Below are 72,089 nucleotides of genomic sequence, written 5' to 3'. Positions count from 1 at the left end.
GCCATTGCTCTTTAACTCACAGTGGCTCCATCGGTTCCGCCTTAAGGATGGATTTATAAAGCCTCATCATCTTCCCTCTTTCACCTCTCAAGGACAGCAGCTCTTTCTTGAATGGTGTCAAGTCCCTTGTTAAGTTTCCCCCCATTTCCTGTTCATTACAACCTCTTGGAGCAGAAAATATAGAAAATCAAGAGCTGCAGCTCTGGCAGGCCCACAAATTTCCCGTCTATCCGCATTTGTCCAGCATTTTCCAATTCAGTTTCATACCACAGTTGGAAATAGTTAGGGCCCATGAGACCATCTCTAATGGGAGGGGCCCATATACAACTCAGCGGGGGGGGGCATGTGGAGAACCATCTATAATCCCCTCTTTCACTTCAAAGGTTCTACATGATCTGCAGAACCGTGTGTTTAGGATCCTATCCGGGATTCTATTTTGTGGCATCCAGAGTCAGTCGTACACCGAGGCCGGATGTAGAACTGCATTTTCAAATGGGACCCATTGCTTTACCATATGCGGATCTAGGTGGTCCACCAGCACCCTCAATAGTGTTGCCTTATAAAAAGTGTATAATAAGTTGCCAGGTCCGGGAAATCAACTCCCCCTTGTTCTTTGCATGATATCAATTCTAGGTCTCACTCCATTCCAGAATAACTGCAATAATAATTTTTGAACTTCCTCTAGAAAGTTTGTTGGCAGTTTCGTGGGCAGCATCTGGAACACATAGAAAAACTTTGGGAAGACTGTCATCTTTATTACATTTATTTGCGCTGTCCATGAAAACCCACATATGGACCATTTTTCAAGGTATTTTTTAAACTGATCCAAGAGCTTTGGATACCTTTCCACATGTAAATCACTAAGTTACCCAGCCAAGGTAATCCCCAAGTATCAAAACCTGCGCAGAGTCATCTGAAAGCCCTGCTGCACTCTGTAGCCCCTCGCCTGCAGTGAGATGTGCCCTAGAGTCAGGATCTGAGACTTGGTATAGTTCACTTTGAAGCTCGCTACCATACCTCTGTACTTCATCCAAAAATATATAGGGACATAGACATCAGGTCTGTAACATGCAGCAGAAAATCGTCTGCAAACAGGGCGAGGTTCTCTATCTCGAACCTTGAAACTTTAATATGATTGTTCTCTTGTAGCTTGATAGCCAGAGACTTCATTACCAGCACATACAGTCGGAGAACACGGGACATCCCTGTCTTGTTCCCCTGTGTAGTGGCACATCCCCAGATTGATGCCCATTCACCATTAGTCAGGCCACTGATTAAGCCAGTCGGGTCCAAACTCCAGTTTATTCAAGACCTTTCTTACGAAGTCCCAGCCAACCCTGTTGAAGGACCTCTATGCGTCCAGAGCGACCACGACAGGGTCCTCCTGATTACCCCCAATGACCAACATCAAATGTAGGGTCTTCCTCAAGTTATCGGTTCCATGTCTGTTCCAGACAATTCCTGCTTGATCCCTGTGGACTATTCCTGGGAGATAATGTTCCAGGTGTTGCACCAGTATCTTTGTCAATATCTTAACATCCTCATTGATCAGGGAAATTGGTCTATATGAACTGCACTTGGATCTTTTTTTCTCCTCCTGTATGAGTGTGATCCACGCCTTGAGAAAGGAGGGAGGCGGTGCCCTTTTTTCTAGGATTTCATTATAAACTTCTGCAAAAAACGCAGCGATCACCATGCAAAGTCACTTATAAAGGGTGTGCATGTATCCATCCTCTCCTGGTGTTTTCCCTGTTGCAGGTTCTTTAATAGCCTGTTGCACTTTCTCCACAGTGTTCTTCGTGTTTAGCGCTGCATCCCCCCTCCTCTTTGGTGTATAATTCCCCATAATATGTGTCAAAGGCCCTTGCCATGTCTTCAGGACTGACTCACCTCTTACCCTCCCCAAGTTCAATTTCCTTCACCCTCCTATCCTCTCTATATGCCCTCAATCTGTGAGCAAGCAGGTGTCCAGCTCTGTCCCCTTTCTCATAGTATTGCTGTTTAGTTATATTCATTCCTTGGTTGAATGTATATAGGCTTTGTTCATGAAGCTGTGACCTCAGCCCACGTATGTCCTGTATTAAATCCACCCTTTGGTACCCACTAAACCCTAAACACTAAACTACATTTTTTTCCTCTGGGATCCTCTTCAGGGGTTAATGTACATTGGAGTATAAAGTGTACGCCGTTTTATCCGGGTTGCCGTTCTTCCATGATTCAAACAGGAAATGTCTACCAAAGCAGTCCTGCAGTCCCGTTCTGTCTTGGATATTCCTCCTCTTAGGTTTCTTCGAACAGAAAGCATATCCAGAGTAACTTGTGCCAACATGTTTAGATTCCCCCAAAAATCATATCTCCCTCTACCAATTAGTCCATTCCCTCCAGAACTTTCTCAATTAATGTCAACTGTTGTACATTAGGGGCATAGGTTGCAACCAGTGATTAGCTCTTCCTGAGAATAAGTCCCTTCACCATTAACCACCTGCCCTCTCAATCTCTTTTAGTTTTCACCTCTTCCAGGTGAGTGTTAGGACCAAGCAGGATCCCTACTCCCATTTTCTACACTAACGATGAGAACCAGAACGCCTGTGCTATCCCATTCCCCCTGGGTCTATACTCCTCCTTACACCTGAAGCGTGTCTCCTGAACAAAAAGCATAGCAATCTTATGCTTGGCCATTTCCCTAAGCAACAGGGATCTCTTCAGAGGTGTGTTTAGCCCCTTCATATTCAATGTACTTACCTATTTTGACCATCTGGCTACCATTGGCAATCATCCCTCAGGTACTGACATTCCCTCCATGTTTGTACCACCCCTCCAGGTGTTTACTCCATCCCCCCTCACATCTCGCTCTTCCCTTGTATAGCTCATAAATGTATGGTCTTCCCTCCCCCATCTCTCCACCAACATCAAGCAATACATCAACCATGCCCCCAACTGAAATTCACTACCCCAAATGGAGCGGTAAAGGTAATGTCAGAGACAGTTCTATGTCCCTACATCAAGATGAGTTTTTTCAAAACATTTTTTTCGATGAAATCTTTTTTTTTAAACTCATGAATTTTATTTGTTTAATATTTGGGGATCCCCCACCCCCAAACCACCCCTTTCTCTATATTATGAACCCTACCCTGACCCCTTCCCCGCCCCTTGTGACTTCTTACCCTACCCCCCATATATTTCAAAGAGTTTTTTTGAAAGAATTTAGTTGAAAATAATTATTTTGAAAATCTGTTGGGGATGAATCTCCATAATATAATCTGAGAAGCATGGATTCTACCAGGCCACTAGCTCTCAGTCTTCCCCAAAAGCCCCTTTCTCCACTCTTGGATCCATAATGTGAATCACCCCCTTCCTTTATTTTCACTCTCCAAGACCTTCCTCAATGAATTCTAAATTCTATTGGTTTATCTCTTACCCCAATTTCAAGGCCATGTCCATTCTCTTCTATTGCGTTTTTCATGTAAACCTAGGAGAGTTAGGCCCCACTCTATGGAATTTCCTGGTTCCTAACACTTTTCTCCTTGTGTCTCCTCTAATAAACGCCCTCAGGAATTTGTCGTGCTTTTCCTTTTTTCCGAAATCCCATCCCTGTCCTCTGAGCTTCCTTGGAGGTCTCATAGCATCTGCAGTGCCTCTTCTGCAATTGTCAATCTGAAAGCCACCACTCCATATTCAAAGGAACGAGAAAAGGGGTATCCCCATCTATATCTCTGTCCTTGCACGGAGAGCCAGGATGTGAGGGCCCTGCATTGGCCTCTCCTTTCTAGTATCGAGACTGACAAATCTTGGAAACTCTTAACCTCTGATCCCTTATAGTGTAGCACACCTTTTTTCCACTCTTTGGAAAGGATGTACATCTTGTTGCTGAAATAGTGACACTTCACGATCACCAATCTTGGTTTATCCACAGGGCCACCCTCTCAGTGAATTCGATCAAATAGTATGTTCTTGCTTCCCTCACTGTTTTCGTTTAAGGATTGCAGGATTAACCGCACTTCCCCTCCAACTTTCAGGGTGGGCCCTGTCCCATGAAGGACCTTGCTCCTCACTCTTTCAGCCCCAACATCTGGGGAATGGATGACCCCCTCCTTTACATCCAGCCCACTCTTGATCAGGGCCCACCCTGTCCTCAAGTTTTGTGCTCTTCCATTTGTTTGACAGCTACCCAGGTGCCAGTTTTGGTCCAGGAGCTGTTCACTTCTAACAGGGTTCTAGTAGCTTTTCTTCACCGGGTGTCCCTGGAATGGTTGTCAGGGCCCCTACCACAACAGAGCCCTGGGCTGTGCCGCACCTCTGACTTGTAGGGACGGCCAGAGAGGCCCTCAATCTTCACCCCATCTTCGGGGCTCTGTGTGCTAACGCTTACCTCTGGGCTTCACTCATTTTCCAAGGGGCCTAGGCTGACTCAAGTTCACCACTCCGCCTTCGCCACTCGAGGTTCACCGACTCATCTGGTACGCCTGTCAGGATGGTAAACTCTGATTCATTCTCGAGGCCTTTGCAATTGTGCCTCTCCCTTGCTCCTCTGCTCCTCCGCTCCTCTGAGGTTCTGCCATCCAGGCATAGCCTTCCTCAGTGCTCAGGGCCTGCTCACAACCTCCAATTCCTCCATCCCTCCTCCTGCACCAACATGTTGCCAGCCACAATGGGCTGAGCCGGTGGCATTGCTTCTCCTCAGATGATCAGCAGGGGAACCGGGGTGGGAGAGTTTAGAAGGCAACCACTCCGGTTTCACCTTGGCATTGGTCCTCCAGAGGGGGTGATTCCACCTTTTGTTGGAGCTTTGAAGGGGCGCTCCCTGGTCAAGCTGCCATCTTGTCTGTGCCCCCTAGCTGTGTGCCGCTGGTAGGGTTTTAAACTGATGACTCTTATGGGAGGTGTTATGATTTTATGTACCATGCCTTTCACTCTTTCTGGCTTGGGAAGAACACATCTTGGTATCTCGCTAGCAGCTCACCCAGTTCCTTGTGGTTAGGTGTGGGAACACCAGATGGAATGGCTATACCATGAATCTGAGTTGGTAGCAAAGTCTCCCTGTTGTTTCTTTCATATAGTATCCTGAGTTCTAGATTGATTTTCACCCACCAGGCTTTTAAGTCAGTAATATCTTATAGCTCAGTTGATTTCCTTCTTTCAGCTTACTAGCCCCTGGAGGTTAGGTTCCACACTACGCCAGTGATAATGCATCGCCCATGCCATCTGGCGAGTAGTTTGTTTTGCGCCGTGGGAAGTGGGACCATGACTTTATCTTCCACATGGAATGAACATTTTGAGGCATTTCTTTTATAGGTCTTCTCCTGGTGGGCCTGAGCCTCTTATAGATGTACCTTAACTAACTTCCAGACCGTCTCCATATATTCCTCTGTATTCTAGATTATCAGATGGTCATTGGTCTGCTGACTTTCTGGTCATTCCTCCCGAAAGATAACCAACACATCTCTTGGGTTTCAGCCATACACAAGTTTGAAAGGGGAAAACCCTGTGGAGGATTGGGGTGTCTTTCTCACTGCATATAACGCCCCAGAAATCAGGCCTTCACAATGTTTCCCATCTCCTGACACCAATCTCCTGAGGATGTGGTAAAGGGTTTGATTAAAGCACTCCACCAGCCTATCAGTTCGAGGATGATAAACTAATCTTCTCAAGCTCTTGATTTTCATGAAATCCTCCAGCTGCCCCATTAATTGTAACATGAGGCTACTTCCTTGGTCCATAAGGATCTCTTTTGGGAAGCAGCGTCTTGCAAAGAATGGCATTAGCACCTTGAGTATTGCATTTGTCATGTCAAGGGAAAGGCTTCTAGGTATTGGGTGGTGCAGTCAAGAACCACCAAGATGTACTTGTTCCTGGTCATTGAGGGACCAAGTGGCCCCGTAATGTCCAAGCCTTTTTGGAAATAATTAGACCTCTATGATGGGGAGTTGCAGGAGGGGAGCTCTCGGCACATCATCTGGCAAGGGCTTCCAACATGTAGGACAGGTTGCACAAAACTGTTTCAACCGGTCATATACCCCATTCAAATAGAAACCATTGAGGAGGGTCTTCAGTGTTTCTCTAGTCCCAGGTGACCAACCATTAGGTTAAAGTGAGTAAATTACATAACTGCTCGCTGGAAAGGCTTCTGGACCAACCTATATACGAGTCCCATCCATTCAATGAAATGGGGAATGTTCAGAGTTCAACTCTTGGCTTCAAATGCACATTCTTATGGGCTAGGGTGGAACAATTACTTTCTCATATCCACGTAGGTCACATCCAGTGGCCCTTAGAGTGTGTCTGATAGGGGTTTGGAATCAAAAATAGGAAAAACCTGCAGAAAACTCTGCAAGACAAAACATTGCACTTGTCAGGGGAATGCTCTGTTAAATGTACAGTCAATTAAGTTGATCATATAACAAATTCAAATACATGGTTTAGAACAAATCTTTTATCATTGAAATACTTTTAAAATAAACTGTAGGAAACTTCTTACTCCATAGTTCTATTGTTATTATAATCAAAGTAATTGGTAAAACTGTGACACACATCAAAATTCATAAAAACAAATCATAGTGTCAAGAACTGATTATTAAATGCATTGTGCCATAATAGCTTGTACAGACACTATACATCAATTATATTGAGACATACGACCAAAATATACGTGTTCAGAGAACTGGATCTCATACTAATCCAGATTTCATACAATTTATAAATTCATAATATGACAATGTCAGTGTTTTGAAGTCATTCTATGCGTTTTGGGACAAGCTCTTCATCAGGAATACAGGCGACTGTGTGCCTTGACATTTTTCTAGTAAAATAATATAAACAATATTTAATGAGGAATCCTCTTGTAAATCAGTAGTAATGAAATGTAAGTGAATGGAAATCTAAAGTTTAATCCAGGTGCTACCAGCATATACAAATCCCAAATTAGTCTAACAAAGATGTGGGTTATGTCAATCTTCTATTTCCCAAACCAATTGTATCACTCAATGAATCAGATAAGAATGGATTTGGGCCATCTTGGTCAGGAGAATTATTCTCAGCATTTATTTTGGCTGTGGCCGACGTCTGGTTTGGAGTCTAGAGAATCCCACAATGACACCACGTGTCACAGATGGCCTCAAGAACACAGTAACTCTTTTGGACAGTTCAGGGGTTTTTATTTCTTCAATGCCTGAGTGTTGTCTAGGGGCCATCCCACTCTATCTAATCTAGAGGTGGGCATTGTCCCCAACCCAGGTGTCCCTCAACAACAGGATTGTCACTAGAGATTGATAACACCTACTGTTTATCAGACTGGTGGTGATGTCCTAAAGGCAATTGCCTTATCTATCTAGTCTTCCCTCAGGAAACAATCTAGGTGAACCCTGTTCTAACTCGCCTGCAATGAGTTAGGTTGTATCAAGAATGCCTTCCAGGCAATGTGATCCCTAACTATCACATGTCAGGATGTTCTATGATGAATAAAGGGCCTGACAGCCTCTCTGGGTCTTGGCACCTCGGGATCAGGAAAAGGAAACTGAATTACATCAGGACACTCAGACTGGATTTCAAAAGGCATCTGTTTATTCGTACAGCATACTGAAAACAAATCTGAAACTCCCAACTTCCTTCTGCTCTCAGCCCCTTATAAACAATCTTAAAAAGTGAGGTAATGCAATGACCAATGTACAACCCCTTTTCCTGCCTGTGATAGTTGGCCTACCTGCTACTCAGAACCAGTTTGAACAGGTCTTATCTGACTCATTCTACACCAGTGGACACTGCATGAACTTCTAAGGAAAAATGTATACACTGACCTCATCATGATTAGCAGAAATCCACCATCTTAGAAATTGCCTGATCATACCTGGCTTATCATAAAATGGCGGCTCAACCTATTCTTGATCAGAACCTGGTACCTACTCCGATTTGAATCTACATTTTTTGTAATTTATGATAAGCATGTACTACTTAACAAGCTTTCTATCGTACAAGACCTTATGACCCCAAACAATAAACGTCTCCCTAAAAATATGTTTTCTTGCCCTTTTAAGCCCTACAAATCTGATTTTTGCACACTCAGGACTGTTGATCAACCTGAAAAGCTATCTATATTTGGTTTGAGGGTCAGGTGGGGTCTATCTCCTATATATTCAGTTTGAGGGGCATGGGGGCTATCCACTGTACAATGGTGTGCTGCTGAGGCTCTAAACCTATTGCCTGTCTGTTGTTGGCAAGTACATTCTACTCTGACCTTTTCATCCTGTAATGCTTTTTATGTTCACTGTGGTATACATAGTTTGTGTGGCACAACACCTGTAGCATTCTCACCTTTCTGTGGGGATTATATTGATCATGTGCAACAGCCAAAGTTGAAATGGATATTGATAAATGTGAGTGCACTGATGGCTCAGATGATAGCTCTGTGTGTTAAGTGTTCATTGCAGAGATCTGCGTTCCAATGCAAGATTACAATACCAAATTCCCGCAAGGCCGACTCAGCCTGTCCAATGTATGAAGTTGTTAAGCCTGCATGTATATGTCTTTTGTTTTTTTAGCACACCAGGTGTTATCATCACCAATGTACCTGCACCAGATAGTGGTTGCTATAGAAATCCATATGGTGAAGGGCTAGACATTGGTTTGTTCAGATGCAGAGTTGTAAAACCTAGGCAGGCACCTCCAATGACGACAATAATGTGTTAGTCCAGAGAGGTGTTTATGTATCGAAATTCCAGACTGTGGAACCAAAGCGGTCATGCTTGGATCCAGGCTTTGCCAGCAGACAATACAGTGATCCTGGACAAATCTTGTACCACTGACAGTACTGTGCTGTTTTCTATGAAAAGGTTTGCCTTCACACGGACTGGTGGCATTGTTTAGTGAATTACCTCTTCTTTCCTATTATGTAGGCCATTTGAGTGGAAGGCGTTCTAGACAGAAGAGAGCAGACCAGATATTGCATGCTTCTGGCAAGCATATTTTTAGGTCTGCTTATGTGACATCAAAACGTGTTTTCCTTTTACAACTCAAAGGTTTATCTGCACGTTTTTAAATATCACTGCACAAGCCTGTGCTTGGTGTGCATTTAAAGCTTTAAAATACCTTAGAGAAACCTATATGAAATATTTTAAGATTACATCAATTAGTATGCTGGTACTTGATGGAGACAATGAAGCTCGAATCATTACCATTTTGCATAATATGCTTGTATTACATTTCTTTTTTTAAATCTTTATGTTGGTTTATGTGATTTGCATATTTTCCAAGTCAGTTCTGTAAAATGGGATTATTTGAGTTCAGGGTAAGAACTAGAAAAGAAAGTGGTAAAGTGCAGAAATTGCATAGTAGGTGCGAATACCTCTTAACCAATGTGTGATCCTGTGTATGCCATTCAACCTTGAATTGCCTCACCTGTCAACCTACTTTTCCAGTCCCTAAACCTTTAAAAATTGTCAGCCATTCAGAGTGATTCGTTCTCAGGGTATGATTGAAAAAAAAGACCCACTCATAGTTTCACTAGCTAGATATAGGGTTGCTTCCTCTATAATAATAGTGAGCATTGGTATATTGCACACCATAGTCACTTGTTTATTTGCTCTCTAATGGAAACACTATTTGAAAACCATGTCCCTCTTCTAATCTCTGTCCAACTGGATACAGACACCTTCCTGGTATCTTCGAATCGTCATCCACTCTCTATGCTGTGGTATGTTTTGCTTTTTCCTTGCTTGCTTCCCATTGGTTGCCTCTATACACGCTTGAGCACTATTGCATTCTTTGTGGCAGCTAATCTGAGTCGTTTAGCTATTCTGGATTATGTGCACGAGTTTCATACAATCTGTGTCCTGCAGTTATACTATGTCCGGTATAACTTCCTCGTGGCTGCTATTGATGACCTATACCTATGCTAGAACACAAGCAGCCTTGTCATAGACTGCTAATGTTGCCCTTGAAATGTTACTTGTTTATCACTCTGATTACAGCAAGAAAGAAGAGGGTAAGGAGACTGAAAGGGAGTTTACCATGCGTGTTTTGGTCTTTGCGAGGCAGCAGATGAAGCTACAGGTTGTGATCGTGATGCAGCGGTGGGGTACAACTAGATATTCTTTATCCCTTAATTCCTTTGGTGTGGCTGGAGGGGGGCCCCAGAGGTGCCCGTGCCCAGCGCACCAAAAGTGCTTTAAATGTCCCTGCCCTTTTGGCGCACTTGCTCACCTGGTTCCATGGCCAACCGATTGATGTTTTTTCCCCTGTCGAAGTGTTACAGTCAGGAAAAGACTCCAGAAGGGTTGTAAGCCCCACCCCTTTTTTATCCGTGGGACCACTGTAAGTTCATGTGAGGAGTCCCCGGCCTCTCAGGCATGCTGGATTTGGGAGGAGGCTGCTGCGCAGTCTCCCTTGAGGGTAAACGCTAGATCCACATAAGTCTTAGGGCCTCATTACAAGTTTGGTGGTATATGGGTGGTAAATCCACCTAGATACCACCAGACTGAATTACTCTTGCCGCCACTTTGTCCGGCGGTATTACCACTGGATTACATGTGGCGATGGCGGTGTAAATCCTAATTTTCTGGGAGTGCATAGAACTCAGTGGGGCTTTTTGAACAGAAATCCCACCACAGTAATTCTGCCAATTCGGTGTAGAGTTGGAGGATTTATCACCAGCATGAAGCTGGAGGTAAACGCTCCACTCCAGGACCATACTTGTAGTATGGCGGAGCGGGAACATTGGTGGTAATTTCATTACCGACAATGTTTTCTTGCTCTGCCATAACTGTGATGACGCCCTAGTCTCTACCAGTGCTGCGGCCCATGCTTGTGCTGCCGTTCTGCCAATGTTCTTCTGTACCTCCCCAGGGACCGTGCAAGCCCCAGATGGCTGGAGGTTGCAACATCCACACAGGCAGATCAATGTGGGGCATGACTCCGTGTCAGACCTTGATCGAATCCCTTGCATGAGGGCAGCAAAAGGGCATGTTCATACCTCTTCACATTCCATTAGTGTAAATTAATCTGCATTTCACAAAGTAGATTTTAGGAATTCGATAGCACTGCATAGCTCAGGTTTTGCACAACCACTGGTAACCATGGGCACAGAGTAACTGAAACTCCTCTTTTCTCTTTAAATGTCATATTGCTTTAAATTTCATGTGCACGTCACACACAGCCTGGCGGCCCAGATGCCTCCTCTTCGCACCAGTCAATTTATATCTGGGCAGAGTGCCCTCGTGACTGTGAGGCATCGTGTGGGTTACACCAGGATGCAAAAGCCTGCTTCCGCCAACCTTTAAATAGACGCGTCACAGCAGCAACAGGCAGCCTGGGGATAGGACTGGGCTTAAAGTGAAAAATAAAACAACACCATAGGACTCATCACGAGTTGGGCGGTAGCCCCGGCGCTATTACTGCCGGGGCATTAGCGCTACTGCCAAACCCCCAGCGCTATTAGCGCTGGATCACAGGTTTGGGGGAACGGTTGGTTCCCATTCCCCATTGGGCCCATTCGGGCATTCCTTATTCCCCATTGGGCCCAATGGGGAATTTTTGCGCTATTACTGCCGGCGGATTTCCCGCTGGAGGTAATAGCGCCGAAAATCGGCAAACGTGCAGTGGATTTGCCCCCAGTTAAGAGCTGGGGGCAAATCCGCCAATCCCATGATCTGGCGGACCCTTAAATGCAGCGGTAATAGCGCTACCACTGCATTTAAGGATTATCGCCAGACTCGTGATGAGGCTCATCAATGGCAGCACTCGGCAGAGGGTGATGGTAGTGGATTGTTTGCTGTTAGCAGCACTCGTATAACAGGCAGCACGCTGCCAACTCGAAAGACAAAGCTGTGTTTCTTCGGAAGGGGGAGTCGATAACTGGCAGGCCTTTTCCCATAACCATGTGACGCAAACACACGCGCACACTTGAAGAGAAGACAGGCCAGCGATAGCTGAGTATCAGCTTTTAAAGTGAAGTTATGTATTCGGAAGGCGGTTCAAAATATTAATGAGAAAAACTTCAGTGCACTGTCTAAACTAAACTTCCTTTACTGAAAAATATTCTTGGGGTTAGACTAGGCCCCTTCGCTAACTTCTCCAGGGCCTATTTTAAGGTAAAGTCCTGATCCGCAAAATGGATCCTGGCTATTAGTGCTGCCCAGGTGGTACACCTAACTATTAACTGTCAATCATGCCACCTAGAGCACAAACGCATGATCTGTGAGAGGCCTGGTCCACGCAGTCCCCAGATCATTCGCTTTTCCTCACCATCGAAGAAAGGCCCAAGACCAGAAGCGCTGCAGGGGGTAGGGTCCGGGGGGGCAATAGCCCCGGGTCTTTTGGTTGTATCCCCGGGATAGAAGCTGAGGCTAGCTAGCCCCAAGTCCTAACAGTCCTGATTGGCATAGCCCGGATCTTTTCCAGACCTTGCAACGCCGCTGCCCAGGACCATGCTTCAACAGCATCACAGGTGAAGCGGCAAGCCACAATCACTGACCATCATTCGAAGGCTAGTGAAACATTGCTCTTTTGTGAAGTCCATTGTCTTTTGCAGTCATTTGGGCTACAATACGTCTGTTAACCAGGAGCCTGGATCTTGACATTCTAGGTTACAGTCTGCAGGCCCCAGCGGCAGGTGATTTACAGACAATGGGCCTCCTTACGACCCAGGCGGGAGCCGTGCTCTTGTCAAGGGCACGGCTGCCGCCGGTAATGATTTTTTGCCGGGTCCCAGAAAAAGGCAATAACCGGGTCATGGGGCTCAATGGGAATGGGGAGGATGCTAACAACGGACCCGTTAATGACGAGCCCGTTGTTAGCGTCCTGGACTGCTAGCGGGACCCGCCAAGGACGCCTGGTCTGACCAGGCGTTCCTTAGTGGGTCCGGCAGCAGTCCTCGTAATAGGGCAGCCCGTAATGAACGTTGCCGGCCCCGTACCGGCACCGTTCATTACGAGACCACCAGGGTCCTAATGAGGACCAATCACTCAAATGAGAAAGGGAGAGTCCACAGATTGAAGTTTACTGGAACGTACTCACAACTAGTACGACAGACTCCAACCTAAAGACCCTCAGACCTTGCAGATCAGCAACATGTGATAGACCCACACCACGTGATACTTGCACATTGTGCAACAGGCTGGTGCACCATTGTGCAACAGATTTACAAGCCATGAGAGAGACTCTGAAATGTGATCAACTCAATGTTAGAATGCATCCAACTAGTCAGCTAGTGTGCCTGTCCCCTAGAAGAGTGCTGACTGCCCACTCTTGAGCAAGTAGTGCCCCGTTGGCCTTGTACGATGATGAATAAATAGTTCAATAGTGTGACAGAGTGGGCCTCATTACTTGCACCCGCGAATGGGAAATTACCGAGTCATGCCGAGTTCAGCGGACCCGGTAATTGCCCATTTGAGGGTGCCTGTAATAAGGGACTCCCCATAGGGCCGAATGGGAATGGGGAGCTCGGATGCACGGGCACCGTTCATTACGGTGCCGGAACATCCACGAGTTGTGCTCGCGGGTGCCGCCCTGCCCGCCAGGTCTGAACTGGCAGGCAGAGCGAGACCGGCGAGCACAACTTGTACGATGGCGGTACGGTAGCAACGGTGCCGGTAGCGATACCGGTGCTGTTATTGCCTTACCGCTATACTTATAATGAGGCCCAGCCTCTTGTAAATTATCCTCCACTGTTCATTCTACTCTTTTAATCCCCTGCTTCCTAGTAGGATAAGCCTACTACCCTGGGGGTGCTCTTGTGCAACACTTTTCCAATGCTCTACTAGTGTGGCAGGCGTCTTGTAAATTGTCCTTTAATGTTCTTCCCACTCGTTTAATCCCAGGCGGACTGGCGGAGTAAATCTACTGTCCGGTTCCAATATGTTCTATAAAAGCTGGCTCACTAAAAGGGGGTTATTTCTAATAGATTGCAGTGCACTGATGCCTGCTTCATTTCCCATAGAAAACTACCACTGGGGAAATATGTGGAAGGCAGCATTTTTGTTTTGGGACCCTTTATAGACAGCATCTTGTTTAATATGTTTTTTATATGGATTTATAAAGCACAGAGTGGAATGGAGCTAGATTAAAAAAAATAATCTGCTCATCTGTGTTGTGATCTGGTTTAGAGATTCACCTTTAGTGCCAGTTTGCCAGATCCTTATATAGGGGTTATTAGGCCAAACTCCTCGTTGCATCCCCCACAGAACATACAATAATATAGTATCCTGACAGCAGTATAACATCACAAAAGATATCATTAATCCCCACTATCTCAGATAAGGCATTCAGTATGGCGCGTTTTACGGATTTATAGTTCGATACATGGGACCCTTACAAATACATATCAGATTTAAGTTCGTCCAGACTTCTAGAGGATCGATCTGAGGTAAGTCTCCTAGCTTCCCAAGACCCTCTAATATGTACTGATGGTCCCCCCACCCTTTTTGCCTCATCAATAGTAGTGGGGCGCCCTATATCGTTATCAGCTGAAATCGTTCCATTAAGGGGCTGACACTCCACAGAGACTTGGAGGAAATGTACTCTGTGTATTGTCAAACCCGGATGACGAGCCAAGCCTGAATGGATGGTACCATGATTCGCCCGCTGTTCGGGCGATAGTGTACTTACACAGGTAGCAGGCATCACAACAGGATGTCTTAGCCACAAAGGGGATCGAGGTATTCATAGATTCCAAATGTAACATTTTCCACATGCATTACAGTCGATTGGAGCCCATACAGGGGGTGTCGGTTTCCCCTTTGTAGCTCCTCGAGGGAAATATCAAGGAGGCCCCCAAGCAATGAGCTACCTGCAATACTGGATTCCTCAGGTTCAGAGCTGGGACTCTTTTTAGCCATGCTGCTGAGGGCGGACGCCAATGCATGATTTCTGTCCCCCCCTGTGCAGCTTTAACTAAAGAGAGAGATCAATGTGGTATAGAGTTACCCTATGTACGGGGTAACGCCCTGAAATGGATCAGCTGGCTTCAAGAATATTGCGGGTTTTAAGAACAAATATTTGATGACGAGTGGACACAGTGGCTAAACTATTTTGATATAATTTGTTTCCAGGAAACATGGTTAGTAGAAGATGCCCGCTTGAAAGAAAAGCTTCGAGACGTTGCTTTCTCAGTGAATGCAGACCAATCTTCAAAGGGTCGATGGAGAAAAGATTGAGCAACACTTTTTGGGAAATCATCGCTATGTATGCCCTCCGGTGCAACCTGCATAGCAATGAAGTCTCGATGATCTGGGGATCTGCAAACGGAAACATTGTTGGTAGATAATCTATATATATATATATATAAAGGTAGCGAGTAAGGGTGGAGTGTGTCCATTCGCGTGGCGAGTGGTGTGTGGTAAACCCTTATGCCACTGAAAATAAAGTATAAAGAGGCCACTTGCACTAGGTGCTACGCCACTACAATTATAATACATTTTCTGGTAAAATGTCCATAGAATGAATATTCCAAAATCTTTAAAGAGATATATATCAGTTTTAATCTCTGGTAGTATGTCTTGCATAGAAAGAGCCAACACGTGTTTCAGCAATGAGTCTTTTTCAAGGCTCTATGTACATATATCAGAGAGAAATCATACATCAATAGGCATGTTAATAATGTTTGATTCACATTATACAAGTTACATTGTAAAATATAAATTGATAGAAGATACAAATCTAGCATTGTGTCACATAAGTGAGTGCAATTCTTTAGTACATACCACAGAAGGCAGAGTCCAGGGAGAAAGGAAGGAGCTATATGGACCGTAGAAAGATTGATCATTCACATACATTTGATTGGTGCATCTATTGTAATTGGTTGCAGTTTATCTTGTATGGTGCACATGATGTCATCCATGCATTATTTGACTGCATCTCGTTGGACACCTTTTAAGTCCTACAACACATGCACAGTGGTGAAGATATTGTCTAGCGTACATTTCTAGCATCTCGTTAATCATTTCTAGATGAATCATATAGCATGCTGATGTGTTTGTGTAGGTGTAGTCTATGCGTTAAGTGCCAGATCAGGTGCACTGGATAAACACAGTGCTTTAACATCCAATGTGACTAATATATAATCCTTGCACCATGTAATTTTGCTCAGGATTTTAGGAATGTGTCTGGAGCCCCTGACATAAAAGAGTATAACCCCAGTACCTTGTTTCTGACTGCAGTGTCTATATATATGGAATGATTGCTGGTTGTCCACCCTATACCACTAACAATAGATCTGACCTCAGTCATTTCCTCATAGGCTTTATGTATTTTTGGTAGAATGTAGATTACAGGAAGAACAGCATGTCCCATTATAGGAAATGGCACTTCATGGTCAGCGAGTTGTCCTTGTTTATGTCATTTATTGATGAGGGCTTAGCTTGTGCCATTACCTCCAGTACTGGATTTACATTGAGCTCTTCATGGCAGCCTGCTGTCTGTAAGTGGCGGGTGCCCATGCTAATGTAGCCTGCTCTATTAAGCATTCCTATGTCCCTCCTTTGTCTGCTTCTTTTATGATTATTGTGTTGTCATGGCAAAGTCTTTTTAAAGCCCGTCACTCACCTAGATTAAGGTTATAATGTCTATTTCCATTCTTTGTTAATCCGATTAGTGTACCTTTGAATATCGGGCACAACAGCCTTGTGGAAGGTAGCTATTAGGCCATATTGTGTTGTTGAGAGTAAACATTTGGATTTACTCTTTAGTTCGAGCATTTCTATATTGCTTATAAAGATATGTAGTTCTAATATTTGTCTGTCCGAATGCTCCTGTCCATCTTCTAATGACAATAGCGGTCTTGTGTTGACAACATTTGTCATTGTAACAATGCTAGTAGGGAAGCACTCGTCTGGACTCTGAAAGATGTCCTTCTGATTTCCTGAGTTTCAGTGTTTTCATGAATTTGAAAATATCTAGTTGCATAGCTATGGGGTTACTACTAGATGGAGGAACAAATGAAAGGCCCTTGATCAGTAATGATATCTCGATCAATGCAAGGTTTCTGCCTGTGAGGTTAAGAAGTATGGTTGGTGTCTGTTCTCTCTCTGCTGTTTCTTGTACCCAGATCTCGTGACTATCCTCAGTGTTTCTTGTCTTTCTTCTTTGTCAGAATAAACTGATTTATTTCTAGCATCTTCTACTTTTGGAAGATAAGGCACAGTGAGATTAAATGATTTGTCCAAGATTGCACACTTTGATCATGTGAAGCCGGGATTTGAGCTTGGTCTGAAATGTATGTACTTGACCAAGTAGTTGCCAATTCGATTCAAGATGGTACAAATATGTGTTCATATTTGGGTTTGAAGACAGAAAATAATACTCTGTTTTATACAGATGACTTTTACAGAAGTCACATGATAAACCAACCTCACTATATATAAATCAGTGTAGAAACACGTTGATCACAAAGAGTGCAAGAGCCATTTTGTTTTCAGTCCTAACTTTTGTGCAAAAGATTCCCTCGTGCAACTTTTATTGTTTCTGCCACGTAGTCGAAAAGAAAAGGGTAAAAAAAAAAACACGCCATGTGTCAGAAAAAGTGTAAATGCCACTTACAATTAACAATTATGGGATGCATCTAAATTGAATTCTTATGGAATCCGCCTGTATTTACCATGTGTAAAAGACAGGCGAATCCATTGGTTTTCCACCATCATGAAAACAAAAGCTGGCAGGAAACCAAGGGGATTTGGCAAATGGAATCACAGAGAACAGGTGGACGTTACCTGTTCGCATCAGTAACCACTTCCCATTGTAAATGGTCTTCTGGGAGGCCGTGTGCAGCCTGGCTGTTCGTCTTTGAGGTGAAAGAGGCAGAGCAAAGGGGCCCTGTCGGTATTTACTCCTTGTCCAACTGTTAAATCCAAATTCAGCGGTCCATGTGATTCAACATGGGAAAACCAAAAGGCAATATATCAAGCTTGTCTGAACAGGGAAATCCGTGTGGCAGGTGAGCGTCTGTGGACAGGTTATCAACAAAAATGGAAAATAGTAAAGAGCCCCTGCAGGCACTGAGCTGAAAACAGAGTTGTGGAAGCAGTTGAGGAGTGTGGTAGAGCTGCAGGCAGCAAAGGAAGTACATGTTCAACACGATGTCACTATGGGGATGAAGGGAGTTGTAGTCCTGAACATTCAGCAAAGTCGCCAATCGCGGACGGCCGTGCAAATCACAGAAAGGACCATGTGGCGATCTTGAATAATGGCGGTACACCCCAGCAAGGTCTCGGCGGGCGTGGCTTGCATGAGAAACATTTCTGGAAGAACGCCACCAAGCAGAGAGCATGAAAGGGAGAGACTGGGTCCCACGAATGGTCTTCCAAGAAGGAGCTTTTCTAATTGGCTAGCTATTGAAGCACTTATGCTAAACACTGGGCGAGCAGGCACGCGTGCCCCAGATTTATACAGATTCAACAACCAGGAGTAAAACATGTGATACACGTACCAGACAGAAGGTAAACGCAAGGCCATTGGATGTATTACTCTAGGGGCAGTACACGGTTCTATGGACGGGGTAGAACTTTCAAGACGCTGGTACATGAAAGAGATGCGTCAAGGGCCAAACCAGGTCACCTACACAGTTGGGCATGCCTGGTGCACAGCAGCCACCACCTGGCATTCATAGGCTGCTTGAATTTTGACTGGCTGTTCTCAAACTTGTTCATGGGTCATGGCTTTGGTCTCAGCCAAGACCAAGGTGGCTGGTACTGAGGCGTAGGCAGGCAGACTTATGGACAAGGCAAGTGGGTACATATCATAAGTTGCAAAACAAATCTCAAACATTGCAGTGGAAGCATGCAGGGCATTCCTAAAGGCAAACTTGGCTGCAGCCAGCAGCATAGATCAGGTGTCCTGGTTCTGCAGACAATAGCAAGAAAGATCTACTATCTGGATGCCCCTGTCGGGTTGTCTGTGCTGTCCACAGGAGAGTGGTACCTTGCTGTGCAATAGGGAATAGAAACACCCCCAAAACGAGAGGTAAACTGGGAAACTCAGTCAGAGACTGGGGTGGCAGGCAGGCAATGGTACTGAAATGCATAATGAAACAACAAAGCCACCACAGCTGGAAAAGTGTTGCAGGCATGGTATGGTGGCAGGTCCATGATATAAGGTCAAGACTATGTACCAAGGCCGCAGTGAGGCACGTAGAGGATGTAGTAGGCCCACAGGCCTACCAGTGGGTTTCCTGGCTTAGGAACACCTAGCACATATTTGTACATAATCCACAATGTCTTTTTCCAAAGAGGGCCACCAAAACCATCACAGTTGGAGCTGTGCGGTATAGTGTCTTCCACGATGCATGGCTATCTTGCGGTTGTGACACCACTACATGGCTTGGTGATGCAATGTGAAGTCAGGCAGGTAGAAATCATCTCCATGATAGGTTAGGCCATCCTTGACATGCTTTCCATTAATGGGTCATATCAGAGGCATGCTGGCGACCCCATTGCTCCACACGCTCCACAGAAGAATGGGGACTAGGACAGACACACATCCTGCTCCTGGCCTATGATAGAGCCTTTGCTGACTTTCCTTGGTGATTCGAGTATAAACATGGGTTACAGTGTCAGCCTCTGTGTGTAGAGGACCTGGACAATAGGTAGCAAGGAAGTCACTAGAGGCAAAGCATATATGCAACCAGTCATTGGCACAGCACACAGAGCCAAGGGTAAATAGATTCCCTTGTAGGTGATGCAGCCACTCCAACAGTTGCTTGGCGACCAATAGTTCTTTGTCTATAATGGTTTGGTTGCATTCCGTGGACAAGAGCTCACATGAATAAAAGGCCACTGGCTGTAACTGTTTGGTTGCCAACTATGAAAAAGGATGGCGCCGATACCACTACAGAGGCATCTACCTCGGCACAAAAAGTAATACGTGATAGAGTTGCTGCAAAACTTCCTTCTTAGGGCTTCAGATGTGAGCTGCGCCTCATCGAACCACGGGTAACGGACGCCAGCTTTTGCCAACTGGTGCTGCTGCATTGGCCGGGAATATTTGTACAAAGAAGTGGTAAAAATGGCCATATCTAGGGACAAATTGGAATACCTTTAGGATCTAGAGAGCTTGCCAGGATCCAACCATATGCCCTCTGGTGTTAAAATTAATCCAAGGCATTCCGTAGTAGTGCCACGTGAAGGGCACTTTTCCATATTGGCATAAAGCAACTTTTGCGCAACAATGCTGCACTTGAATGCTCAGGTTTAAACAGCTATGATTCATTTAATCCTGCCAGCATAAAACAGTGACACAATGGTATCTAATCGTGGGGAGGATCTCACGTCCAGTCAGTGCCAACACAGGCCTGAAGCAGGGGTGCGTTCTTGCACCCCTGCTATTTAATCTTTATATTTCGGACCTGGACATGTCCCTGCCTGGGGTATGTATCTTTCCCCCCGGATTGGTAGAGAGCCAGCGCCATGGCTAATGTATGCGGACGATAGGGCCCTTATTGACTATACGCAAGTTGGATTGCAGCATTCTATGAATGCCCTATCTTCTTATGCAGTATCCAACAATTTGGGCATCAACACACATACAACTGAAGTCATGGCGATTGGCAGTAAACCGAAGTATAGTTCTCAGTTTATTTGGAAACTAAATGATTCAACTCTTGAAGTGATCGATCAATACTGTAGGGGAGGCATGATATCACAAGTATGACACTGACACAAAAGATACAATTTGTAAAACCTGTATTAACTTGGTGGGATTTGGAAAAACTCCTACTTTGCCCTATAACTGGGATTGGAGTCGTTTCGACCATCAAATAATAAAGAAACCAGTCTTAGTCGTGTCTGTCAAATCAAAATGGCCTATGCCAACAAAAACCTATTGTACAAAAAAGGTGCAAAGGAAGTATGTATATAAATGGAAAATCTGTGTTCGACAAAAGAATAAATGTGGCTGAATCAGCTCTCCTCCCCACGTTCAGACAGCACGGAATGAGGCAGTGTCTGTAGGCAGGATGACACACTCTGGCTTGTGGTTTAACACAAACAGTTAGGAACGTGGATCAAGGTCAGCTTGGCCTTCCACGTCAAAGACTTGTATTCCAGTCTTTCCCAAAGAACCTAAGGAAAAGTTCACACTGGTTCCCCTCTGTCAGGCTCAGACCACTTTAAAGAAAACATTCAACGTTGGTCACCCTCTGCCGGGCTCAGACCTCTTCAAAGTTCACCAACACTTGCCGGGGCTCCCTTCCCCAAGCCTTTTACACTTCGGGTGCCCCTCAATCGGGCTCAGACTGCTTTTCGGATGTCGAAGACTTTTGAATGTGCAGGCTTTCTTTTGCAGACTACCGGAGGGCCACTTCAACTAAGATTTCAATGATCAGCTTTTCCTCTCCCCTTCTCTCGGGCTAACTTTGTTCACTTTCGCTTTTACAGTTCATTGACTTTTTATCACCTCAAACAATGCACCTTTCATGAAGACTTTCGAGTGGGCTCCTCCTTTTTGCCTGGCCACTCCGTTACTTGGTATCACTGATACCACAGCTGTTCTCGCTTTAAAGTTAATTCGCAGGTCTGCCTTTCCTTGTGTCTCATCCACACGTGTGCAGCCTTCACTTGCAACATATTGTTGCAAACTTAAATCTTTCTTAGCATAGACTGGTCTCGCAGGTCGCTTGCCAACTCACCAGCTGTGTGTGATTTCCTCTTGCTTTTTCGATTTCCAATTCATGAGTCAAGGCTAGTACCACAGGCTTGGCCTCGCCTCGCCAACTGTGCCGTTCACCCGGGAGGTTTGCTGGCGTCCTTGAAACACAATGCAGTTTTCGATATTGGGATCTGGCCTTCTCCACATGTCTTTCACGGCCTTGTGGAGGCAACAACCTCCTGTAGGGAACTCTTGGGGTTTTTGGCCCACTGCTCTTGTCCCTTGGTCCGTCGCGTTGCTCCAATAGGTTTGCCTTTGCCCTGGAAGTTCTGCTTGTACTCGTGTTCCACTTTGCTCAGAGAGTGTCTCTAGGTTCTGCCTTTTATCCGTGTGAGGAGAGCTAATTGGAATCAGGTGTATGCACTTGAAGTCAAGTGCCTGGCTTTGCCTGACCCGATTAGAGGGACATGTCCAGTACAATGTATAAGAGTTAGTCTTGTTACTCTCAGTCGCCTTCTTCCTCAGCCTAATGTTTGTGCATAGGGGGGTAGGGGGAGCTGGGTCATCGGATCCTACAAAATAGGAGGAGTTAATGTACAAAAAAGGGGGGGGAATACCGCATCTCACCATTGGCTGCCTCACCCCCACTTCCTGAAAACCCCTCACCCAGGTGATCCTCCCGCACTGGTCCACCCCAGAGTCTGGTTCCAAAGGCAATGGCCGTGCCCTGGCCACCTGAGAGAGGGATCCCCAGGGCTAGCGGGTGAGACACCCTCTGGTTTCTGACAATACATATACCAGGGCTTCCCTTTTCGGACATTACCAACCTATTCCTAGTACATCTCATCCTGCATTCTTAGGAAGTGGTTACTAATGAAGCGTTTTGTTGCTAGTTCAGGTGGAAACAATTTGGAAGGCCTAATACAAATGTACTGTACTGGCATTATTCCAGGGCTGACATTTGAACTCAAATTACTTTCAGAACCCTTTGTGCGCTGGTTGGATAAGATTGAAGGGAACATTTTAAGATCTGTTCTGGGTGTACCTAGTGTAACCCCAGTGGAGTCACTTACATGTGAATTAGACCTTTATATGCTCAGATCCAACTGGCTCATAAAACATTGCAAGCTATATTTATCATTATTTATGATCATGCCCGATTGTAAGACCTTACAGGGACTTATTGCGTCTAAGCTAGGTGCAGAACATCCTAATCCTTTCTTACTGGCACTTACGGAGACTGGCCATTGGCATTTCCATAACATTGATTATGGAAAAATAGAGGTCCCATTTGAAGCCCTGCAGATGGACTTTATTGAATTGCCGCCGTGTTATGGAAAGAAATATGCATTAGTAGTAGTATGTATGTTCTGCAAATGGGTAGGAGCATTCCCATTAAAAGATAATACTGCTTTGAACTCTGCAAAGGAGTGATAGCAGTGTTCATTTAGTTAAATACCACTATGGATTTGTTATGTAAGGCATCAGGCAAAAGTCTGCGCCAGCACCCTAGTATGGGTAGATGCACTTCCGCTGGCATTGTTCTCAATGAGAAATATTGTACATTCAGGTGTTGGATTAACTCCTTATGAAGTAGTCATGACCCAGCCAGCTAATGTGTGGGGTGTGCCAAATCCAAAGCGTTTAAGTACTGTACCTTACCCTTTGTTGATAGATTGCTGTAAGGAGTTGACTAAAACATTATCTGTTCTTCACAGACAGGTCACTGACAAATTGCCAAAACCACTTGAGGGGCCAGGCCACAGTATTCAACCAGGAGACTGGATTTTCATGAAGAATTTCCAGCGAACATCTGGGCTGCAAACCAGATGGAAGGTCCCGGCGCAGGTGATACTGACCACTCAGACTCTGTGAAGTGGCCATAAAAGCTGGACCCACACCAGTCACGTGAAGCATGCAACCTGCGCATTGATACCTGCCCTTCTGGATATTACATTGTCCAGTAAGGAAACCCAAAAGCCCCCTCTCGGTGGTGAGACTAGTGACCATTATTATAAAAAAAGGTGTGCCTGAGGACATTAATGGACCAACAGAAGAATGAAGATACAACTTGAGACCCAGGAAGCTGTAAGCAGAACTACGGACTGTGAAAAAAACGAATTTTGTTCTTGAAGACCAGCGGCCAGCTGGTGAGCCCGCCATCTTTTGTACTATCTAAGGGGTGAGATAGAAAAGAAAAAAAAGACACTCCATAAAATTGCAGTATTATTGCAGCCTGTTCCTTTGCCTTACCTATCACGTGGTTGACAATATTTCACATCAAGAGAATGCCTTTATATCACCCCATAACAGTTCATCCAAAGAGGAAACAAAGAAAAAAGTGGTAGATGGCCAAAACCTTATTTATGCAATGTTGATTTTTATCACACTATGTGTTTTTGGGTGGTGGTTATTGGTAGAATATATTGTGTATCCAGCTGTCTCCAATGCCAGTATTATCATGCCTACTTTATCCACTGTGCAAAAATATCACAGGGAGAAGTTTATGGAGAAAAATACTTTTGTTTCACTACTCCATAACACACATTAAATCATCAATAGAAGTAATTGTTATATCTCTCTAAATTACCCAGCCTGTGCTGGTGAAGGCCTACCATTACAGCAGCTCCCACTAACATTCTCCACCTCATGTTATGCACTGCATATAGCTGTGGTCAGAAGAGGACCCCCTTTTGCTAGCAGATATGCGACAATAGGTGGCAGCAAGCATTACATGACAGAAATCCCATATCAGTATCTTGATGAGAATCTTCTTAAAAAGTAGGGTTGTAAGGGTGTCACTATGCCTAATGGAGTTTTCCCATTAATGGACCTATTTCCAAAGGAATGGCAGCAATGATCTTTTCTTATTTGTATTTATTTAGTTTATTTAGCGCTTTACACCAAAGCGCTGCACATTTTAACAATGGGATACATATAATAGTTAACATTATATCAGTAACAGAGGAAGCAATTTACAATTGAGAATCAGACCAACAAAACAGTAAGTAGAGCAATTAACTTGAGGGGAGAAGGAGAGTAGTGCAGTAGAACTGAGAGGGAGAGGGAGGGGGAGGAGGGGGGAAAGGATGGGATGATGGTGGGAATGGCAGGGGGATGAGGGGAAGGGAGATGAGCAAGGAGGTAAGGCAAGGGGGGCGGGGAGGGGATTCATGGCGGAGGATGGAGAAGGAGAGATTTAAGGGAAGATCGGAATGAAGAAAAGGTAGAAATAGAGCGGAGCGAGAGAGGTAAGGAGTTCCAATGAAGAGGGGCTAGGAGATGGAAGGAGCGGAAGTGGGATGTGGCACAAGGGTAAGGAGGAACAGTGAGAATGAAGTGGTCGGCTGAGCGAAGGGAGCGGGAGGGAGTGTAGAACGAGAGGAGGGAGGAGAGATAAGGGGGAGCAAGACCATGGAGAGATTTAAAGACTAGGCAGAGAAATTGAAATTTGAGTTGGGAGTGAAAGGGAAGCCAGTCGAGGGAGGAAAGCGAAGCAGAGATGGAGTCACAGGGGGAGAGGAAACAGAGGGTCCGGACGGCAGAGTGGTAGATAGATTTAAGGGAGCGAGATGAGAAGTAGGGAGTCCAAAGAGTAAGGAGGAGCAGTAGAAGAGGCAAGAGAAGATAAGGGAGGAGATTAAGAGTTTAGTTGCATGGAAAGTGAGAGAGGGGCAGACTTTGTGAATATTAAAGAGGTGGAAGCGACAGGCACGAGAGGTGAGAGAGATGTGATGGGAAAAGGTGAGAGAGGAGTCAAAGGGAATGCCTAGGTTGCGAGCGTGGTCAGAGATGGGGAGATTGGAAGGGAGAAAATGAATGAAAGGAGGAGGAGAGGGAGGAGGAAGACAGTTGGAGGGGAAAAAAACAACTTCAGTTTTATCGGTGTTAAGGGAAAGGAAGCGAGAAGACATCCAATTTTTAATTGCAGTAAGGCAGGAAGAGAGTTTGAGGTGGAGGTCAGGAGAGAAGGAAGAGAAGGAAAGGAAGAGCTGAGTATCATCGGCGTAGAAATGGTGAGAAATGCCAAACAAGAAGATAACTGGGGCAAGGAGGGAGGTATAGAGTGAGAAAAGGAAAGGGCCAAGTACAGAACCTTGGGGTACAACGTATTCCAGAGGCTGGGTAGGAGAGGAGCGGCCTCCCCAGGAAACAGCAAAAGAGCGGGAGGAAAGGTAAGAGGAAAGCCAGCTAAGAACAGAATGTGTCATCAAACCTTTCAACTGCCTTCCCATGCCCCTACTCTCCATATAAGAAACAATACTGTCTTAGGCAGTGTGTGCATCTCCAGCGATGGTACAAGGGATATGGGGTTTACCTTGATCTCCAGCGATGGTACAAGGGATATGGGGTTTACCTTGATATCTAACTATAAATTGCACCTGCCAGCTAAAATGTTCTAAGACCCTCTCTATATAGGGAAATCAGTGTATTTTATTTGCGCTACTAATGCATGTTCTTGGTTACCTGCTAACTGGGCAGGCCAATGTCATATGGGGTTTGTGCTGCCTGCTGTGACAGTGAAAGATAGCCACTGGTCTTCTCCCCCATGGCAAAAGCGTTATGTAGTACAGGATGATACTGGACCGCAGGTAATGGTAGATCTCCTTAAAGCAATCGTTCCATGGTATGGCCCGTCTGTTAATTCTAGAGATGTACGCAGATTGTCATGACTGCTAGAAGCCACTACAAATGAAACATCTGATGCCCTTATTAATATCATTATTGAGTTAAAAGCTGTACGCCTTGTAGCATTACAGAACAGGGCAGCACTCAATATGATTTTGGCAGAGAAAGGAGGCGTTAGATTTTTGAAGAAAAATGTTGTTCATGTATACCCGACTTCTCCCCCTGAGTGTGGCATGCCATTAATAATCTCCAGAGCATTGCAGGTCAGGCACCTTTCCCCACTGGTACATTAGATATCAGTGGATCTTTATGGTCCTTAATAACTACATTCGGGTGGAAACTATTTTCTGTTACTTTTGTTCTATTAGCTATGTTTCTTTGTATATGTTTATGTATTAATTGTGTGCCTGCTTTGTGTCATGCGTTAGTCTCATGTCTCGGATCACAAGTAACTCAAAGACCCACCTCAAATGATGTGTTTCGGGAGATGTTAGCCATAGATGTGGACGATTAAGTGAAATGATTAAAATGGGTACATAGAGAATTATGGCTTTTTTTTAAAGGATAGATTGTTAGCAATAAGCATTACTTGGAGGTCTTAGAGCAAGTACAGGATAAGGTTAAAATAGCTAGGAGCAGCTGTAGCAGGGAATGCGAGACCCTGGCTGCAGTTTAATTATAGCAAAGTGAATAGCTATTGAGTTCCAACTTGTACTTTAATGCTTTGTGAATGGACAGACTCAACGAGAGTTCAGTTCAGTGGGTGTCTTCACCGAACTGACTAAATAGCTGCAGCTGTTAAAATAAAACATTCTTGCGGAGCATAAATACTCTGCTCGGGTGCTTCATTATTTGTTAGACTCAAGATAGAATTATGAATTATTATTATTTGTTGATATTTTACAAAAACCTCTTGTGCACGATGATACCTTTTACATTGATAGTTAACATGAAGTCGGCTTTTTGTGGTATTCGGTCGAAGGGTGGACATCTCAAACTGAGTGCAACATGCTATCCTTGAGAGATGCAGGTCTTGGATTGATGAAGCTATGTATAAAACAGTGCTGCCATATAAGACAAAGACAATTCTCTTAAGTAAAATGCATGCTTTTTAGCCAATTTACATATTCACAATGCAGCTATGAACTGGAGGTGAGCTTGCAAGCATGGCTACTGGCTGGTACTATAGCACGCGTGCCTTCTTATCTGAAATTATATATTCTACTCTCAAAGTGCTTTAACCTCTCATACCAAGTGATTGAGACGCACTTAATTTGGCAAGTCTGCTTTTCTTTAGATTCTTTTCCACTTGGCTTTCGAAATCTAAATGGTAACTATAAGTCACCGTTTGTAAGATCTGCTTGTTTAAAAGGGTCTATTCAATGACGAACCTCAGCCTTCGTCCAACTACCATACTCTAGCCAGAAGGGGGTTAATTTGGTTGGGCTGTATCCCTAAAAGTGCTTCTTACTCTGGATCTTGTGTTCTCTGACACGGTGCCCTGAATGCCCTTTGGTGTGATGGTTGGAGTGGCCAACAGGACCTGCTGCCAGTACATATGCTGCAATGCTGAGCCCAGGGCATAGTTTGGAGAATCCCTATGCCAACCACCACCCTCCACGGATAGAGCAGGAACCACCTGGGGGTCTGTCCTTTTAAGAAACAGAAATAAGGCTCAGAAGTCAATGTGGCTTATAATCCAAACCAAATATCATACCATATTCTTCTGTTATTCTCCTACAACATTGGGAGTTAGCGAGAATGAGAAATAATCAATGTGAGCGATTGAAAGGTCTATAACAGACCATGCAGGAGATCAACAAAGAGTCAAGCCCCTCCATGTGGAACTTAGCAGCCCTGGCTGCACAAACAGGAAAATGAGCAGACCAACAGAGCACGCACTCTTTGAAATTAAAAGCAAGATGGCAGAATTAGCCTTTAATGGCTCATATGATAGAGAACGGAGCAAGAAAGGTGGGGCTGGGACCAAAGGGGGTCAACCAATCAGAATGTGAATATTGCACATCATTTAGACAAAGGGTGCTCATGGAGGCAGGCTAGGGTCCCTGTGTAGGACAGGGCCTCTGGAAGCAGGATGTGGGTGACTGGGGATAAAAGGTATTCAGAAGAGGCTGGAGGATATAGTGGACGGAGCAACAGCAGGAGTCTAAGAATTGGAGGGAGGAGGGTGAGAGGAGATGAGGAGGAATAACCTCAAAGAGGAATAGGGTGAGTAAAGAGGAGAGAAGGGTCAACAGCAAAGAGCTGGAAAGGAGGGATAGCACAAGAGAGAAGTTTTGGCTGGTATACTGGAATAGGGTGAATCTGAAAAGGATATGCTCAAGATGGGTGCAGGAACGAGCATGTGGCACAGAGTGCCGAAAAAGTGAGGAACACAGAGAAGGAGAGGAAAGGAGATCTCACAGCTAAGAGCATGTGGCAACACATCAATCGTAAAATAGTGGGCTGTTGGGCAGAAGATTCCGGACCCTAAGGTAGGGAGGTGGCCTTGTGAGGAACCAGCGGCAACTCCTGTTTGCTCAAGACTGTGGATCGTAATAAAAGGAAGTCTCAGGTTCAGCTTCTTGCGCCACCCCACTGGAGATTACAGAACCAGACCCGAGAACAAGGGTCAAAGTCTTCCCACAGCAACAAGCGCTGTTGTGTTCCTCATCCCTCCCTCCCTCCCCTGTATCCACTTCCCCTTGCCTTCCCTCCCGCCTGCCTGCCCACCCACCTTCCCTTGATTGGCGGGCAGCTGCCCGTGTGTTAGGGTTACTGGACTCCGAGTCCCAGCCGCGTTACTTTCTTTGTGCTGCCTGCAGGTGAGGACAGGGTTAGCATAGCCCCTCCTGGACTTCATTTTATTTTGTTGCTGGCTTAAATTTCGCGCTACGAGCACTGTTGTGTTCCTCATCCCTCCCTCCACCCCTCCTTCCCCTGTATCCACTTCCCCTTGCCTTCCCTCCCGCCTCACTGCCCGCCCACCTCCCCTTGCTGCTCATAACTGACCCTCCCAGGACAGCACCCTGCCCCGGCAGCCCCTGTGGCTAAGGGCGGCTCCCACTGAGGCAGCTCCTGGCTGTGTCTGCAGGTGTCCGCAGGGGGTAGCCAGAGGCCAGCCATCCACCAGGATTGACCCGCACTCGACCCTTCTTATCCCTGTCCGCCTAGCAGAATCTCAAATTTAGGTCAGCTTTTAAAATTGCATTGTGAAACCTATGCCTTTTCCCTCTCTATTAGGACTCTCAAACGTTGTTGTGTTGTCTCTCCTGTTTTTAAAATTGCACTGTGAAAGTATTTAAAATTGCATTGTGAGAGTATTTAAAATTGCATTGTGAAAACTAGGCCTTTTCCCCTCTATTAGGACTCTCAAACTTTGGTGTGTTTTCTCCTGTTTTTAGAATTGCACTGTGAAAGTATTTTAAATCTTATTGTCGTCTTGTCCTATTGTTCAACTTGTGTTGCCTCGGTGTCTCCTCTGCTTGCACCCTGCCCTTGTGCTTCCCTAGTGTTCTCCTCTTCCCTCTCTCTCCTCTCCCTACCTACTCTATGGTGCTTTCTGTCTCTCCTATCTTTTCTAACTGCTTCTCTATCGACTATCCTGCTCTCCTCCCTAAATCTGGAAGGCAGAAGTTTAAAAAGGACATCCTGGTCTCCAACCCAGGCCTCCTTATCGCCGACACCTATACCAGTGAATCTTCCAGGCAAACCTTCACCGACATCTTCTTTGTCGTTCCCTGACCCGACCTATGGAGCCTACATATGGTCTCTGTTCTCTCTCCTTTCTCTTCTTCTCCCATTAATGGTGGCACCCGGTGGGAGGCCCTCCTTCCACTCCTCTAAGGTCATCATTACCTCCTTCCACTCCTCTAAGGTCATCATTAATATTTATGTGAATGGTACCGTCTTGGTCCAAGGCCCTCAGGCCAACCTTCTCTTCTTTGATAGATGCTTCCTGCACCAAATCAATTTCCTTTCTTCTCCTGCCGTCCCCTCCCCCACCCGCCACGGCTTCCTCGCCTCCCCCTGCTGCCTCCTCCTTGGCTACCTTGCCCTCTCCTCCTTCCCTTTCTGCTCCCCCCGGGCTTCTTCTACACCTCTGCAGGGCGTACCTCTGATTTGTACCCCTCCCCGGAAGTCTTTCAAGGATGGCAACCTTCTTCATATTGCCACTCTTAACTCTCGCTCATCTGTCAAACACTCCTCCGACATCTGCTGCCTTCTGGAGGAACTTGACCTCGATATTACCTAGACATGGTTCACAGCCAGCTCTGTCACAAGCTTTGACACTCTCCTCCCTGACTGCTACAAGATCCTCTCCGCGCCCAGGTCCAACCGATCCGGAGGGGGTGTAGCCCTGATCTTCCCTGAGTGGATTCCTGCCTCTGTTATTCCTATGCAGGCCTACTCCTCTTTTGAATGCCTCATCTGCAGGCTCTCTCTCTCTCCTAGCCATTCTCTTATTGTGGCTACTATCTACAGGCCCCCTGGTCACATCTCCTGCTTCCACTCTGAGGGGGCGGACCTCTCCTCTTCCCTCCTGGTCTCGACCACTCAACTCCTCATTCTTGGAGACTTAAAAATCCACCTCGATGCTTCCTGTCCTTCCTCTGGACTCTTTCATGACCTTTGCAACTCTCTCTCACTCTCTATTCTCCCTCTGGCCCGACTCACTCTGCAGGGCATACTCTAGATGTTCTGATCTCCCCAGACCTTCCCCTCTCACCACTCCTCTCTCCTGGAGTGATCACTTTCTCCTTTCCTCCCAGCTCACCCTCTTTACCCCTCAAGCCAACTCCATCACTGCCGCCCACCTTCTCGGTCATCCGACCCATGAAGCGTGTCAGTTGAGGCTTTTGCTGCCACTTTCTCTCCCCCTCCTCCTTTGGCTGACTCACACCCTGACACAGCCCTCTCCATGCTCCACTCTGCTATATCTGATACTCTCGATGTTCTGGCCCCTGTCATGAGGATCCGCCTGAAGCCCAAAGCCAAGTGCAACTCCTGGCATGACTCAGACCCCGTCACCCTTAAACGCAAGTGCAGGACAAACTGGCCTGCCGCCTGCTCCAAAGGCAATACTGGCTCTCTGTCCTCACCAAGAAGAGAGCTCACATCCAAGACTGTGTCTCTGTGACCTCCAACGACTCAGCTGAACTCTTTAAAATCTGCAAGGAACTGGCCAATTCTGCTGCAGTCTCTACCTCTCCTGTCCCTTCCCAGGCCCTCTGCACGGCACTGGCTTCTCATTTCATCACTAAATCTCAGGACATCCTGTCCTCTCTCTCCTCCTCTACCCTTCCTCCCTCTACTCCCTGCTCTTCCTCTGGCCCTTCTTCGGCCACCTCTCCTCCCTCCTTCTCTGCCTTTCCCCTGTTCTCCCTAGACAAGGTTTCTAGACAAGTCTGATCTGACAGTCTCGTCAATACAGGTTCATCCCTGTTCCTCCAAAACCATCAAGGACCACATCGAATCCCTGGCTCCTGCCCTGGCCAACTCCTGAAACCACTCCTTCGCCACTGGAGTCTTCCCTTCCCCCCAGAAGCACTCCCTTGTGCACCCTCTTCTTAAGAAACCCTCTGCCGACCCTTCCTGCCCGGCTAACTATCGCCCAATCTCCATCACCCCTTTCCTCGGTTAACTCTTGGCCATCGCCCAACTCAATCTTCACACTGAATCTGTTGGTTGTCTCCATAATCATCAGTCTGGCTTCAGAGCTGCCAGAAGCACGGAAACTGCTCTCCTGAACATCCGTGAAGACCTGCTCTCCAACCTCGATTCCAACAACCCATGTGTCCGCATCTTACTTTATCTCTCTTCTGACTTTCACACAGGCAACCATGCCATCCTGATCACCGGTCAGGCCCTAGCATGGCTGACTTCTTTCCTCTCTGACTGACCCTCCCAGGTTCAACTTGGGTCCTTCCCCTCCTCTATCTCTACATGCGGTGTTCCCGAGGGGTCTAACCTTTCTCCCTGGCTGTTGAACCAATACCTGGCACTTCTTGCCCATCACATTGCCGCGCTCTGCTCCAACTTCCAGTGCTATGCAGATGACACTCAGCTCATTTTCAGGCTATCCTCAGCCACCTCTTCGCCCTCTCTCATCTCGGACTGCCATCCAGGAGTGGTGTGCCGCCAATGATCTCTGCCTTAATGCAGTAAGACCGAGATTCTCCTCATCGGCACACCCACACCCTCCTTTCCTGTCACTCTCTGGCTTGCCTCTCTTGTCCCTCTTCCTGCTCCCTCCTGTGAGGCAAAAAACCTCAGGGTCATCTTCGACTCCACACTCTCCTTCTCTGCTCAGATCTCTGACATCTCTAAGAAGTCACACTACCAGATGCACCTCCTCAGAGGTATTCTACCTTTCCTCTCCTTCCCCCAGAAGCTCACTGTCTCCAGAGCACTGGTGCTCTCTTGGCTGGACTATTGCAACAGTCTCTTTCTAAATCTGCCTGCTTCTACTCTCTGCCCTCTGCAACTTATCCAGAACATGACTGCGAGACTTGTCCTTGGTCTCAAGCCCAGGCATCGTATCTCTCCAGGACTCAAATCTCTGCACTGGCTGCCAGTGGCTGCAAGGATTAAGTTCGAAACCCTCTGAATTGTCAACAAGGCCTTCCGGGGCTTGGGGCCTCAATACCTTCAACTCTCTCTTTCTAAATCTCTCCCTTCTCGAGCTCTTCGCTCATCTGGCGCCAACTCCCTCAGGGTCAGTCGCTTCTCCAAGCAACGAGTTGGTGGTAGATCTCTTTGTTTAGCTGGGGCATCGCTATGGAACAGCCTCTCTGCGTCGCTGAAACTTGGGGAGAATCATCTCTGGTTCCGGAAGCACCTCAAAACACTTCTCTTTGCTTCTGCATTTTCTCCTCCTCTCCCCTGTTGACTTCCTGGCTGAAACTGAAACTGCACTGGTTACCTGGCCAACCTCTGATCTCAGGCCCAGGTCTCCTCCCCCACCCGTCGCACACATGCACTACCTTCCTGGCAACCCCCGCACTTGGGGACTGTTTTATGTATCCCTACAGTCCCACTACCAGCACTTGACACCTGATGTCTGCACTTAACCCTGCACTTGCCACCTGCTGGCCTTACTTTTACTTATTGTTATTTATTCTATTATCCCATGTACTGCACTGTCCCCTCCCCCTTCCCATGCACTTGGGCGATCTGAATGACACCTGGCCAGGTAGGATCGTTGTCTGTCTTCCCTCTGTTCCTCCTCCCTTGCCTCGTTGCGCCTTGTAACACTTGTGTATAGGCGCGTTATGAATGCAATATCAGATCACAGTATGAAAGCTCAAAAGAGACAGTAAAGACAGCAAAGAGTACAAGAAAAAAAATTACCCCGAGACTGTGCTGGGGAAAGACCAGCAGAACATTCTCAGAGGGGAAGTTGTGAGAGACATTCCAATTTGAGTTGTTTTTCTGTCTCGCCAGCCTTATATATGCCCCCATAAACCCTGTTGAAATGCACATCTTTTATTATGTTTTTTGTGAATACCACTCTTCTTTATGACATTCCATAGGTATTCTCAGAATATTGTATTTGAATATTGCCATGACTGTTAACATGGTTGCGATGGACATGTTTTAGTATCGCCCTGAAAAGTCTATCTTTGTGTACAAGCAGATCTTCTCATTCAATGTATACTCCCTGAAAAGGCACGAAATGGTGCAATACCCCTGTAAATCTGGCAGCGCAATATAACTTTGTAATCTTCTCTAATATCTCACCCACTTCGTTCGTACAGAGATTATTTCCAAAGCAGGTTAATCATGTAAGCCTACAACCAGGCAATCTCAGGCACGAATGTCTTAGTGAGACCAAACTAGTGGAGGACTATCTGTTGGTGGTGTCTGCTGCACCTAGGAAGGCTTAATGCAAGTGTTGGAAATGGCTTGCCTTTCAGCAAAAGTGTCAATTCCCTTAATGTGCTCCTCAGACAAATATTTCAAAATAATAGCCATCTCTTACAGCCTAGACGGATCACATTGTGCAAAGGAGTGCTCAGAGTTACAGTGCTGAGGATAAAGTTGCTCCGAAACGCTTTTTCTTACCCATGGCATTTGAGCTTCTCATTTTGTCTGATAGGGCTGTACTAGATCCTGCATCAAGAGATCTTTTGCCAGCTTTAATAACAATGACCAGTTCTGGTTTTGTATGAATCCCTATACATACACTTGTTTTCTCTAAGAGCAATTGCCTTGCTGATGGTTGTGTTTTCCAGAAGAATTACGGAAATGAAATATGGGACCTCAAAATCTACATCACTCTTAAAATAGGCGTCCTTGTCATAGAAAGATACACTTGGTATGCATTGCCACCTTCCACTGTGCCAAATGTTGCAGCCCGTGATTTGAATTGCTGAAGACGCTGCCTGTGTGTGGGTCTTCGTGGGCTTCAGATTAAGTGCATGGTTATTCTGAACTCACTAGTGGCCGATGGACACACTTTCAGCTGCACAGTAAGATTCCAATTCAAATCTAACCATCAGACTATAGGATTTTGCACAGCATATTAATCTATTACAGATGCATGCTACCAAAAGACCGTTTTGAGGTATATTTCCTTCCACCTACATTGCAATATACATGGACACATTAGCACAAACACACCTAAGTTTGAGAATATCACACACAGACACCTAACACACAAGTAATGTTTATTGCGTTTCATAAATAAATGTCATAGCACCGTTATTTAATAATTCAAAAACAACTATTGATACAAATTCTGCTCACAGCATTGTAAAAATGTTTGCTTGCGTTCCTTCCCTTCTCCAACCACCATCGACTACACCCTGCATCGGGCTCTCCCTAATGGAGCATCTTTAGCGAAGGCCAGGAAAGGAGGTTTCCACAGATCCTGCAGGGTGCGTGTAGCCATAGATGTTCCTGGCACATGGAACTGTATGAAATGGTGACAAACCCCTGGCCACGAGGGCACGCAAAGGCCTGCAGTCCCCAGAAGTATTGAAGAAGGTGGACTAGAAGCACGGAGCTCGTATAGCCGAAAGTATCCACCAATAGCTGCTATATGCACTGGTGGATACACTCAGAGCCCCCGTGCCGTCCCAGAACCCACAGCTTCAGCACTGGGAGTAAGAGGAAACCTCAGTCCTCCAACTTCCGAATTCCCAATCCAAAACATTAAAAACAAGATGTGAGCAAAGTCATTAGTTCTTCTGCCTTTCTAGATGGATTTGCAAAACTACGTTGAAATGAAAACAGTCCCCAACTGAGATCAGGTGTCTGGGCAGAGGGAGAGAGAGTCCCATAGCAAGGGAAATGGGGCAAAGAAAATGTAAAAGCAGCCTTGTAAAGAGGGGAGGGTAGACGCCCAGGCTGGCTGTTAAATGGTGATATGGAAGGAGTCCTGTAGCCACTGGTCACGGGAGTTCTGCGGTTGGGCCACACTGAGGGGCTGCAGCTGGGGGGCCTCTGTTACAGGGCTGGGCAAGCCGGAATCGAAATCCTCATCCTCATCAGAAAAGCCAGTGGCATAAGAGCCCTCAGAGTGCAGGGACGATGACATGTCCTGGTACATGCCTTTGTATTCCTGGATGGACTCGTAGAGGGACCACAACTGGCAGAGCAGGGACATGTCTAGCTGCCGCAGGCCGACCTGAGAGAGGAGAAAAACAAAAACATATCAGAAGGGCCCGTCAGCACTAGGTAGCACAACTTCAGTATTGACAAAACAGGGATGAAGCTGGGGACCACAGAGAGTCCGAGTAGATAGAAAAACAGCCAGTGTAGATGGACCTTGAGCACCTGAGAAGCCTTTAATATCTAGGCTTCTACATCACCAGTGGAACTGAAACTAATTCATGAGTACATCAACCTCAGAACCTTTTCTTCTCCGCAGAAGATGCCGATGTTTTTATCGGTTTCTTCTCAAGAGGAGACCACACGTTGATTGAGAACAGGACTATTTCTTGAGAGGGGTTGATCACGCGCCCCCACAGAACAGTCTGCTTCAATGGAACTTCACCAGATGAACCGCATATAAAACTAAAATTGGGACAGACCAATTTGTTTCAGCACTTTACTGCACAAGTGAAGATTTCCTTTTGGGACAAAAATCAGAAAGAATACATTATAGATGTGTTATGCAGTGCAGATCGAATACGTGTTACTGACCAGAGCACATGAAAGCCAGAACCAGTCCCTTGGGACCTTCACCTTGCACACTGATCAATGCAGAAGGCGCTTTACGGACTATACAATCAAGCAAGCTTAGCTATCAGAAAAGGACCAGTTTCAAATAACCCCAAGCTCCCTAGAAAATATGTTTTAAATAGAAAACACTCTAATCTGTGCTAACTGTGGGATAAAGACGCAATAAGAACATGGAAAGAGCACTATGAAATGGCGCGGGAGAGAAGTGTAACCAAAAGCCATTGCAGATATCCTTGGTACAGGATTCAGGAGAGTGTTTTGGCGGTTCAAGGGACTTCTTTGAAATGTGTCCAGTTCTATAGACCTCGTTCGTCCATAGTAGTTTGTGACCTTTTCAGTTAAAGACCTTTCTCTTTCAATTATGGCCCCAGTGAATGTAGTTGTCTTTCCCCCAATTAGCCATGGACCTTCCTCTACCTGCAGTTTCTAGGTCCGACTGGAAAGAGTTGAAGCTCTGTGCGGCTGGAGTTTACAGGGAGCTTCCTGAGAGCTGTGTGCAGTGACTGAAGCTCTAGCTCATCAAATGAGTAACATAGCACCAATAATGAATAATCCATTTCTAATGAGTGCCGCTGCATGTGCCGACTTAAACGGCGATTGCATATCTTTGTGCGAGCGATAGGGCTGTTGTCCTCAATTACCACTCAGGATCAGCATCCCGCCTCACACCCACAACCATGATTCATGGCTCTGCTAGCCATTTGGGGGAAGGGAAAGGGAGGGAGACGGGGGGAAGAGGCAGAAGGCCCACATCCCACCAAAAAAACAGCTATTCTACCAGCCCTAACATCTCCCTACCACCTTGTGTCTTTTTTAAAACATTTTTTTAAGAGAAGGGTGTTTAGTATGAAGCAGCTACAGGCAGAGAAAAGTGCAAAGAGAGCGAGTGGCTTATGCAAATAAAGAAGGTGGCTGATGTAAAGGAACAGTGCTGTGTAGCGAAAGAGTCTTGCGCAGAAGATGGCAGATGCAAAGTGAGGTGTGGGGAGAGAAAAAGGGAAAACCAGAGAGAAGTGGATCCACAAAGGAACCTTACACAAGGGAGAGGCAAGACATAAGCAAAAAGAAAGGGCGGCAGTGTAAGCGAAAGGGAGGGCAGGCTGCCCAGCGTAAGACAGGTGCTCAGAAGAATAGATGCAAACAGAGGGCAACAGTTACAAACTGAGCGTGAGACATATGCAGAGAACCGAGACAAGCAGGAAGAGAGAGAAACACATGCACAAAGAGGGGCAGTGACACCCAGCGGGAAACTAGCGGCACAAGAAAGCCAACAAAGGAGTGTACATAGTGAGTGCACTACCCAGCTTCTTCTTAATCACAAAGTCACATTTGTAGTATATGCGCTTCATCTTCATCAAACAAATATGGGGATCCGAGCAAGTGTACTGCCCATCTTTAACACAATGCATACTCTCAGCAAGCACACAGAATCCAACACACCTGCGCAGAGCACATCTTCACGCTTTATCTGCCAAGTAGACCTAACAGTCACGAAAACGAATTAATACAGACATATTGCTTTTGGCGATGCTTTTGTGTGAATGACTGAGCAGAGTGGTTCATGGCCGGGTCCCCTTAATGCTGAAGAGAGGCCATCTTGTAATCAGCAACTGTGCCAGGGAAATAGGTGTTCCCGAGCATAATAAAGCAATCATTTCATAGAGAGAATAAAACATTATTGAGTTGGAGGTTACAATTCTGTCGGTTTATGCCTGACAATATATTTTCTGCCATTTGTCGATTTACTTGTGTGTTTAAGGTATATCTTCATTTTGTAAATCTTTGAAAATATAATAGACATCGAGCTGCATACCCTTTGATACAAGGAAGTCACGTTTTTTCGTTGCAGCACAAATGTGTTATCAACTCAAAGGTTACGGAGTCTCGCACCAGTCTCGCCACCTCGCTTTTACATTTTAGAAAGCAGGTCAAGACTAAAGAATGGCTCATCTAACTCCTAAATCCACACAGCCTCCACTCCCCACTGACATTGAGACTGGGTGAGTTGCTCGCCCCAGCTACCTTGCCTGGTTTCTTGTAGATCCTTTGCTGCAAGTTGTCCACCCTCCTGCTCCCCCATTCCTTCTTTTGGTCCCTTCTTTCCTCACTGTGTAATTCCCCCTATGATTTTTAAAGGACTCTTGTTTCTTCCAAAAGCCAGGTCTATGCTCAATAACTCCCCTCCGCGCCCCACCCCCAGTCCGAGCTTCTGGTTGCATCCTGCTCACCAATATCAAAACATGTTCTTCCCTTTGCATGAATAGTGGGACTTAAAGAAGCAAACATGTTTTCTGTCTTGGTGGCGAATGAAGAATACGTGCAGCAGGATTTTAAGTGCATATGAGGAGTTGTGAACGAGGAGAACGGGGTGAAATACATTTATTCAGACTGCCGGGCAAAGGCAAACATTGCTGCCCGAGAAGTCTCCCCCCCCCCGCCCCTTGGGCGTTTGCCCAGAGATTGCTGCATCTTGTCCCTCATGTCCTGCGGCTCTATTGAGACCAAGATGCAACATCAATGCACAATGTTTCTCACAACACACATCTAACAACTAGTGATGAGAGGAGTTTGAATCCACCTCAAATGGATCCATTTGCTGCTGTACGCCCATTTTTGACTACTGCTTAAACATGAATGAGATGGGGGACATCCCTTGGTGCGTCAAGCCTATTGCAACTTCCACGGTTCAACAACAACAGTGTATCTTCAATCAGACCGCGCTGGATCAAGTGGCTCTGTCAACTTGGCCACTTCTTCAGCACCCATACAGGTCCTGGGATGAATCGTTCATGCTACTGCATCTGATCGGGAAAGACGTACATCAACTGTTTCTATCATTCCCAGCTACCAGGGACGACTACCAAGCGAGGAGAATAGCTCTAACGATGCAAGTCCACCTGCAGATACATCTACACTTCGAAAGAAGCAGCCACACAAACCACTCAACTGTTTTCACACAAGGGCCTGACATCTAACAAAAGCATGTGATCTACCGAATACAGAAGGTGGCTGATATTGACGCCCAAGTCATCCAGTGGTGTGTGTTGACTCGCCTCATCACACACATTCTCTGAGAAACAAGGATCGGGCTGAATAACATTCTGTAGATGGCACACAACCACAAGCTGGCTGACACTAGAGCTTCTGCCATGGAGAATACCACGTGGGGACCATGGAGAGAGGAAGTCCACGGCTTGGCCCATCTCAGTTCAAAGTCTCGCCCCCAGCTTGTAAAATAGCGGGGGCAGATGACAAGCGACCACTGGAGGCCACACAACACATCACCTACTTTCGTTATGCACTGCATCTCATTGCTGGCTGCCCATCATGCGACCACATGGTCTGCCAGTGAGGAAAGCTCAACCTTTTTATCAAAGCCTGTAAAACCTTGGACAAAGCCAAAGGGATGGCCATAGGTCGCACCAGTCCAAATAGCTAAGACAACCGATGCCACGCCTTCCTTAAAGACAGCAAGCACAATGCTCATGCTGTGATGGGCTGATGTCACTTCCTTCCACCAACACACATGTAATAAGGTCTATTCAGTCTGTCCATTTAAATAGCCTTTTCGAAAAACAAAACAAAAGCAACCTTATGTTTGGTGCCAGTAAGCATTTTAAAGGCCCTGACTTCTTCCTGCACACGTTGGGACAGTAAGCGTAAATCAGCAACAGAATGCAGCCTAGCACAGATGGGAGGAAATGTAGGGAGCTGCTGACTTTGCAGGTTCAGTCCTCGTGGAAAGAGTACAACCTAGAGAATCCTGGGAAGGGGCTGCGCCTTCCTTTCATTGTAGGGACACTGACAGAAGGTGCTGACAGCCTCTTCCTGCCTTCCCCATCACCTGGGCAGGTTCAGCATTTGGACTATTCAATTCACTCACATTTTCCTACAGGCTGCTAGTTTTTCTTTTTTTTTTTAACTTTGACAAATAAGGGGGGTTGGTTGCAGGGTTGGAAATAAAACGCCCGATAAGCAGTCACACACACTCAGAGCAATGCAAGAATGTCAGAACAACCGCACTGCAAGCATCCCTCACTCACAGGGCAGGTACATCAGGAGCAGAAGCAGTGCAACACCCGCTTACACATAGCCAGTGCTTTAAGTGGCCTGCCAAATCAAGCTGTGGGTGTGGTCAGAAAAGGGGCACGGCCTGGAAGGAGGTAAGCGCACATTTAATGAGGCATATCATTTAGACACAATTGTCTAGCCCTGGCCTCCTTAACGCCCTGCAAATAGCACAGCAACTGATCAGCTGCTGTGCAAGCTAACCCGAATCACAGAGAAAAGTCACAACTTGCTGAAGGCACGCTACACTTTTGCGGGCTCAGCTGTAGTAGTGAGGTGTAATCTTTCCTAACGCACACAACATGCACAGCAAAGGCAGCAGCACTGGAATATCCCCACACACCCAATCCATACGCAGCCTGAGCATCAACGGGGCAAACTCTGTTCAGACAGAACCAATGCAGCACAGGCAGCAACCATGCATGCTCCTCTCATACAAAGTGCAGGTCAACTACAGGCAACAGCAGTGCAATATGCACAGGACGGGGACAGCATAGGCAGAAGTAATGCACGTTTTACATTAACCCTCTCCTCTCTTCCCCACCATCCCCTCCCTGAATCCCCAGCACAGTTTAGGCACAACACTGACAGCAGCAATGCTTGCAAAACAGAAATAATGAGTACAGGGCGAAAAGCCCTTATGCAAGTGTTCCTCACAAACACAACCAGGAGAGGCATCAGAAGTGCAATGAACCTCCAGATATAGAGAAAACGCTCAAAACAGGAGGCAGCAGTGCAAAGTTCACTCAAACATTGGACATGTACAGCATAGGCAGATATGCAGGTTTCCCTTACACACCGAACAATACAACGCAGGCAGCAACAGTGCAAGTTTCACTTGCATACGCCTCTTCCCCTGTCCTCCCGCTCTTCCTGCAAAGCAAACAGTGAAAAGCTGTTGGCACAGTGACAGGAGGGGCTAAATCTGGGCTTGAATTGAGGGGGTAGAGGGGGGTGTCTCAGATCCGTCTTTGGCTAGTGAGAGTTTCAGCTCGTACCTGGCTTTTGGGATAAAAAGAGGACCGAGCCCTGCACCCACTCTAGAGAGATCTTGGAAGAAACAGAAGGAGCCAAGAATCCTGTCCAGCTGCAAGACCCATGAGGAGACCGGAGACCTGTTGGAAGAAGACCTGGCGACCAACTTCTGCTGCTGTCCTGGTTAAAGACCCGTCCTGTGGAAGATCTCCAGCAGTCCTGCGAAGGAGCTGCAACACTTGGAGGGGGGGGGGGGGGGGAACGACATCCATTCTCGATGTCAGCTCGGAGTCCCACGAAGAAGAGCCTTCAGAGGTGCCCCTGGACCACCCAGTGGTTGACCATCTCGGAGTTTGAGCTACCGTGCTGCAGATGTTGCCATTCCTAGTTGAGGCATGGAACTTGGGGGATCTTTAGCGTGCGCCATAAGACTTACCTCTGAAATCTATTGGTTCTAGCACCAAGGGGATAGGAGGTGAAGTCTGACTGCGACACTTGAATCCCTTTGTGTCACTGTGTGTCAGTGTTCATCATGTGAAACAGCTTACCTGCGTCCAGTCCTGTCCTAAGAGGGGCCCTGCATCGAGTTATTTTGCATTTCTCAACTGGAAGACCTTGCACCCTTAAACCTGCAGTCACTGGCAATCAAGGGCTGAGGCGGACGGCAGGAGAAGTGACATCAGACCCTCTTCAGCAGACCTGCCAAGTCCCATTAAGAATCAGAATATGGGGGGTGAGTGGTAGCGATACTTACCTGAACCCCAAACTCCCTGCTAAAACTTTTGATAACTTTTACAATCGTTTGTCTTTGCCATTGCTTGTTCACACAAGCACTCTGAAAGTTGGGAACACGTTTGTTAGTTAAACTTGTCCCCTAACCCTAGGAACTGTTTATTGGACCCCATATACCCTACCTTCATTTTGTCAGCTTCACAAAACGGTATGAACTTTTGGGCACAAGGCCCCATACATGTTAGGGGTGGACTTCTGAAGTTAGGATTGTATCTCTGTGGACCTGTAGTGCTTATGCTAATTTGTACCTTCCTTTTCAGGGGTTTGATATGTATTTTGCCCTACTCCAATGATTGTGTATATGTATCTAGTATTAGTATTGTACGATATTATTACCTGTTAGTAGTCATTTTTCACTGTGTTATTTGGCCATAAGTAAAGAAGTCTTTTTATACCAGTTTGTCAAAGTGTGTTCCTTGACTGCTCCACTGTGTGTGCTCATTGTGCACCCCTTAACAAGCACACCACCTCTTGAGACTTAGCCTAGACCACTCGCCCTGCTACCTTGAACTGGTTTGGCTACAGCTCCCAGAGTTGTTGTCCCTGTCACAATACTAGGTTGGCCTTCTGTATATCTGTCCCCCAGACCAGAGTATAGAAAATCAGTCCCCACACAAAATAACCGTCTGCTGTTAGGTGGGCAGTTAGATGCAACCATTATGTCAACGTGGGTATATGCCAATGTAATAGCCTACCTCTATAAATCTGCCTATTTCAGACATGAACTTATTCAAAATCAAAACGTTGGTCTCTTGTGGCAGCATATGAGTGTTGCCGTTTAAAGCTACAAAGCACCTTTGTGAGCACTGGTAGATAGCATGCAAAATGAGCCTTCACACTGAATGTCTCGGTTGGTTTTCTACATTCTGATATGCTTGACAATTTTTAAGAGACCGCTATTAATAAATAATGAAAATAAATGTTGTTTCCCTTTTTATATAAAGAGCAAATAAACTGTTCAAACAATGTTGGTACAAGTTCTCATACTCACGGGCATCACCACCCCAGTAACTCTCGCCAGTAGCTCCCACCTATTGGCCGTTAACTACATGTAGCTCTTACTAACGTAAAGGTTTAAGACCCCAGATGTACACCTTTACATGGACAGTGCACGTATTTCCCCCACAGAAAAGGTACAGCACAGGCAACAGTGCAAGCTTCCTTGGTATATAGAACGGGTACAGCCGAAGCAGATACGTTTCCATAACATAGAACAAAGAGGGTACAGGCAATCAAGATAGCCGCAGGACAAGCTCCCCACAAGGACAGAGCAGGTCAATGGACAGGCAGCAGCAGGACAAGCATCCATCATACACAGGCGTGGTAGGAATGGGTTAGAGCCGAGCAAACTTGTGTCATGCACGCATCACAAGTAAAGCCTGGACAACAACAAATCGAGCTTCCCTAAAACACGTAGATCAGGTACAGCAGTACGGGTAGTGCAAGCTTATCTCACGAGCCAGAAAATGTACAACAACTGGCAATTGAAGTGCAGGCTTCTTCTCATTCAGAGCAGTTACACCCCTGGCAGCGCAAGAGTCATTCAAATGTACAGAAGAGGAATCGTTTGGACAGCAGTAGTGCATACTTCCAACTCAGAGTGAGGAGCACCGCACAGACTGCAGCAGTGCACACTTCATTGCCACATGGAAAATGCACAGCATAGGCACAGCAATAGCCCTTTCCATGCAACAGGCACCAAACAGCTACAACATAGGAAGCATCACAGCTACCTACCCACACACAGAACAACCGGTAAAGCATGGGAAACAGTAGGGCAATATTTAAAGGGGCAGCGTGGACAGAGGAAGACGTGCAGTCTCCTTTCAATCAAAAAGAAAGGCACAACACAATCGCCTCCCTCACACACACAGAACAGCCACCACAAGGCCAGTGACAATACAAGTCACAGGGATCACAATCACGGAAAGTGATTTGTTACTGTTTGTAGCCTGCAAGAGACTGGTTAGCTTGACACAAATAGGTTATTGGACCTACAGTTGACTCGCCGAGACATCTGGTGTCTCACAAATATACCTTTGAGACATTGGACCTCATTCTAAGTTTCCCGGTCCAGAAACAACGGTGCCGGTTGTTTCTGGATAAATAAATATTTTTTTTTTTATTTGTAATTGAAGCTCCTGGTCTGTGACCAGCGCCATGTGGCTCTCGTTTCTTGAATGGCTGGATTTCTTGTTCAGGCCACAAGGGTAACACTGAGCAGTGACCCTAAATAAGTCAGAATATAAATAACAAATCATGTGTCTTTCTGGAATTCTATACAATAATTGCTAGACTCATTAAAGGTTTCTTTCAGGCACACTTCAGTGGGCGAGTCACTGATTTAGTCTGTTCTTAAACACCTAAAATTCATAATGCAAACAAAAACCGCCAAAAAGCATTTAGAGTAGAATAAGCATCCATTTTAGGTTTATGCATTTTGATTTTCGCAAATTGCAATTATAGAATGTTTTATTCTGCCGTTGTCTGTGTTACGATCATCACAAGACATTCCACCTCGGTGTCCTCGGTCACTTGACAAAATCCATCTGCCTAAACGCTTATATACAGTGTAGAAATGTTTGACCCTAACACATAAAGTGGCCCTTGATTTCATTGTGCCACAATTAATGCTTTGTTTTTAGGTGCATCTTTCCTGGCATGCTGTTCATGATGTTTGTTTGCATGTATGAGGTAACGAGTGCCCAGAGTACGGGATGCCGTGTGAGTGTGCAGCTTTCCCTGCACTACTCTAAATTCTTTAATAGTTATTAATCCTCCCAATGGTATGTATTTTGCCAAACTCTGAAGCCTAAATAGTAGATCCACGCAGGATTGACATGTGGCCAACTTTGCACCAGACCTGCAGATGATCTGACCTGCTGTTAAATCTCAGTTACCAGTTTAATGGTATTGACTATAGAGTGTAATTTGCTTTCTGACTTTAAGAAGAGTCAGACATGTGTTTGCTCATTTTGCTGTAGCCGGTAAGATAGCTCAGTGGGTTGAGCGCATGCATCTGCAGTGTGTGATCTGCAGGTTGCAGGTTCGATTCGTGGGAAGGCCAACTCAGCCTTTCATCCTTCTGAGGTTGATAAATGAGTACCAACACAGGTTGGGTGATATTGTATGTGTATTTGTATATAATCTAAGTGCTAAATAATAACACACATCATTATCATTTGGCCTTGAACGTCTGCTTGCATTCACAGTAATTTGGTAATATGGGTCTATACACACTGATATTAACGATACATATGGTGATCCATTCTTGTATGAAATGTATATCACATTACAGTGATATCGTAAACATTTTTCATAGTGTACTTAGGAACAATGCTATGTGATGCCACTTCGTTTTGTCAAGGGGTGAAAGGTCGTGTTCCATCGCTTCCTGTGATGTCTTTTTGGGGCAGGGTCAAATGACATCACAGGAAGGTCAAGGGTCGTGTGATGTCACTTCCGCTACCCGTGGCATTTTGGTGAAATTACATCCCTGCTGTACACATCAGTACTCCTCAAGATATTTCTCCTTCCATGGCCCATGTGCCTGTATTGGCACTGGTCTTCGGCACCACTAACGCCCTCCCCCACGCCAACCAGTGACAAACCTGTCAACATGGTCCAAGAACGACAGCTTGTCCTCCACATCAGCTAATACAGTCAGGTCTCAGAAAGATGATTCAGCCATGGCTGGGAAGCATCTACAGGCCCTGTTGATGTTTAATATAACAACTCCAGCAACTTTGGCCCCAGGTGGGTTCGTGGGATGCCAGAATGTGCCATATTTCTGGATGGAATGGGTCTACAGGACAACAAGCGCATGCATGAGACGTGTACGCCTACACGCAACTTTATTTAGTATGACCAACATGAGTGGGCCTGGCTATTAGTGACATCATCTAGTATGACTGACCTGATTATACTACTGACACTTGCAAGCCTCAAGACCAGTCTAAATAATAGTTGCTTCCCTTAAAATAGTGGCTACGAGTATCACGTCATCCATTTTGCAACACAGGCAAAGGGAGAAATTGACATCTTTAAAATGTGCCTCATAGTATGGATTAAGCATTTAGAATGTTGCAGCTATTCCGATGAGAAGGCGCTAAAATTGCAGGCTGCACATCTTCCACATTTTGCAATAGTTACTTTAGAAACAGCCCACTTTGGTTGAACAGATGATCATAGCCAGAATCGCCATTGCAATGGAGATGCAGGCAGGTGCCATGAAACTCAAAAGTGATTTGGTTTAATATGCACTGTACCAGTATTTTAAATCTGCGCTGTGAAACTAGGCCTTTTTCTCCCCGTTTTAGGATTCTCATACTTAGGTGGCTCTCCCTCCCCCCCCCGGTTATTTTGAGCATTGGAGCTCTTTAACCCTGAGAGTCTGTCTTCCTGCGCTACGCGATTGCCACCCCTGATCTTGTCCACCTGCTCGCTCCTGTGTCTTCCCCTCTCCCCCCCCTGCCTCTCCTCTCCCTACTCTATGGAGCTCTCTATCTCTCCTATCTTCTCTAATGACCATCCTGCTCGCCTCACTAAATCTGGTAGGAAAAAATTTAAAAAGGACATCCTGGTCTCCAACCCAGGCCCTCCCTATCGCTGACACCTACACCAGTGCCTCCTCCAAGGAAACTCTCACCGACATCCTCTTTGTCGTGCCTTCACCTGACCTATGGACCCTTCATATGGTCTCTGTGCTCGCTCCTTTCTCCTCTTCTCCCATTAATGGTGGCACCCGTTGGGATGTCCTCTTGGCCTCCTTCCACTCCTCCAAGGTCATCATTAATGTTTACTCTAATGGGACAGTCTTGGTCCAAGGCCCTCAGGCCAACCTTCACCTCTTTGATAGACGTTTCCCACGCCTCATCAACTTCCTTTCCTCTCCTGCTGTCCCCCCCGCCCCTATCCTCAGCTACCTTGCCTTCTCCCTCCCTGCCCCCTCTCGGGCTCCTTTTACACCTCCGCAGGGCATACCCCTGATCTGTACCCCTCCCCGGAAGACCTTCAAGGATGGCAATCTCCTCCACATTGCCACTCTCAACTCTCGTTCTGCTGTCAAACATTCCTCTGATATCTGCCGCCTTCTCGAAGAACTTGACCTTGATGTCCTCAGTCTCACTGAGGCCTGGTTCACGACCAGATCTGTCACTAGCTACAAGATCCTCTCTGTGCCCAGGCCCAACCGCTCTGGTGGGGGTGTTTCCCTCATCTTCCCTGAGTGGATTCCTGCCCCTGTCACTCCTACGCAGACCTACTCCTCTTTTGCATGCCTTGTCTGCCGTCTCTCTCTCTCTCGCTCTCCTAGCCATTCCCTTACTATGGCTACTATCATGAAACACTTGTGTATAGGCGCGTTACAAATGACATATAATATCGACCACCTGGTCAGATTTCCTCCTTCCTCTCCAAGTGGGCAGACCTCTCCTCCTCTCTCTTGGCCTCAACCACTCAACTCCTCCTTCTTGGAGACTTCACCATCCACTTGGATGCCTCCTGTCCCCCCTCTGAACACTTTCGTGACCTCTGCAACTCGCTTTCACTAACCATTCTCCCCTCCCGCCGGACACATTCTGCAGGGCACACTCTCGATGCTCTGATCTCCTCGGACCTTCCCCTCTCTGTCCCCTTCTCCACTCCTCTCTCATATCCTCCCACCTCACCCTCCCTGAGAAATTATTGGATGATTTGAGAATCATCTCCAATACAGGCAGCTTGTACCTATTTCGTACTCATAATTGCACAGAGAAAGAGATGGAAATAGCCTTGAAAACGACGATCAAGTCGAAACACGTGTCAGCTGATACTGTGCAAAAATAAAAGACCAGCGATGATATAAATCTGATTGTATACATACATGATTATTTCTGTGTACTATAGGGAAGAGCGCGGAAAGTGTGGCATACCACCAATACCTATTTTAATATCCCTTTCAACATGCGAATGGACCCACTCTTTGGGTTTCCTCATCCCAAAGAAGGTGTAGGAACAGTGTATCCACATCTGCATAGACCAGCAAACATCGATCCAGTTACACAGATGGAATGACACCAGGCTGCAGAGATAACAGGCATGATGCATCTTCTCAATGGAGTGACAATCTTCTTGAAGCTTGATTGAAATGCAGGATATCACCAAATAGAACTGGGCCCATCCCCTAGGTACAATAACACCTTTTCCACCCATCTGAGATTACTCAAGATACAAATGCATTAGCTTCGGTGTCTCCTCTGCAGTTGAGATAGACGAGGAAGAAATTCACAAGATCGTATGCCACATACCTCAGTGTATCTATTACAGCAACAATATCCTGATGTTTGATACTAGGCAAGAGAATCGCAATGCAAAGCTCCAAAGGACCTGCATGGCATTGAAAGAAGACAATCTAATGGTGAATAACTAACATTGCAATCTCAAACACAGTCTGACATTGTTTGGGTACACTTTTTGAAACAAAAGGGATGAGGCCACACCCGGGGATGCAAAAGGCTTGCATTTAAGCAGCAAGGTCTCAAAAACCATCAAATTACTCTTTTCTAGGGATGGCAAGTTATTGCACAACGTATATCCAGAATTGTGCATCCATCAGTGCCCACCCCCATTTCACCAAACAGGATGATCAGTAGAAGCAAGAATGTCATACTGTGCTTGATCAAGTAAAGCAATGTATCACAAAGGTGGTTGGTATTGTGGGATGTTTGCAGCCCAGTAAAATGAACTGAAAAGGCATGTTGGGCATCTAATTCAAAATACATTCTTACGTTGCAAAGGCACACTGGCAGAATCAAAAACCAGCCTCAAACTTTAAAACAGCCAATAGGCATAGTGAATGCAGTGTGTTTTCTGCAAGTGAAACAAGGAGTATTTAACAAGTTAAACCAGATTGCAGAAAAGAATTGAAAATGCACATTGTGAATGACAAAATGAACCACATTGTTTCACTTTGTTACCCCATTGAAAAGCATGCTTTGTGCAAGAGAAACTGATTCCAAAGGGCCTTGCGTGTGCATATTGCAGATGTAAAGAAAGACATGGAGATAAATGTTCTCTTGACTAAATGAACATACTAGGAGAAGGGCATTGAACAGTGATGACAAGAAGTCATTGAAATAAATAAAAGGCTTCACATGAAAAATACATGCCACAAATTGAAAAGGCTATTTTCTTTCAGATGCAATATGTAAATATGGGCCCAGGAAAGGCGGCTTTGAGTCCCCGTGGCTGGGCAGAACACCCAGGCAGTGATTAAAGAGTTTTATGAGGGCCTGGTCCCTGGGAGAAGCACTAAAATTACCATTAGTGGAAGAAGGGCTAATGAGTTTACTCCAGACTAAAATCAACATTGGAGCAGCAATGAAGAGGCAGATTCCCAGAGTTTGTGGTCAGAAGGCAAATGGAAACTGAAACTTCGGAAAATGATGAAATGAAAGTCAAGATATGCATACATTTTGAAGATTCCCATTAGTTTAAATGGACAATCATAACTGGTGATTTTCTCAGCAACAGTAAATCAGATCAAGTGCATTCCGGTGTAATTTAAAAGCTTGTTATGAGCCCGTTATTTTGATGTCATTTGTATCCAGGTTCAATTTTTGGAAACCCTGTAACAATCTAAAATGTGTTTCTAGCTTTCCTGAAAATGTTCTGAATCTGAAATGTGGGGAGCTGCGGGCTTATTATATCCGTGTAGAAAGTTTTCACGTTCATAACTTTTATTAATTGTGTGTAAAAGCCAAAAAACACAGTTCCCACATGCCATATCCTGCCAAACTGGGAGTAATTTTGATAAAGCCATCATGATTAGGGGAACCCAAATATATTATGATGTTTATTTGTAAGTTGCAAATGTTTGTCATTTTGTGACTTTTTGGGTGAAAAATCTGAAATGTTTAAATGGTAACTGCGGTGGGTGGATCCATCATTTGCATCAATTCCACTTCAGAACTCCCTGAGATTATCTGCAGAGAGTAGTTGTACCTTGGAGGAGGAACCATAACGGTCCAATGGAAATGCAGTGCTAATAAATCAACACCTCCTGCTTTCAATATTTCAGGGGTAGGACTTAAACATTAAAAAGTGGCTGCAGAAGGGGAGCTGTCTAAAGATCTTCGGGGACAGGACTTGCCTAAGACCACTTGGACCACTTGGGTGAATCCTGACACTACTGCCTAATACTAACTGGGTTGGAAAGGACGAAAGATTGCTGCAGGATTATTTTACCTGGGATATAGCAACTCAGAAAGCCTAAAAGCTGACTGGGACCTATGATTAAGCAGAGCCAAAGTCGGGATGGATGCTGGTTACTATCCTTGACTGAAGTGCATGACCAGAACCCTGTACTTCCCCAAAAGAGGAGCCCTGCTGACTTTCCTGAGCACCAAACTCCAATGCAAGTAGCTTACTCAAAAACAAATTCAAGTGTGTGGGGGGATATGCTTGCCTTAATCCTTTTCCCTTACTTGTGAGTGTGGGGCAAACGGAGTAGACCTTTAGCATATTCTACTAAATAATAATTTAATTAACTCCCATATAGATTGAAACAGGGGGAGGTTGGGGGAGTTCGAAACCTATGCCCTCTTTCTTAGCAACAAGTTAAGCATAGTCATTTAAAGTAATTGGGTATTCCTATTTTTCTTGTCAACCCCAGACTTTCATAAAGTGAAAGGGGTGTTGTTGTTAAAAAATGAAATTCCTAACTGTCCCCACTCCCCAGACCTTGCCTTTTACCAGAGGGGTGTTGAATATTACTGAAGCCTGGGTTTTTGGTGCTGGGGGGGTAGAGAGTTTGCCAAGTGAAACCAAGTGTAATTCTCCATTGAGTGTGTGACCCTGATAGCAGAAATATTGTGTATTGCTTTTGGGGTGAAGAAAGAAGCAGGGTTCTATCAATAAAATGTATTCCCAAAAGTATGGGTGATTTCCAAACTGCTAGCATGTTTAAGTGGTCAGGGAAACTAAAACGTGCAAGTGCTGCATTTGTAGTTTGCTTTTGAAAACCAAAGCTGTCCATTTGTTTTAAAAATGTCAGAATGCATGTCCAGACCATCGCCCCTCCTAGACGATTTAGATTGTGAAAAATATATTAGATTATGGAAATGAATACTGGACAGTTTAGGGGGTGGGGGTGTTATTGGGAGACGTAGTTAGCTGGAATAGCATGACTATGAAAGGGAAAAAGTTGATTAAGTACGGTTACAATTTAATTATGTAGGCTATAGTATGCATACACCCATGATACTCATAGCACAAACCAACATCACATTTATGGGTAGGGCCGAATCCTTGCAGGCCAGGTTTCCATAGTCAACACAGAACAATGAGGCCTCTTTTCTCGTCTCACCACTGCATCCCAATTCCCAGGCGTGGCAAAGAACATACACAAGCCCCTATATCAGTTACGGTCTATGAACAAATTAAGTAGGAATGTGTGCAGCTGAAGAAGTGAAGGGCTGTGGCCTAGTACCAAGATCGTAATCCGCAGAACGAAGGGAAAAGTCTCGGGATGCCAAAACATGAAGCAATATTTAAGACGTTAGTGCCCCCAAGAATGATGGTGGCTCCATTTGAACTACCAGATTGCAGGGAAATGGGCCCTAAAACCTTCGTGAACTGTATTGATTATTGCAACACTAAGTTCACTCTTGTAGAGGGGAAACTGATAAAGAGGAAAACAGAGAATGACGGGATCTATGTTTTGTGCTAGGGAGAGCTAAAGAATGATCCACATACAATGGGGAAGGCATGATGGGGCGCCAGTGTGTCTGGGATGAGAAAAGGGCTGCTTTGTCTGTAAGGACCAGACTGACCTCAAAGAGTCCCACCGAGTTCATATTGATAACCAGGTGCATGGCACATGGCTAGGATAAAAGGTAGGGTGGTGCCAGTTGATGTCAACCAATTGCTTTGCAGCATTTCATGATGGACGCAGACGTTGCTCACGTGAGGCAAAGATAAGTGATCAAACAGCGCAACCAATTGAAGGGGCTATATGTGATAATTAGCATGTAAATAGGCGGCAGCCAAGAAGGGTGCAGGATTAATACTGTATATCAATCACATCATGAGTGACGATTTGTGTGTTTAAAACCCGAATCTTGTACGAATGATGCAGGAGAGCTCAGTGGCGTGGATTCATAATACACTGTAGCCTTTTCCTTTTTGTATACAAAATACATTTCTCGTCTTTCTCAAAAGCGGGTACACTGAGTTTGTTTTCCCCTAGCAGGTTTTATTTTCTTGATCTGATCATTGGGAGCTGTCCCACAAAAGTAAACCCTTCCCCGAGACAAAAATGGAAAAAAATGTGTTTTGTATAGAAGCTTTAATTTGTGCCACAGATATAGTGGCTTGTGTACCCACTGAGTGAAAACATTCATTGAACCTATAATTTAAATAAATATATATTCTTCTGTACCCCGGCCTGGTTCTTGGCTCATTGTTGGTGCAGGCAGAGGGATCCATGTGATTCTGTATGGTTCATCAAAAGGGCTAGCTGAACAAAAAATAATCAATGTGTTGTGTGTCCTCTTAATTGGGGGGTGGAGGAACTCCCCATGTCGAGGTGGTGTCCCAATATATTGTTGCAGTATGGCCTATTTTGATCCAGACCTTCCTAGCGAACTGATTGTGGATAAACGGCCATTAGCTTTGGGTGCCATATTAGTGCAGTAATAACCAGGATTGACATTTCCCTACACAATTGTGTCGTATGCCAGCAGGGGCCTTAGTGACAAAGAGCAAGCATAGTCTCAAGCTGAAATAAATAGCTTAGCAGTTGTGCGAGCATGTGAATTGTACCATATCTTTTTCAAGGGGAAGGGTTTCACCATAAATCACCAATCACCAGGCTTTCTTAACTATCAATGGCAACCCAGAATTTAAAATGCCTCGATAAATAGCCCGATGGAGCTTACGACTTTGAAAATATAAGTCTAAGAAAATAAATACACTGGGAGAGGATGTAAACTGCAGACTACTTGCACCAGTCCCAGCATCTTTGCCACTAGAGCAGACCAAGAGGACAGTGCCGGCAGAGCAATACATGATTTATGCAATGCACAATGCACTGCCAAATTTGCTAAAACCTACAGACATAGGCACAGGGAAAAGGACGGGTTCCACTGCTGTTGTGGTTACACGGTGTCTTCAGTCAGGGAGGCAACATGATACAAAGCAAATGGCTCACTATGGTGCAAACATTGATCACAAGGCCTTGAAAAGTTTAATGCTAGCCAAAAATGAACACTGCCCGATTCCGGCATAATACTCAAGGCTAACCAAATTGTTATACCGACATCATTGGGTCACAAAATTGTGCCGCTGGCTCATGAAGGGGTTTTGTGACATAGTAGTCACTAAACAACTGTGACACAAGAAAGTGTATTTTCCAAGAACTGGCTTGCTTGAGGAAAGCACCCTGAAGAAGTGTCAGATCCAAGTCTAGCTCTCTGTACATTGTATATTACACGCTGGCGTTGTGGAAACGTTGCTGTCAACATCTTTGGAGAAATTCACATTGGTGCTTATATAATGGTTGTACTGGAAGACTCTTCTCTACACAGATGTAGTAATAAACATATGCTATGGCCATAGGTGTTCATCAGGTAAGTTACATCTTTAAGTACATAGTATGAGAAGGGCTCATCGGTATCCAATGCCAATTTAACTGCCCCCAACAGTCTTAAGTGATATACCAGTGGCAGGGGACACTATTCCACAAACACGCATTCTGCATATAACCTCACACAGTCTGACATCACACTCATAGGCATATAGACAGGGGGAAGGGAAAACCAGATACAACAACAGATCTGTAGGTCACTATCTACTGCTCCAACATCAGTCATTCCGGGTTTGGACAAGATATGTTTCGCCTACCAAATCCCCCAAAATAGTCAAGACAAACAACGGGACACTTTTCAGATGGCAGGACTTCAAATTATTTATGGACTATCTTGGTTCCCCACCATGGCAGAATGACTCCTTTGTGCCCCAAGCAAATGAGTCGGGAGAACAATTCACGAGTTACTTCAAAATAACTCTTCAAATCTGCTTCTTAACTAAAGGATCACTGGCACAAGTTCTGTGCTAAATGTTGACGGGCGACTGCAAGACCCCCACGAAGCATGACTGAGAAATGCACTACAGAGTTGTTTGGTAGTAAAATACAGATGTGCATGCCACAAGCTCCTGGTGATGATGGGACATCATATGCCACGTCCAGCTTCAGAAATAATAAATCACAAAGCCAATATGAAAGTATACACTAACTGTATACCGTTCTTTCGTCGACGGACATTTTCTCGATGGGTTTTAATTAAAATGTTTCACTGAAAAAACCCATTGAAAAGTATAGGGGAATGGGAAAGGGCATATAAAGGGTTGGGGGGTAGGTAATAGAAAACAAAACAAGGGAGGTGCGGGTTAGGGGGCTCCCCCACCCCTAAAAATAAAAATGTCACAATGGGTTTTTTTCAGGGAAACATTTTGTTAAAAAACCTGTCGCAAAAATAGCTGTTGGTGAAAGAACACAGAAACACACTAACAGAGGAGCCAGATGTTCATACGGACAGGAGAGTGAGCAGGTTCTGGTAAAACAGTTGCAAAAGCAAAAATGAATGCCTTCTTTCGACCCTCAATTATTGACCAGAACTGAAACAAAAGGGTACATGTAAACAGCAGAAGGTGAGGCCTCCATCACCAGGAGCTCCTCTGTCATATCAAAGAACTGTTCGAAGTTGGATCTAACAACCCAGCGTATGACACTGCAAACTCAAATGGCAGGGAACACTCAGAAGATAACATTATCCCATAAGGTAAAGTAAACTCCACGGGAAATAATTTTGAGCTCAAAGAGTGATCAGAAGAACCATGAAGTTGATCAAAGAAATAGACTGAACTGGGTGCTTCATCTTAAGACCAGGGAGGTTTCATGTCCAGAGACATTGCCGCCCTTTTGTGGGAAGAGCCTGGGAGTGGGCTGTGCAGGGTGGTTGTTTGACAAATAAAGGGAGCGGCAGAAAAAAGAAAGGTTAGTACATAGATTAAAGAGACCATGGTTTGAGGCACGCTGATGATTCCTCATGCCAATTAGTTTCGTGTGGAGAACTTATCTGTGACAAAAATGTTCAGAAATAGATCTTAAGTGTTGATTGGCTGCACTACCTTGTGTCGCAATAGTCAGGCATATCCCTATTATTAACATTGGTCCAGTCTTTTTAGGTTCAGGTACTAAGGAGGCAGATTACTCACTGACAAAGAATGAAGTGCCAGGAGGGGAGCTCAGTGCAAAAATGTTCAAGATTTGACTCCTTCATTACCATGCTCACAGTCCTCTCCACTGACCATGCGCATAGGACTATCCCACCTCACCTCATCAAACCCCAAAAACCCAATCACCCTCACCAACGCAATCTCACCTGTGCATTATTATTTGTATTATTACTAGGGTATTTATTGAGCGCCGACCTAGCTCACCTCATACAACCAACCTCACCCCATCATAACACCACCTCATCCCTGCAACTCGCCCTATCCACCAAACATCTGGCTGTTACCAACTTTCCACTCATTTGAAATTAAATTGACCAGCATCAAAAAGCAACTGACATGAAGTCACAACGAAGACTCCCAAAGCAGCACTCCCAAAAGCTGATGGTGTACAATACACGGTATAATTGTATGCTCTAATTGTCTGACGTTGTCGGCCAGTCTGTATCTCTAATTCTATCATATGACCAAATTCCGACAATATCTTTATTGTTGATATTCTTCTTCCAGTCCAAGCTTAACGCATTTGATGATGTTTTAAGGCTTTAAGGGTAAACTTATATTCAATGGATCCAGAATTCTCTGCTTTACATCATTACACAAGCTAAATGGGCTCTTGGGAACGGATGACATGCATTACTTACCCTAATAGCATTTCTGATGTATCTGCTTAGATTCACATGCTGTGAATATAGTCCAACATCTAGTGGTAACCGCAGAGTATTGCATCTTGTCTTTCGGGAATTGAAAAGGGGACGTTGACATGGGCGTGCCTGTAACACTATCCCCAACCTGACATGTAGTGTACCCAAAATCTCTCGGGCATTGAGGTCCTTCCGATTGTATTTTTCTGCCGCGAGGGAGCCTTATGACTATCGCGAGTACAGAAAGAGAGAAGTAGTAAGATGTCTATGTTCCTTCCATCCGAGCGGGGAGGAGGGGTGGGCGCATGTGAATCTAAGCAGATACAATCATCAGAAATGCTAATACGGTAAGTAATGCATGTCTTCTGATGCTTGTGAATCTGCTTAGAATCACATGCTGTGCATAGGCTAGCAAGCAGTACCCAGAGTTGGAGGTGGGATGTGAGAAGGAACAGTAGTGAAAAGATGTCTTAGTACTGCTTGTCCCACCTGAGAATCAGACCTAGAGTGAGTGTCTAGGCAATAGTGTTTTGCAAGGGTGTGTACAGAACTCCAGGTTGCCGCTTTGTAGATGGACTCGAGAGGAACATTTGCAATGAATGCTATAGAAGCCCCAGTGCACTGAGAAGGGTGTGCTCTAGGACTGAAGGGCAGATCTCTCTTGGCAAGAGTGTAGCAGAGTGTGATGCAATTGACGATCCACCTGGCGATTGCTGATTTAGAGACAGGGTCCCCTTCTCTACCAGTCGCCACTGAAACAAAAAACTGGTTTGTTTTCCTTAGTAGTTTAGTTCTTTCCAGATAGTACATGACTGCCCTGCACACATCCAGTGTGGGTAGGCTCTCTGCCACGTTAGTGGGTTTCTGGAAGAATGTGGGTAGTTCTATTGACTGGTTCACATGGAATTTGGGCGCAAACGGTGGGTGAGTGCACAGAACCACCTTATCTCTGTGAATTGTAACAAAAGGGTCTAGAATTGAAAGGGCCTGTAGTTCACTGATTCTTCTTATTGAAGTGACTGCCACTAGGAAGGCGGTCTTGTAAGTGAGTGCTTTGAGGCTTGCCTTGGGCATTGGTTCAAAAGGAGACCCCATAAGTCTGGTTAATACCACATTTAGGTCTCATCCGGAGCCGGTTTCGAAATCGGAGGATGAATTATTTTAACCCCTTCCATGAAAGCTTTAATTACTGGGATCTTCCACCACAACACCTTTTGCTGGGACGGGTATAGGCTGAAAGTGCAGCTAAGTGGACCTTCAGGGAGTTAAAAACTAGCCCGAGTCTAGTATGTGGGTCAGGTATAACATAATATGAGTAAGAGAGCAGACAATGGATTGATGCTCCTGGAGTTGCACCAGATGACGAAGTGTTTCCATTTATTGGAGTAGCAATGTCTGGTGTTACACTTTGTTTTGTTTTGTTTGTTTTATACGTATTTATATGGCGCACATCAGCCCAAGGGCATCGTGGCACTTGTTACAGAAATATCACAAGACATTTGTTACACAGCGTCAGAACATTTGTGAAGGTTAGTTGTACATTTGTCATGTGACTACAGAGAATAATTTAAAAGTATGTACATAGATTACATTGTGTATATATTACAATAAAAAAAAACAGTTACATTTATATTACAAAGGACAAGTTAGAAGTAGTGGAAATGCTATCAGTGTTGGTTCAGGAAGGTGATCTTGAGATTATTGCGGAAAGCAGAGATGGAGGATTCCGCTCTGCGGGGGGCAGGGAGGGAGTTCCAAAGTTTGGGAGCAATGTATGAGAAGCCTAGCCCTCCAGCTGTGGCTCTTCGGATGCGTGGTATGTGTAGCTGGTTAGTGTACTGTGTTCTGGTGGGGCGCGTGGATGTAGTTATAGAAATAGCTTCAGCAAGATAGTTGGGAGCTGTGCTGTTTATGCATTTGTGCGCGATAGTGAGGATTTTAAGTGTAATGCGGTCTTTGACCTGGAGCCACTCCGCCGCTTGTATGGCTTGAGATATATGTTCTCTTCTAGGGATACTAGAGGAGTAATCTGGGCATTGCGAGTTCTCCAGAGTTGTGAACGAGTCAATCTCCGGGAAGCCCCATTCTGTGAAGACATTGGAGACGATGTCTTTGTGTAGTCGCCATTTGTACTCCAAGGGCAATGGGAAGTCTCTGCAGAGCACGTCTGCCCGAAGATTGAGTTCCCCTGGAGTTTGTTGACACAATAGAAGCATCTAGTGTTTGACAGCCCATTTCAAAATGTTCTGCGACAGTTTGGACAGCACCTGCACCCTTTCTTGTTCAGGTAGTACATGGCCGTAGTGCTGTCCGTGAGGATCAGTACTGTCTTTCCCTAACTGTGTCTGAAAGGCCTTCAGTGCTTTGACTACCACTAACAGCTCCAACAGGTTTATGTGGTTGGATGCTACTGCTGGGGGACCAAACGCTGTGCGCCATCTGCTGAAGGAGGTGAGCCCCCACCCTGCGAGAGATGAGTCCGTTGTGAGGGTGGCTTCCACTATGGGGATGGTGAAGGTTTTCCCCTTCAAGAGGTTTTCCCTTGACCACTACTGCAGAGAGAGAAAGAGGGCTGCAGAGACAACCACTAGATCATTCCATTGTCCGCTGGCCTGACACCACTGGCTGTTGAGCCACTCATGCATGGGGCGCATGCGCTAATGTGCATTAGGAACCAAGTAAATGCAGGATGCCATCATCCCTAACAGTTGCATGACCTTGCGTAACGTCACCTCTTGACTAGCTTTCATACTGAGGGATCTGAAACAACATGTTTTGAACCCTCTGGTTGGAGTGGAAGACGAGGCAGTCTTCTGTCCGAATTAGAGCCCGGAGGGCTTTAGACTGTTTAGAGGGTGGTGCCGTAGATTTTGACACAACCAGGGCTTTATGCGTCTCGGCGGCCTTGTGGCTTTTGGTGCTGGCGCCCTTGCTTGCAGAACGCCCAGACACATGCCGCGGACGCGGTTGCCGGCAGGGCTTCCGATCACCCAAATCGGCGGGTGCCATTGAGGAACTCAACGTACCTGTTGGCACCTTGGACCACTTTTACTGATCCTCCAAGGCAGTACCGGGGGTTGAGTGCTTTGTTCTAGTAGTAGCGGGGTTGTCCCGGTCCTTGGGGTGTACACTCCCCATAGTAGGACTATCGTCGTGCCTGGTGGGGCCGGGGACGGACGTCGTGGAGCGCGAGCGCTCCGATGAGAGGTTAATGGCATCCGGATCGGAGCCACAGCTTTCGCTTAGATCCTCATCACTTTCGGCGGCGGGGGAGCTACCCTCAGACTGCGACATGGCGTAGGCCGCCCACCGTGTCACTCGACGGTCCTTGATCATTTTAGGACGCAGGAGCTGACAATACCGACAGGACGTCTTGTCGTTATTGAGAACAAGACACTTATTGCACCGCCGGTGTTGGTCTTTCCAGGGGTATTTTCTCTTACAGGAAGGGCAAAATTTAAATGGTGTCCTGTCCATAGCCCGGGTGTTTTAAAGCGACGGCAAAACCAAAAGGGCAAAGAGAGGGGAGAAGGAAAGACATTCTTGAAAAGAATAGAAACCCCCAGACCCCACTCGCCCTACTGTATAGGCTCCCCAGCAGGCCCGGCCACGCGGTCGACAGTATCGACCGGAGCACCAGCCCTCCAAGTCTGTTCTTCCGCTGTCTTGGGTGGCGGTAATCGTCGAAGAGGGGGTGAATAATATATCAATGACCAGCGGTCAGGAAGTATAACAATTTTTCAATAAGTAAGACCTCCGCATAAGGCGACCAGCTAGCTAGGCGGAAAAAAACAATGTGAGGGACCTCGACGTGTGAGGGATTTTGGGTGCACTACACGTCACGTTAGCACGTCGGAGGCATTCTCGCACAGTGAGCCTGTACAATAGCACAAAGATGAAACCATGTGGTGAGCCAGTTTATGAGGGTTTACAAAAGTGGGACATATGCCAGGGACAAAACAGATCATATATGTGCATATATACATAAGTAAACAAAACTGGTGCAGCATAAGGAGTGAGCTTCCCCCGGCACATTTTCATTCAGGCCCATGCCCCATTAGAACTATCCCATCCACACAGGCCTCATTATGGACCATGATACTGATAGCAACTGTATTCAAACCGTACGTTTTAAAAAAAATGTTTTCAACCAAATGTAAACTATTCTGGACATGCAGTCCCAAACCACCTGCTCCATATGGTACCTCTAACACTGATTTTACACGATGCACCTTCAGGGCTGCCTTGACAAATAAGTTACCCAATTTCCTATGCAAAGCTATGATTGCCTCGTGACTGCAATGTCGGAAACAAAATGCAGGGGTGTGTTTTCAGCCGCCAATTTAAATATAGGGCAAGTATGTTGAGTGACCACCATGCGCTTGTATTTAGCCACCCATGCGCCTGACAGAAATCGACATCTGAATAGATGGACTACAGGTGCGATGAAACAAAAAGCGGTGGGCCGCACCCCCCGAATATGTAACGTGTTTCATCTGCTCCTTCGTTCTGATGAAAGTTATTGCAGACTCTCCAGAACCTTCTGCTACGAGTGCTGTGTAAAACGATGAACCAATGCTGCTACATCAACATGTCCAGAAACTGTTCTGCACACTCCTTAGTTAAGCTCCCACTTAATTGTAATCAATAACTCCAAATCATATTGAAAACAGAAAAAGCTATACGTAAAAACTGCAGATGGAATGTCTGAAACCCTTTGCCTGGACACCCCTGCAGAATTGGACCATTCCAACTGCCTTTGTGTGGCGAAAAATACATACATTCAATAGGGCAGGCCAAACGTGAAAGATGGCCCTGAGGTTCATCTACAATGCCACGCTCTAGAGAGCTGGTTGCAAACAGGCAGTTGAATTGGCCACAGAGTAACCTTGGTCTAGCCCAGGGGTGTTGCTAGGTCTGGAAAAGATCCAGGGCTACGCTAATGTCAGGACTCGGGGCTAGCTAGCCTTTTGGTTGTAGCCCCTGAGCTTCCATCCGGGGCTACAACCAAAAGATCCAAGGCTGTAGTCCCCTCACACGCCTCACCCCCTAGTAACACCTCTGGTCTAGTCAAGCCCACAAACTTCGGAGGATGTTGCATTGTAGGCATTCAAACGTCAACCGTGTCACATCAAGTAATGGGCATTAAAATTCCCTTCTGAAAGGGCTATAATTTTATTCATGATTACTTTAATGTGTTTTAGTCAAAAACGTTACACATAATATCAAAATTCATAAAAATACTAAATACAATAAGAAATCTAAAACTCATTTTCTTAAAACAAGATTAATAAATTACACTTGTTATGATTGTCATGAGATTTACCATACAGACCAATGCATACGTTTACAGATATTTAAGCAAAAATAGCAAAATAGCAGCGTGGGAAACGAACGTGGTATCATGGCGTCAAAGGGTCCCACTAAGACACTCAATCTTAACTCGGTTACTTTAACAAATTAACTATTGAGACAAAATGTTGCCATATTCGATATAACCACAAATGCAGGCTATTGCTACATCTGTTCAAACAGCAGATCCAGAAGACGCTCTCACTGATTGATGACGGATCATGCACAAATTCAGCCACATAAGGCAAATGAATTGTAACCATAATGGGACACTCAGTATGCACATGTTTATTGGTTTCCAGACAAGTTGCATGTTTACAAACACGACAAATTCTATCTGCTCGCATCATTTTTAAAGCTGCTCCAATATTGGCCAAAACAGGCAGCGGATTTAATTGAAGCAATACAAAGACTACACATCAACAAATATTGTTGCGCTGCCCCTGGAGTATAAAGTATATGTGATACAGGACTGAATGATTTCAGTCAAGCCAGGAGTGTACAGTTAGTCATTCTGTCCCTGTCGATTAATTCCAATTTGAACTCTTTGCACAACCTGGTGTATCCCTACTCCCATTTTGGTGACCAGTTAATGGAATCGAATAGGTCCAAAATGGACTTCACATAAGTTGTTTGTTCTCTAGACTTCATATCTTAGCCCAACAGACAACAGTGGACATTGTGGATTGCTCATGGCTTTAATGTACAACAAGCCACCCCTCATTACTATCAGGCCCTCCATTGAAATGAGGCCTAATTCTAGGCACACAATCTCAATGGGGACACAAGAGGATAGGCCAAGAATCTTTCTCCAAAAACAAGCCTCCAACCTTCTAATCCATGCAATGTCAACAAGTGGAAGGGAGTCCAGGCTGCAGACCACCGCATGGCAGAAGCATTGTTTAGGCAATCGCAGGACCCCACCCAAAACTATAGCCCAGCGAAATTAGTACTAAAAGTAACAACCTGTCGCGCCAGAATTGCCTCACCATTGCTAGGGCAGAACTATAACCTTCCGCCATCACTTTACTACACCTATTTGAAATAATATTTCAAATAGGTTCGCCCAGGTTTCCGGTTCACTTTTAATAGCTACGGCTGCCAACCAATACGGCCCCGTGGCTATAGAGGTAATAAGAGTCTTAATTTTACAAATTAGATCTTCTTGACTTACCACAAATTGTCCCAAACTCCAATAACTTCAGGATGGCTTACTTCAGATGACAAGGTTTCTATATGCTGAATCTACTGCATCTCACTCACGGGATTGAATATTTTATTATTTGCAACGCCCCTAATAATCTCCAGATCTTTCTTGTATCCCGAGAACATAAAACATTGACCATCTTTTACCAGATTTGTTGTTTTTCAGTAGCTTTTATACCTGGGGCGTTAACACATACACATGGACAATTCTACACCTGGTGCCTTCACAAATGGGTGGGTGCAGGATCCTAGGTGTCAGAACAGAAAAACGCATGCTGTGCAGATTCACCTGGCACACAGAACAGACAGCAGCAGTACATGCATTTACCTCGAACGAGACCTAACCATGGAGAGGCAGGTCAATGCCATAGCCTCCTCATCTGCCTATCATTCTAAACTCATTAACGCAGTCAAACCATTCCTGTCTCAACAGAATTGTCTCTCCATCGCCAGGGCCATAATTGGCTCCAGGCGTGACTACTGCAATGCACTACTCATCGGCACCTCTACCAAGAAGGTCGCCAAACTCCAAATCGTTTAAAACTACGCGCCAAGAGCCGCCACCGGCCTCACGCGTAAAGAACACATTTCGGTACTTAGAAGACAGGTCCACTGGCTTCCAGTCAAGGAGAGGATCACATTCAAAGCCCTGTCTCTGACTCACAAGTGCCTTCACGACCTTGCCCCCCCCACTTGTCATGCAGAATCACCAAACCCTTCAGTGGCTCACTGGATGTGCAAATAAAACGAGGTACACAGATGAGATTTGCATTCATGCTGTGCTGTCACTGAGTAATGAAGGCTGCTCTTATCCATTTCCAACTAGCTATATCTAGCCATCATACCCTCCCTGTACTGGGTATGAGCTGCACAGACAGCCCCGCCCCTGAACCCAACCGCTTAGGCCTCCTTCACTAATGGACTGCCAACCTGTTAGTGAGGGCGGCTTCATGGTTTTTCCTGCATCCCTGTTATTTCTTCAGCTACCATGTAGATTCCAGGTAAAAAAAGCTATGCCACGTGTAGCTGCATTTACAACCACCTTATTCGGGTGCAACACAGACATCTGCTCTTGGCACTGCCTCTTTGTCCAGTGGTCCAGGGGTAGCAAGGACAGGTCTAGGGTTAGCCGAGGGGGAGCCACCTGGCTACCCCCTAATGACGTCCCTGCCAAAGCAGGAGTTGTAACAGGGTGGAGAGGGGGCTTGATTGGTTGTTGAGGAGGGAAAGGTACAGTGAGATTCATTCAGTGAGGTAGTGGGGGCGAGGCCATGAATGGATTTATAAGTGAGTAGCAGGAATTTAAAGAGGGCTTATGAATGGATAGCCACCCAGCATGGTGATGACAGGTAGAGGTGGGGGTGTGGGTGGGGGGACATCTGTGTAGGTTGAAAAGTGTGCTTGTTGCAAAGTTAAGGACCTTGTTCAGAGGCACAAAAAGAGTACCTGGGTAGACCAAGAAGTACGCTTGCATAGCATTCTAATTTGCTAAGCAAGGGCATATATAGATAAGGCTTTTAGTTGTGTAGTGTGTGAGGTGTGGGCAGTTTTTAATAATGTTTAAGAAGTTAAGTCTGGCTGGGTCAGTGGCTGTGATAAAATGGTAGAGTTTCAGGTCACTGCTAAAGAGAATCCCTGGGTGAGGAAGTCAGGAGGGGAATGGGAAGCGGGAATGGGGTTGGCATTGGAGGCAGATGGGACGATGTTTTCCATCTGTGAAGAGTTTAGCACGCGGCAGCATAGAGCCATCTCAAGGGTGGCGCTATACACAGGTAGAAAGGTGCAGTGACCCCAGGATCTGTACAGCCCTCGAACCTCGGTGCTACCGCCATCAGAGCATTCATGGGGAGAATGCTGGTGGTACACAGTGTCTCGGGCACCACTCTCACAAGTCTTCCAACAGTGCTTTGTGCGGCTTCACAAATGCTTTTGTGACATATCACTTTGTTATGGGCACTGCAGGGCGATTTCTGGAAAAACGGAATTAGCATTCCCGCTGCCTGATATCCTGGTATTACTGGATTACAGGTGGTGGGAATGCCGGTAATTCCCCATTCCTTGGAGTCCATGGGGGGAATGACCTGAATTACCAGCACTGGTATCATCTGTGCCAGTGATTCTGGCAGCTCTTGGCTGGAGGTAAATCAGTGACCCCCACTTGCAAACTTGTATTTTCCTGGTGCAGGAAAGGTGCCGGCAACGGAATTACAGGCCTTTTTACCAGCACTTTACCCACACCAGGAGAATTGTAATGAGGCCCAGTGACTGGAGAATGGACCAGTGCCATTAACAAGTCCTGTGAAAGCTTGCCCCCCACAACCACCTCAATCTCCATGCGTTCAGATAGCCTGCACCATGTTCATGTACAGAACCAGAGTGTAATCACTCATTTCTTAACAAGGAGGGCTGTCTTTGCACTACTGAATAGAAAGATGCAAGGGGGCATTTGGTTGCATTGTGCCGTCTAAATTATTAGTTACAAGTATGCAGTAACTTATAGAAGATCAAACCTCACCCTGGTCTGTGAGGGGCACACAAAAAAATACTCCAATAAAATAAATCGCTCTCCCTGCGGCTGCCGTGTATACACTCTGCAGCAGGGGTGTTGCTAGGTCTGGAAAAGATCCGGGGCTATGCTAATGTCGGGATTCGGGGCTAGCTGTAGCTTTTTGGTTGTAGTCCCTGAGATTCTATCCGGGGCTACAACCAAAAGACCTAGGGCTATAGCCCCCCTAATCCCCCCCTAGCAACGCCTCTGCTCTGCAGGCCCACCCTGTCATGAAATCTCAGCTACGCGGCTCAATGGCACTGCTACTGCCCCAACACGAAAAACATGTAGAAAATGAGCAGCTAAAGACTCTGCACCTCGTGTGCACAGCACAGAAGGAGCTGCACTGTGTGCTTTCCTCACACACACAGGAAAGGGTATGGCATGGGGAGCAGCCGTGCATGAGACTCTCGCTCGCACAGAGCAATGATGCAGCAATATCGGTAGCATTGCACGCCGGTACACCCCGTTTCGGCGCCGCCGGTTCGGCGCAGGCCGATTCGCAGCGGTCATTTCAGCGACGGATGTTTTGGCGCTGGGATGTTTAGGCGCGCCGTGGGATTCTCTCCAGTGCGCACTGGGGGCTCTCTTTCCCCATCTAGCTCAGGCGGCGGGTCACTGCAGGTCCAGTGCCAGGGCCTGACACAGACAGCTGAGTGGGCTAAGGCAACCGGCACCACATCCCACAAGGCGCCATTGAGCCAAAGCGAACAATAAATGCTGTGCAACTTCGGGGATAATATAGACACACCGTATGTGTGCACTGAAACACGTGTGCGTTCAGAGGACTGTTATAGGACGGTCGATTGTTCGAGGGCGGCTTCTCCGTATTTTGTGAAGAGAACGAGCCTCGTGTCATTATCTTATGTAGCACATAAGAGCGGTTAGGTGGAACAGCTTCACGGACAGAGCGAACACGGCCCTGCAATAATGCTGCAACGTGGACTAGGCTCGCTAGAGGTGCAATACTTGCAGACTCGCTCCGCCTTTGAGTCCTGGAAACATGGATAGCCGCTCTCCCTGAGGTCTCCATATCGGAGCAGGACCTTTCTGTGCGGCCAGTTCGGCGCGGGCTGCGGCGCTGAACAGGCCGCGCCGAAATGTCCTGCTCCGGTGCACGCGACCCCTCGAAGAACAGTTACTAAATGAACAGCAGGAGTGCAAGCTTTCCCCCTTCCTACACAGTGTTGGCAGCCGCCGTACAGGTTTCTGCCACACACATACAAAAGCTATGGCATCGGTAAGAAGCCCTTCATGATACTCCCACACAGAAAAATAAAGCAGCATGGGCAGTAGCAGTGCAAGCGTCCTCTCGTAGAAAAGTTACTAAACGGGCAGCAGGAGTAACGTAATCCCCCCTAAACAGCATCCCAACAAACTTCCGTTACAAACACTCAAAAGCTATAACATGGAGGTAACAACCCTGCATGACACTATCACACATACAACTTGTACAGCATGGGCAAGCTTGGCCTCAATGAAAAGCTACTGAATAGGCCAGCAGGGGCACAAGATTCCTCCCAAACAGTACAGGTACGCCTCGGGCAGCAGCAGTACAAGCTTCCGTCACACGCACACAGGAAGGGTACGCCATAGGGTGCAGACCTGCATGAGACGCCCACACACAAAAGTGATGCAGCATGGTCAATAGCAGTGTAGAAAAGCTACTAACTGCAAAGCAAGAGCGCAAGCTTCCCTGCCTGGACAGTAGGGCTACGGCTATGGCAGTGTCAGTCACACACAAAAACTCTTATATTATTAGTATTAGGGTGCACAGGCAGCTTCAGTGCAAACTTCAGCTCACACACAAACGAGCAAGGGCTGTAGTAGAGAAAGCTTCCCTCACTCAAGGAACACGTACAACAGGGGCTGGGCAGTGCCACCTTACAGAAAAATAAAAGGAAATGTACACAACTAATATTAATAGAATGTGCCACAAGGAAGTCACACATGCCTGGGCAGCTTCGCAAGTCTTAGCAAGGCCTAGTAACCCTGGTGGAAATTCCAGGTGCATCTTGAGGTTTGCGTCTAATCTCATGTTTTAGAGGCGTCTAATGTTATACACTGGTTTAATTTGGCATTATTCATTAACCAGTATAATACGGCGGTTGCTCATCTCTGGAACAGTCCTGGGGAAGGCGCCCAAAAGCAAATAAGCCCCAATGGGCATCCAAACTGGTTCGGCCAACTCCCACCCAGAGTATCGGGGGAGGATGGGGCTGAGGGGCCTATAGCGCCGGGTCTTTAAGTTGTAACACCGGATAGAAGCTCAGGAGCTACAACCTAAAGGCTAGCTAGCCCAAAGTCCCACCATTGGCACTGACGTTGGATGTTTGCCAGACCTAGCAGCACCCTGGTTATCGCTCCCATCAAATGCCATAAATAAAGAGACGTGTGACCCCCCTCCCCCCATAGAAATTCTCTCTGACCCAGGAGAGGGAGGCAGCCCCACAGTGTGAAGACCCCTTGTCTAATGGTTGATTAGCCTGAATTAAAACATCAAAAGGAGATGGTCACAAGACAAGTGCTGCCTAGATGCAAAAGAAACCATGTGATAATTGGTTAAACGGGTTGTGTGACACAACTGAACTTTGCATTCACTCATTCTTGCATTGAAGGTATTATGGTGACGCAGTTACCATCTCTTTGCGCAGAATAGCCAACCCGGTGTCCAGGTTCAAGGGTCGGCCGGTGCGTCGCGCTGCGTCGGCCGCCGTCGTTCGGCGCGCACGACTCAGGTCATCCAGGATGCGCGTCTTCTTGCTGTACACGCGCTCGACCTCTCGCCACGAGCCCCCGCTGGAGTTTAGGAGGCCGCTTAGCCCCTTCGGCAGTGGGGGCAGCCCCTCAATTGGGCTTGCGATGCCAGCCGTCGCGGGGCGCATTGGTAGGCCGTTCATGGTGTGCAGCGAGTAGGGTTCTGTGGTTTTGCAGGGTCAGTCTAGAGGCAAAATGACAGGCCTCCGGGCCACTAAACAGGACTAAACAGGATTGCGGGCCAAAAAGCTGCTGCTGGGCAAACGGGAAGGCACCAAAAAAGAGGACAGGCACTATGCAGGGTGGCAGCGTTTGACCTCAAGATGGGTCTTCACCGTCAGGCTTTCTAGATTTAAGGGGTGGAATTCCTCTGGTGAACGTTCGTCTTTCAGCTGCAGTATTTGGGGGCGTGCCTTGGTTTCACGTGAACCCGTCTCTAAAGACGGGGCGCCGCAGCTGAAATATATCGAGGTGATCTCTGGCTTGATCCTGCCAGTCTGTTCCGGGTGGCAGGGGGCTACCCCTAGCAGAAGGATCTAAGCTACTTGCATTGCCTCGCACCTGTGCTGCTAGGAACTGGAAGCGGGTGGGGTCTGGTGGGATGGTATATAGGGGAGTGATCGGGGAGGGGGGTCCTAAGAGCGCTGTCCTGCCCCGGTATTCTGCTGCTGGTGCCAGGCGGGGAGCGGCGGATTATTCGAGGCTTTTGTTATTATAGAAGAGGAGTCCTGCCCCGCGTTGGCACGTTTCGGGCAGGATGCAGCTGGATGTCTGTTGCTGAGGGGGTGGATGCCTGGTGCCCTTGTGGCAGGCTCTGCAGCTGGATGCCTGTTCCCAGGGGAGTGGACATCCGGTGCCCGTGTGGCAGGCTCTGCAGCTGGATGCCTGCTCCCAGGGGAGTGGACGTCCGGTGCCCCTTGTGGCAGGTTCTGCAGCTGGACGTCTGGTGCCCCTTCAGTCGGAATCTGCCGGTAGATCCCTATCCCTTAGGGAGGCGGTTGTTTCCCTTTCAGTCCAGCACTGCCGGTGGCTGTTCCCATGGGAGGGGGGTTCTGCCGCCGGGTGGCTAGGAGAGGGGTGCCTGGTGTTCCTTCTGCCCAGATGCGCCGCTGGATGTCTGTTCCTATGGGAGGAGGTACATGGTACCCTTTCTGCTAGACTCGGAAGCTGGATGGCTGTTCTATTGGGGGGGGGGGGGGAAGTAGCCTGGTGCTTGTGCCGCTGGCTAGCTGTTCCTTTTTTGTAGGAGTGGTATTATTCCTCCTAGGTTCTGCCGCTGGATGGTTTAGCCTTTTACTGGGGGTCCCGCGTAGTCCGTCGGCTAGTCGCGGGGTGGCGGATTCGTTGTTTCTGAGGCGTGCTCCCAGCGTTTGCACGTGTTTCCTGGGGTCTGGGTGGTGGGAGCCTGGCCTTCCTGTGCCCCGCTTCCGCGTTGCCGCAAGGCTCCGTTGTTACTGGCGGGGGTTGTTATTCAGTGGAAGGGGATGGCTTCTCCTCCCGCTGCCTGGCTCCAGCCCGACTCTGCCACGGGGGGGGGGGGGGGGGGGGGGGGGGAGAGCAGAGGGTCTCTTTGTTTGCTCAGCTTTGCCGCTGTTGCTGCCACACCCCGGATGGGGAGAGCCCCACCTCCCAGTCCCTGCCTGCCCTCGCGCACAATATCTTTGAAAGGGCTACACCAGAATTGAAACAGCCAGCTGAGCCTTCTCATCTCAGAGAATGGGGGGCGGAGATTCCTCTGTGCCAGGGTCTGCTCAGCGTATGACGTATCTAGAAATTGGTATGAGTCGAACATGCAATTAGAAGAGGACCGTACAGACCAATACGAGGTGACAAAAGAGCAGCGAACACACGATCATCAAACCGGCAGCTTGCGTTTGAAAGTACAACCAGCACAGGGGAGAAACATATAGTTTATTTCAGCCTGCAGCTCTAACGATAGGTTGTCACGGACCACGACCAGGATTGGCATCCGTTTGTTTTATCCGGGTGGGCCACGTGTGTAACCTAGGCACTTGGCCACTTTCTGGCCCGTAATCCCCCATAGCCATGTTAGCACACCTGCCACACACAGCGAAATACCGATGTCCAGAGTCAGCTTATTCTTTGTGGCCTAAACGGCTGCAGGTTTATGATTATATACACAGCAATGAGACGAAGTTCAAATTTACTTCATGATTGCCAACACTGAAAAACTCACTTTGGCTACATTGTTATTCTTCTCCAGCAGACTAAATAATGTTCTTGCTTCCCCCTCATTTGCACCATCTCTGTATTTATTAGGCTAAAACTCCCCCAACCGAAAGGGTCCTCGCTCTGCTTGTCCTGGCAGGAGATGTTGGGCTGGAGGAGCACTGTACATGACAGGGGAAGCTGAGCTCTCTTCCATTCATCAAGCCCCCTTTGCCGCTGGGCTTCAGAGGGAGGCTGACTACAGGAGGATAAGAAAACCCCTCCTGATTCTTACCAAGCTCACTTCAGTCTTTATAGTCCAACTGGTCGCCTGCATACCACCCTGAGAGTCCAGTGGTTGCATACACCTGATAGCAGCACTCGCCCCTTGTCCTAAAGTTTATTTATTTATTTTACATTTATAAAAGCGCTCATGAGGCCCTGTTACAGGAATATTTTTTTTTCTTAGTTGCGTAATTGTGTTATTTTTTTTTGTTGTCTTAGTTACGTATTTATAATGCGCTTAAACACCCAGAGGTTTCTAAGCGCGGACCCAGGGATCGAACCTGTTGTTGCTTCGTGTCGTCTTGCTTCCAAGACGCGCACGCTGCCGCTGAGCTATCCTTCCCTCCTTGTCGGGTGGACGCCACTGCCCTCCATGGTACACATCGGCAAGCAGAACAGAAAGAGGCGCGCATGAGGAGAGGGCCCCTTTATATGCCCGTGTAAAGGTCTCCCTTGATTGGCTGCCATGCCTACTTCCTGTTGACCCCTTCCCTACGTTCCCGGACTTGGGCCCAATTCGCAGGCTTCCACCCTTTCTTTTGTCTTGCCACCCGGCCACAGCCCAGGTTACCCTTGTGGCTCCTCCAGGGTCAGCTCCACACACCTTCCTCGTCGTCACCACCATAACCTAGGCACTTGCCCATATCTTGGCCCATAATCTTCATACCATAACCCTGTGTGATTATCATTCCTGCCACACACTTACAGCGTAATACAAATGTCCAGAGTCAGTTTATTCTTTGTGGCTTAAAAGGCCGCAGGTTTATTACATATACACAGCAAGCACACCAAGTTTAAATCTACTTCATGATTGTCAACACTGCAAAACACACTTTGGCTACATTGTTCTTCTGCGGCGACCAGCCGACTAAATAACAATTGTCTTGTTTCCACTATCTCCATATTTATTTATTAGGCTAAAACTTCCCCAGCCGAAAGTGTCCTCGCTCTGCCTGCCCCTGCAGGAGATCTTGGGCTGGAGGAGCACCATACATGAGAGGGGCAGCTGAACTCTCTTCAATTCATCAACCCCCCCCCTCGCCGTTGGGCCTCGAAGAGAGGCTGACCACGGGAGGAGTGAAAACCCCTCCTGATTCTTACCAAGTTCACTTCATAGTCTTTATAGTCCAACTGGCCGCTTGCATACCACCATGCCACAGAAGGGTCTACGCCCATCTTTGGCTCCCGCCTTCCTCATTGTCACCGCCATAATAGGGGGTGAGGCAAGTGGGGAGCAACTGCCCTTGGGTGTGGGAGTAACCTATACCCGGGCCTAAACCCCTGTGAGTTACATCACATTGACTTCCAAACATGACCTGCATTACACATGATAGATTCTGTTTGCAAATAGGTACTGTAAGCAGCTACTGAAACAGTGCAAGCTTATGGGAGTCAGTAATTAGCATTCCCGGCCACAAGAATTTTTGGCAGAGCAGACTTCCATACAAACATGTATTCTTGTTAGGTCGGAAAGCCTCGGGTAGTAGACATAAAGCAACTGGTAACCATCTGAAATTATTACCATAAGACAATAATTATAGAAAAAATGATTTGGCCATAGACCTTTATTATTTACAACACTATATAGGAAATTCAATCCGATGCCTTCTTTTGGGCACTACGAGGTCTGTATTTAT

The 72,089-nt window shown here is 46.3% G+C and overlaps 1 protein-coding gene across 1 annotated transcript; it reads right to left on the bottom strand.

Annotated features, from left to right (window-relative positions):
* Positions 1-34,845: 34,845 nt before the first annotated feature.
* Positions 34,846-69,685, bottom strand: FAM89B (family with sequence similarity 89 member B). Its single transcript, XM_069644849.1, has 2 exons — positions 67,881-69,685; positions 34,846-35,824 (listed from the first exon to the last, which is right to left on the bottom strand). Exons 1-2 carry the CDS (start codon positions 68,139-68,141, stop codon positions 35,552-35,554), a joined length of 534 nt encoding a protein of 177 aa, XP_069500950.1. The 5' UTR covers positions 68,142-69,685; the 3' UTR covers positions 34,846-35,551.
* Positions 69,686-72,089: the final 2,404 nt, after the last annotated feature.

Source organism: Ambystoma mexicanum, chromosome 2p, assembly GCF_040938575.1.
Source record: "Ambystoma mexicanum isolate Mex_15411 chromosome 2p, UKY_AmexF1_1, whole genome shotgun sequence".
NCBI lineage: Eukaryota > Metazoa > Chordata > Amphibia > Caudata > Ambystomatidae > Ambystoma > Ambystoma mexicanum.
This window is presented reverse-complemented; position numbering and strand designations above follow the sequence as displayed.

Coding starts and splice junctions, on each gene's coding strand:
- FAM89B (XM_069644849.1), bottom strand. CDS start 68,141: ATGAACGGCCTACCAATGCGCCCCGCGACGGCTGGCATCGCAAGCCCA. Junction 35,825..67,880: donor CTATTCTGCGCAAAGAGATG/GTAACTGCGTCA, acceptor CTCCTCTCTCAG/GTCGGCCTGCGGCAGCTAGA.